This window comes from Lycium barbarum, chromosome 12, assembly GCF_019175385.1.
Source record: "Lycium barbarum isolate Lr01 chromosome 12, ASM1917538v2, whole genome shotgun sequence".
Classification (NCBI taxonomy): Eukaryota; Viridiplantae; Streptophyta; class Magnoliopsida; order Solanales; family Solanaceae; genus Lycium; species Lycium barbarum.
Window position 1 is genome coordinate 57633892 of NC_083348.1, and position 51828 is coordinate 57685719.

A 51828-nucleotide genomic window follows, 5' to 3' on the forward strand; every position below is an offset into this window, starting at 1 on the left:
TGCATGAACCCATTTTTCTAATTTCGAACCCGGTATAAGTTCTGTAGGAATTAAATTATCCGACAAAACTCCGTTTCCACAGAACTTATGTCGGACAAGGAAAAGTTTCTATATGTTATCCTCTTGTTCTTTGTATCCAGAATTGATATTTTTAATACGAGATATTATTCTCATCAACGTGGAATCATAGCCACAACAAACAATGGTACACTTTCTTTTCAACACGTTATTTCACAAAAAAAGCTTAGGAGAAATGGCGTCTACAAATGAAAGTCTTTATGGCTCTTAAGAGGTATGAAATTTTGTAGGCAGAGAATATGCAATATCCAATAATAAGAAAACTTTGCCTCAAAATGAAAAAAAATGGCTTGATAAAGACAAAAAAGAGGGATCAACAAGCTTTCACTTTCATCTGGCAATATTTGGATGACGACGTTTGAGAAGGTGACTCATGCAACCGACTCAAACCGTTCAAAGGAAGTTTGAGAGTTTTAACAGCGTTATTTCCAAGGAGCTTATAAAATAAAGAGGTAAGTCTTCTTCAAACTCCAAGGGCTAATTTAGAAATGTTAAAAATGAAAAAATTCGAAATTCATTTTCGGATTATTATTGGAAAGTAAAGATTATTGTAAATCAATTAAGAAAATATGAGGAGGAATTGACGGTGTATGAGTGGTAGAAATATCCTTTGCTTGATAACACCTAAATTTGATCAACCACTTATACATTAAATTAACCAAATATTTGTAACATTTTATTCATGTATTAATACTCATATTTTTATTCCACACTCTATCTATAATACATAAGTTTCTACCCAACCCATATTTTTTTAATCAGAAATAGTAAATTGAAACAGAAAACAAGATCAAACATGAAATCACAACCAAAACATCATCAGAGAATTCAGGCAAGTAAAGATATATCTTTAGATGGAAAAAAAAGAAAAAAAAAAACTCATAGAGATAGAATGAAAGTCTAGAGAAAGAAAACAAGAACAAAATTTGAGAGTTTTGCTGAGTTTTTTGGTTAAAGGAAGATTCTTTAGTGTTTTTTTTTTAAATTTGTTGAGAGTGGTGAGTTTAAAAAAATAGAGTGTGAACTGGCACAAGAGTTGGTTAAGTTAAGAAAACTGAATCTTCATTAGCTTTACCAAGTCTATCTTCTTAAGTCTTTTTTTAAAAAAAAAAAAATCATCTTTTAGTCCAGTTTCCCTTACTTTTCCTAGTCATTTTCTGTTCTATATTATTTTCTATAAGCAAATAAAATGGAAGTCTCTTAGCTTAAGAAATAGGCACCTTTTTACCTAAAAACACAAAAAGAGCCACGAGGGGTAACAACAACAACAAAAAACTTACTTATATTTATTCTATAAATCAATGATATATTATATATTTTCACAAATTTTATCGCTTAAGTGTAGTCAAGTGATATGGAGTACCTTATAATTAATTTATTAGAAACAAGAAGTGCAAGTAATTTTTCTTGCAGAAAACAGTAAAGGGGTGCCTATGATGAATTTATTAAAGTTTATACAAGTGAAAATTGATTAAGTCAATTAATATGTCATGATTAAATTGTTTAAAATTTATTTGGGTTATATAAGTAATTGGTGAAACAATTGGAGTGTGCATAAATTTGCTCACACACTGTGTTAGAATCAGCCATGGATATTAGGAATTGAGCTTCATTAGAACGAGTGAGTTCATCTCATTCAGATTTGAGAAAATATCCTGTATTGAACTAATTAAATGAATCATTACTGTGTACAAGCTAATAAAGACAACTAACCGACTAACAATTAAATCAGTTACCAACTAACTAGCTTATAACTCTAACCCTCTAACTTTTCATATGTACACATCAGTCCTCTAATTTCCTATATACTTCAATACTCCCCCTCAAGCTGGAGGGTGTAGAATATTCAGCACACCAAGCTTGCCAAGGAGAAACAAATGTTGACCAGAACTTAATCCCTTTGTCAGCAGGTCATCCTGTTGTTCAGTAGTAGAAATATACTTGGTCTCTATCAATCCTTGCATGATCTTCTCACGTAAAAAGTGGCAATCGATTTTGATATGTTTAGTTTGTTTATGAAAAAATGGATTTGCAGCAATATGCATAGTAGACTTGCTATCACAGGACAAAACCACAACTTTATCAATGGCAACGCCTAGATCATCAAACAACCCTGTTAACCAAGTGATCTCTGCAGCAACAGTGACTATGCTCATATATTCTGCTTCTGTACTGCTTCTAGAGACTGTGGCCTGTTTTTTGGACTTAACAAGAAATTAAGGAATATCCATACTTCACAAGGTACCCATTAACTGATCTCCTAGATATTGGGCAGGCAGCCCAATCTGAATCACACAATGCATTTGCACATCCTGCTTCTAAAAGGACTCCTATTCCTGGAGCTGTTTTGATGTATCTTACCACCCTTAGTGCTGCAGTCATGTGAGACTCTTTGGGGACTATATAAACTGATTGAGAGTTTGGACAGCATAACTGATATCTGGCATGGTAATAGTTAAGTAGAGTAGGTTGCCAATCAATTTCTAATAACCAGTAACATCAAGCAGTGGTTCATCACCTGTAATTCCAACTGAGCGATCATATTCAGCTGTAGTAAGCTTCTGATTGATCGCCAAAGGGGTGCCCGCAGGCTTGGCACCACTTAAGCCCATATATGAAATTAAACTCAAGAGAGTATTTTCTCTGATTAAGCAGAATGCGTTCTTTGGATCTTAAGATTTCAATCTCCAAGAAGTATCTTAGCTCACCTAGATCTTTAACTTTAAACTATTTTTGTAGAAGTTCTCTAGCTTCATTAACAGTTTCTCATTACTACCAGTCAAGAGCAAATCATCAACATAAATCAGAACAATGATAATGTCATTTCCAGATTTTCTCGTAAAGAGTGAATAATCATGGACGCTCTGACTGAATCCACCCTAAATTAAAGCCTCAGTAAGTTTGATATACCATTGTCTTGATGCTTGCTTAAGTCCATAAAGTGACTTGAGCAATTTGCATACTTTATTCTTCCCTTGCCTTTGAAAACCCTGTGGAACTTCCATATAAACCTCTTCGTCCAAATTCCCTTGCAAGAAAGCATTGAAGACATCCATTTGCCAAAGATTCTAATTTTTTGAGGCAGCAAGTGCTATCACAAATCTAATAGTCACCATCTTTGTCACTGGGAAAAATGTTTCATGATAGTTTAGGCCCTTCTTTTGACTATATCCCTTAGCCACATGCCTATCCTTGAACCTCTCAACTTCCCCATTTGCTTGATACTTGATCTTAAACACCCACTTGGAACCTATGACAGGTTTTTCCTCAGGTAAGGATACAATGGACCAAGTCCCATTATCCTTTAGAGCTTGTATCTACTTTTACGTGGCCTCTATCCATCTATTATACTTATCAACATCATGATAAGAATTTGGTTCCTTCAAGACTGAAAAAGCTTGCAAATAACTTATGTACTTCTGTGAAACCTTATGGTAAAACAGGAAATTGGCAATAGGATAGAGTGAAGAGGATGGAGGATTGGAATTATGTCCTCCAACATAGTCTTCCATCCAGAGAGGTGGTTTTCTTTCCCTGGTTGAAGCCTGTGTACCAAGTTATTGTTGAGTACTGCTTTCTGATTCATGAGTAGTGCCATTTAAAGATCCTGCTCTAGCAGTGTCACCTGATGTTTCCTTTCTAGCAGCTCCTAATGATGGTTCTTCAGTAAGTGTGGTCTTCATTAGGGTATTTTGACCAACAACTTCCTCCTCTATATGTGGAGGATCACATGGACCAGCATCATGGCAATCTACAACATCAACATCATGGTGTGGAGGATCCAGATCAACATCAACAATTGTAGCTTCATTAACAACGTGATCTTTAGTGATATCAGACCAATATTCAAGAAAAGAGTTGTGTGGTGTTGAGGGGACAGATTTTTCCATAATGTTAAAAGGGAGAACTATTTCTTTGAACATCACATTCCTACTAATAGAAAAGGAGTTAATGGCAGCATAAAAAATCTTATATCCTTTTTGTGTGGTTGAATACCCCATGAGCACACCTTTCCTAGCTCTAGCTGCAAATTTATCATTCTTTACCAAGTTTGTAGCAAATCAGAAGCAACCAAAGACCCTTAAATGTTCAAAAGATGGTTCTAGCCCATATAACACTGCATATGGACTTTTACCTTGTAACACCTTTATAGGGGTCCCGTTAATGATGTACACAGTTGTTTGCACACACTCACCCCAAAACTTTGCAGGAATATTACTCTGGAATTTCAAGGCCCTAGTTGTATTCAAAATGTTCCTATGCTTCCTCTCTACCACTCCATTTTGTTGGGGTGTGTGAGGACTGCTACTTTGATGAATGATTCCCTTAGATAGTAACAAAGCATCCCAGTTTTTGTTGAAGACTTCTATACCATTATCTGTTCTTATTATCTTAACAGTGGTGTTAAACTGATTTTCCACCATAGTTAAGAAATGCTTAAGGAACACAAAAACTTCACTTTTCAATTGCATCAAGAATATCCATGTCGCTCTAGAACAATCATCTACAACAGTAAGGAAATAATTCTTTTCATCATATGCTAGTGTCTTATATAGACCCCAAGCATCCATATGAACAAGCTGAAAAAGCATTCTATTCTTTTGCTCACTTACAGGAAAACATAGCCTAGACTGTTTTGCTATAGGAAAAATAATACATTTATTATGCAAATCAACATCCACTTTAATTTTCAGGAATTGAATATGTCTCATGGCTATTACTGAAGGTTGACCAATCCTTCTATGCCATAGACAACAACTTCCTTCACTATCAGTTTTGACACTCACATGTCCTGTTAGCTTCTTCTCCAATCCTTTTATTAGGTATAATTCATTGTTCTCCTTACCAATTCCAATCACCTTGCCACTGTAAAGGTTTTGAAATATGCAAAATTCAGGGAAGAAGAGAACTGAATAGCACAAATCCCTAGTTAGATTAGATACTGACATCAAATTGAATTTGAACTTAGGAATGTGGTAAACATTAGTCAACTTAGCAACATTTGATATGATTGATTTCCAATGTGAGTAATCTCAGTATTTTGTCCAGTAGATAATTTAACCTTTCCCCTTCTATGTGGTTCAATTCTCCTTACATTATCTAGTAAATGCAAAGAAGAGAAAATATGATGTATAGCTCCAGAGTCTACAATCCATTCATCATTGCATACATTAGAGGAACAAGATAAAATAGTTCCAACTGAGTTCATTTGTGGCTCTTTACTTGCCATATGAACCTGTGCCTCAGAGTTTTCACCTTCCTTTTGAGCAAATCAAGATTTGTTGATATTGTGCAGATGTGAAAAAATGACCCTGACTCTGCTCTTGTAATCCTGCTTGCATTTTCTGTTCAGGTATGTCCCCATTATTAGCCCTAGGCCTCATTCCTCTAGACTGAATCTTTTTTTCCTTTACTTATCTCTCAGATATCCATTCACTTTCCAGCATAGATCAGTAGTGTGCTCTTTCATCTTAGAGTGCTCACAAAATAAGTACTGTTTTCTGTTTTTGTAACCTTGATCCTTCCTTGCTTGCAGTTCTAGTGGATCCATTCTCTCATTGGCAACATTTGTTCCAAACTTTTGTTGACTTCCATCCTCAACAATCATAGGGTAGGCTTGATTTAGTGTTGGTTATGTTGATTTCATTAAGATCTGTTTGCGTGCAATATCAAAGGAATCACTCAATCCACTAAGAAATTGAAGGAGCCTTTGCCTCTGAAAATGCTCCATATAATCCTTCGATCTCTCACAACCACAATTAGGAGAAGGCACCATTGCATCATCATATTCAGACCATAACTGCTTCAATTTTGTGAAATACATTAGTATAGAGTTGTTATCTTATGTAATTATTGCAATTTCTCTATGCAACTGGAAAATATGAACATGATTCACCTTATCAAATCGTTCTCGAAGATCCTTCCAAACCAAACTCGCATTCGTACCATACACTATTCCACTGAGGAGATCTGGTGAGACGACATTCATGATCCACGAGTGAGCAATTGCATTTCAAGTTTCCCAATCCTCGTGTAGGTCCTTGTCAAAGGATTCCTTCTTACATGTGCCGGTCACGAACCTTAATTTTCTCTTTGCTTGAAGTGCAGTTTTCAGCGATCAACGCCATAGCCCAAAATTCTCTGATCCTGTAAGCTTCACAGGAATTAGGGCAGTACCTGGGGTATCCGATGGACGCCCAAAGAGTGGATGAGTATGACTGATTTTGGTCTGAGTTTGATTAGTTTGAGCAATTTGAACCGTAGTTTGAGCTTCAGTCCCATTATCTCAAATATCGGACTAATTTTTCGAAGAAATTTGAGCTAAGAACTTCGAATTTAAGATTTTGAGATGAAAAAATGAAAAAACTTCGAAGAGATTTCAAAGAATATTTGCGGAAACGAACGAATTGAACCACACAATCTATAGATTACTGTAGCTCTGATAGCATGTTAGAATCAGGCATGGATATTATGAATTGAGCTTCATGAGAACGAGAGACTTCATCTCAGTCAGCTTTGGGAAAAATATCTTGTCTTTAACTAACTAGATGAATCATTACTGTGTACAAGCTAATAAAGACAACTAACCGACTAACAAATAAATCAGTTACTAACTAACTAGCTTATAACTCTAACCCTCTAACTTTTCATATGTACACATCAGTCCTCTAATTTCCTATATACTTCAATATATCATTATAAAAAAGAAATTGTTTGGGTTAAGATGAGTAAGGAATGATTAAAATTTTTTTATCAATACACGATTAATTATGCTAGAAATGATAAAACTAGTAATTAAACCAGAAAAGACCAGCATTTATAGGAGAACAAATCTTAATTCCAGTTTTCACACTACATTATCTATTTAGTTTTTCACAGCTAAAATTTGAAATTTTGGCTAGCTGCTTTTAACACTTTGCTTGCCAAGCAATCAATATTAATTTAATTGTCAAAAATACCGATCGAGATAATTTAGTTGGTTTTACCATCCAAAACAAAGTGAATTTGAAATTGGGATGGAAATAATACAATTTTGAGAAAAAATTAAGGGAAAATAAAATAATGAAGGAGGGAATTAGATTTCTTGCCTATTTTGGCTCAACAGTAAGAGAGCCAATATTAAAGTAAACAAATAAATTTCTTCCTCAATACTACCTCAACTTTTTCTTGGTCAACATATGCATAAAAAAGGAAAAAAATCACAACCGATTGGATTGACCCCTAGTGTTTTCCTAACAAAATGTAAGAAAAATATGAGAAACTTATTCGTTTTAGAAAAATATTATCATTATTCGGTTACCTTATATTAAACCCCAAATTTGATCCTAAATTTGGCTACACCGTTTGATCGCTATTTGCCAAAAGCACGATGATTATTGGACTTGTCAGCCATTTTAAATGCCTAAATGCGTCAATTTGATGATTCAGCTTGTACTCATAGCTCAAATGCAGACAACTGAGTTATTGTGACCAACAAGACATTTACCATAAATACTCACTCATATACACTAATAGTTTTATGCTAAAACTTATCCGCATTGATTGTTTACACCAGACCAATGAATGCATCACATGTGTTTGAATATATACAACTATCAATTACCATATTAATTAATGTATATTTTCACTTCGTTAGATCACTTAATCATAATAAATTGCATTGACTTGGTGTAAACACCCCATGCGCGAATAAATGTTTACCATCGTTTTACCGTATATTGGAAAGCAAGGAACGTCATCTACAACACGATTAGTGATGGTGACATTTATCGAAGGGGAGTCAGTTATGCTTTTCCATCAGAAAATTATACTGCGTAGAATAGGTCAAAATATTTCAATTCCTTTGGAGTTTGGTTGTCTTACAACACGGACAAACTTTTTTCTATATAACCACTGTAAACTTATGTACACTTTTCTTATTTTGCTGAAAATCTTAAAGCAAGGTGGTGTCTTTTTTTTTTTTTTTGTAAAATATTTTTATAATAAAATCGTTTTCTGCTACAATCGCTTGTTAGTATCTTCGTGTGTAACCATATACACAAAAAGATTGTTAAGATGAGACATTTAACTCTTCTAACAAAATATTTTTATGTCAAATCAAGCAGTAAGTAAGTTCAACTTCAGTATTTTCCTCATTTCTATCACTCTTGGGCTCTTAATTCCGAATGAAGTTCCTTGCACTTCAAGGATGCGTGAGGGAGAAGCCTGATAATGCTAATTGGACTTATAGGGGCAATTCGCACGAATGCTCCTATCTTGGGGTGGTCTTTAATTTTTGTCGGTTAAATTGCTGGTTTTTTATTTTTGTCGGCACTTTAAACAATAAAAAAATTGTCAAAAATATTCATGAAAAAGAAATCCGGCCTACTCTTATCTATGAAGTTATGCCGGATAACTTAATTCTTAAAGAACTTATGTCGGACTATGAAATTTTGCCTTGTCGGGCAAAGTTACACTTTGACTTGTCCGACATAAGTTCTGTAGGAATTAAGTTATTCGACATAACTTCATTTCTATAGAACTTATACTGGACAAGGCAAAGTTTCTATAAACTTATGCCGAGCGAATTCGTTACTACACAATTCATACCGGATAGCTTCTTTTCTATGGAACTTATGCCGGACAAGGCAAAGTTTATATGGAGCTTTGCCTGACCCTTGCGAAATTTATTTTTTTCAACTCTGCTGGGGATCGAACCTAGAATCTCTGATTTAGTAGACCAGCAAATAAAGGTACTTTGGCCCATAAATTTTCATTAATGAGATGCAGGGGAAATAATTAAAGACCAACAATTTGAGGGACAAAAATTAAAGACCATTCCGAGCCAAAAAAAAAAAAGGGGGACTTATGCCCTTCAAATGGGTAGTTCTTTAATTTTTGTCCTTTAAAATTCAACTTATGTCTAGCGGGATATAAGTTCTTTAAAGATGCGGGGTATAACTCATAGGTTATTATGATGCAAACGAAAAAGTTATTGTTACGAGGGGCAAAGATTCAACACAAGCACAAAATAGGGAAAAAGTGCAATTGAAATTGCACGGTTTTCCGTTCAATTGGGTTGACCTTTAATTTTTGTCCTTCAAATGGTCTGGTCTTTAATTTTCGCCCTTTCAGGAAAAATTTATTTGCATTGAGAGCAAAAATTAAAGACCAGTACAATAGGAACAAACACAAGGATCTTATTAGGCTTCCAGTCGAAGAGGCTAAAGCTAAATATAGCCCACCAATTGAGGAGGAAGTATTCTTATAGTTGCCTACATGAAGTTTGAAAACCTTTCAAATGGCGGTGAGCCTGTAATTTGGTGGCCCACGAATTACAATATTGCTCACACCCTCCCTCCCCTCTCTTGTAATATGATCACATAATCGATTCGCCCTCAAATATCTGAATTCTTCTGAAATTGAATACTGAAATGATAAACATTAATTTAACTCTTCGGAAGAGGTTGCTACAAGGTCTGAGCATTAGCAGATATCCTATTGCTTGCCTTCTGCTCATTTCTCGCTACCCTCCGGAGGTCCCCTGGCAATCTCCATGGACTCTTTGACGACTTCGAGACTCCCTTTCCAAAAGATCTCCATCTTCTCATACGTAATTCGCAAATAATTATTCGCACTTGTTTAATTTAGTACTCCCTCCGTTTCAATTTGTTTGTCTGGTTTTAACTTGCCACCGAGTTTGATAAAGTATGGAAGACTTTTGAATCTTGTGGTCTTAAGCTAGTGATATATACAGTGTATCAAAATATCTTTTAATCTTATGGTCTTAAATATATCGTGTGAAAACTCGAAATTAAATGGTTGCTAAAAAAGAAAAGAGTTGTTTTTTTTTTTTTTTTTAAAACAGACTAAAACAGAAAGTAAGACAGGCAAAATGAAACAGAGGGAGTACGTTGCATTCATTGATTAAGAAACGAAAACCACATCTGGCAGGAAATGGAAGAGTGGAAGTAGTTGGCGAAGTACATGCGGGATATATATACGAATAGCCGCCCGATCGTATTGACTAAGTTTTTGAAGCAGCCTATGAGGAGTTAATGAGTAACGTTCCTGAAGTACGAGAGGCTGCTATCTTTGAGATAGCTAAAATGTATGTTCGTTCCATTGATATCAACCCAATGCCTCTACAATCATCAGTTAGCTCTCTCTTTCGAATAGGTGTTTTTTTATTTTCTCGGTGTAATCAAAGTGTGAATGTGGAGCACTTGTTTAGACTTGGGTCGTTTCTCGTTAGTTGTTTTCATTAATGAATTGAAATTTTTCATATTTTGAGGATGAATTTGTTAATTCTTGTTCATCGATGTTTGTTGCCTTTACGTAAGGACCTATGAGTGTTCTACTTTTCAACTTTCTGAACTGCGATACAAGGAATTAGCTCATTTAAAAGTTGAATTGACGAGAATAGACAATGTACAAGCAACCTTTCACATCATTAAGTGAGATATCAGCTTGTAGGATTTTGAGTGCGAGGGTGATGGCGCTTTTAGGTTGAAAGGCAAGTTTCCAATCTACGTTTTATTAATTATGAAGTGGCCTAATAAGTAGCTATTTATTGAATTCTTACCTAATGTATTTGTTAAATTTAGAACTGCTTTACAAGTTGGACACATCTATTATATGTTCCAAATTTATCACATACATACATCTTTCTTTGTTTTAATTACACATTTTTTTGGTTTAAATTAGATAAACAGATCGTTAAAACATCCCGTACTACCGGCTAAATATGTTAACTAATGTGAACTGTCGGTTGGATAGGTTTATTTATGTGGTTGCTAGTTGGATAGGTTTATGAATTGTTGATGTGTGGGTAATATGAACTGAGGAGCTGGATAATACCTGAAGTGTGGAACAAGTGCGCCCCTAAAGTTGAGATTTTTGGTTGTATCTGCAGACCTACCCAAAATAATTTGGGGATAAGAATTGCACTGGTGCGTTCGGTTTTGATGAGACAAAACTGCTGGTACATAGAAACTGATGCATTAACATCTAGACAATGAGCATGCGACAACTTGGATCACAATGAAGAGAAACTCACTGAGATTTAAAGAAGTGAGGAAACTAAAAAATTAGACAGGAAGAAGGAGAGTATCGAAAACAAAAATAAAACATATCAGCTTCTAACTTGATATCACCGGGAGTGAAATAGAAGTAAGATTGAAAATAACCATAACTGGATAAGAAAAGATTCTGATGTTGATAAAATTTAGAGAAAATAAATGTTGATAAAATTTAGAGAAAATTTTATTTTCTATATTGGGTGGTCCGTGTGAGATTGTAACACTCCGTAAATCCGGATTATGTGTGAATGTGTTAAATAAGTGTTAATGTGACATTTTAGCCATATAAAGTACTATCAGGATGAATTTGGGTGAAAATAGTTGTTTCAAAATCCAGACGAATAGTGAGGTGTATAAGATTCGATAGAATAGACTAAATTTACGATATGTCTGATTTCCAGCCTGTTTACATAAAATTCTGTTGGGAATTTGAGAAAACTTAAAACATGAAAGTACTATATATTTGAAATATCTTTCCAACCATATATGGCGGAGCTCCAACAGAGCTCGATGCTAGGATTTATGCCCATTTTACTGAACGTTGTCGCATGTTGGAACACCCGTGCGTCACATCCACGGGTAGCGCATACGAAACCTGTCTTTGACAATTTTTTGTCCTTGTGAACCATGCACAGGTGCCTCACGTGACCCAATGTGTGATAGGGGTGCGACGCACAAGTGTCGCACGACCACGTTTTTCCAGTTTCAAACCTTATAATAAGTTTAAAACTTTGTTATAACTCTTCCCCACTTCGTGTTGGATGACATTTTGATAGAAAACAACCCTAAGGATTTTACAAAACATCTAAGGTAAGTTCTTGATTAATTTCTATCATTACTACACTAATGTAACATCAAGTTAACACTGGTTCATCCTTCAAAACCATAGATTCTTGAAAGCCGAAGAAAGAGAAACTGAAGGGGACTTTGAGAAATCTCTTGAAGGTATGTTCTTTGATCCTTGCTGAGATTATTTAGAGGATTTAGACTAGTGTAGGGTATTAGAAACAATAAGAATCCATTGGTGATTCATGGGGGATTCAAGAACACATTTTTTAGGTACGAAAAAGCCATAGTTTTTCGATTAGGGCAGGAACTCATAGAATTTGGCTAAAGTTCTGAACTTTATCATTAATAATCATTGTCAAATTATTTTTTGAACTTTTAGGAATACGTTTGAGTGGGAATTGAGGTATGTCTACTTTTGAAAACCTTCTTTTGAAGTATGTCTGCCTTTTCGAAAATATTTTCATATACATCTATACTTTGAAACGTCGTTTGAAACAAATCTACTTTTAAGAATGTTCTGAAAGCATGATTGATTATTGAGAATAGTCTTTTGATTATTGTACACGTTGAAACACTAGTCTGTTGGTTGATCTTTATTGAGCTTATTTTCCGAACTAAAGATGATATTTAAACGAGGTCATACGTGTGTAGGGTCATCTTAGAAGCTCCATAGATAGTGGTCAAATTTTTGGTAGATGTTGAAATTCTATATTTTACGTTTGAGAATTTTATATTAGACTTCCGCAAACTTAATAAGTTCGAGCATTATTATGTTTAGCAATTTATGACTTGTTTTAAATGAATGTTGAAATACAATTGAAAGGGAATAGAAGTTTATTAATCTTATAAGGTGCTTCCGGTGTTGTTCATCGCATCGGATGCTTGTTGCGCCAAGATCGGGCTTGGGGGCGTGACAGAGATAAAAGACTTTGGGTGTCCTTTTAGGATCTTAAAAGATAACATCTTCTAAAAAAAAGGTTAGAGAGAAACTAGAAAGTTCAAGAATATATTTTGACATTAACGCCTCTTATCTGTCGTATTATTGTAGACACAATCGTGGCTCATTTATATAAGTAGTTCTTAATAGTGCTTTTGTAATATAACTAGTGAAGTTTATTATGTAAAAACTATCTATACATTTAGATTTTTTGTTAACTTTAACCGGGGTAGAACCATGAAGTCGCGTTCTCATATATAAAGCTCATGTCTATAATTATCATACTAAAATTACATTAAGCAAGTAGAGCACTACAAGAAAAACTACATGTAACGTCCTGCTTGGTCGTTATGCGTGTGTTGACCATTCTACCCTTTCTAGTACTTTCCCGAGGTTAGGAATGAGCGGACGTAAATAAGTTGGGGCGTGTTTTATGTTGTGTTTTGTGACTTATAAGTGACTATGTGATGTGTTTTAATTTGGTATGTGTTTTGGCTGTGTTAATAAGACCTTAGAATGATTTTTAGAGACTAAGTATAAAAAGTGTTATTTTTCAGAGCTCACTGCCCAAAATTCACCGCTGCAGTGAGGAAGGGTCCTGCTACAGCGAAGGGTCGGTTTTCTAAATGGCCGTTGCAGCAAAGGTGTTGCTCGTTGTTGCTGCAGCAGACCTCAGTAAGTCAGAATCCCGATTTAAATACCTTATTTTGACCCCACTCCTCACATAATCCCAAAAACAGTTCCCAAGAGCATAGAGGCGACTTTCTAAGGCTAGGGCACTATTCTCCATCAAAGGTAACCCTTAATTACTAACTTCTACGCGTAATGTTGTTAGTTAATTCTTGTTTCAACCAAAGGACCTTTAATGGGAATTGAAGGGTAGAACATAAACACTAACGAAAACCCTAGATTATTAATGGGTATTGTTTGTTGTTGGTTAAAGTTGTTTATTCATCTAAGAATAGAATTATTGCTTCATAGCATGAGAACTTATTCTTTAATGATGAAAATTGGTTGTTGAGACCTAGGGTTTCAATAAAAATGGAGACTTTGGCTAAAATTAGATTTTGGGTATTTAATAACTAGATTCTCTTTATCATTTATTTGTGAGTAATGTTTCATAATTGGTTAAGTAATTGGAATTGGCTGGGTAATGGGTTAAGGGATTGGTTCGCCCACTATAGGACTAGTGTGGGTGCCACTCACATCTGTTTGGGAAGTGACAAAGTTGGTATTAGAGCTTTAGGTTCGTTGATCTCATCGTACAAGGACATGTCTAGTAGAGTCCTGTGGATCAGTACGGAGACGTTTGTACTTATCTTCGGGAGGCTATGGATATTAGGAAACTTCAATTTCTTTCTTTCTTTCTTTCTTTCGTGCTACTTGATTCCAATTGGTACCTGGATGATTCAAATTGGTATCTGACTTTTCTTTCTATTCTATCACAGATGGTGAGGACTCGTGCATCAGCTAATGAAGTGCTCGTGTCGGCCACTGGGGCAGCTGCTCGCGGGGGAGGACAGGTCGCTGGGGTCGCAGCTCGTGGAGGAAGAGGCCAGGCTAGGGGCCGTGGTCGTGGTAGAGGCAAGGGAACAGCAGCACCAGCAGGGGCGTGGCTCCTGCGGCTAGTCAGCAACGCGCTGAGTCCTCTGAGCCTCAGGTTGTTCAGGATGAGGTAGCCGAGTTTGCAACAGAAGCAACTCAGCCGAACATTATTGTACTCTAGTGTTGTCAGATGTTATGGTCCGAGTGCTAAACCTACTCAATGGATTAGCAGAGACAAGTGTGCTACCAGCAGCAACAGGTAATCAGGGTGCGAGAGCAGGTGGTTCGGCTCAGGCTCCGGTTCAGGCACCAAGAGTACAGCATGCCGCAGCTATGTCTCCATGTTTAGATGAGGCCCCGGGACTTGATTTATTCCCTAGGCCAGTGGGAGGACCAGTAATGATAGGTGACGAGCACGATCTGTTTTGGAGGTTCTCTAAGATGAAGCCTCTAGAGTTCTTTGGTACTGAGGCAGAGGATGCCTATGAGTTCATTATTAATTACCATGAGAGGATCCACAAGATGGGGGCAGTTGAGAAGTATGGAGCAGAGTTCATGAATTTTCAGCTCATGGGAGCTGCTAAGCTATGGTGGAGGACGTTTGTAGAGTGTAGACCAGCGAATTTGCCTCAATTAATTTGGACTCAGTTCTACTATATTTTTCTTGATAAGTATGTTTCTCGTACTTTGAGGGACAAGTGGCGTGATGATTTCAGTAATATTGAGCAGGAAAATTCTTCTGTGGCTGCTTACGAGTCCCGATTTCACTCCTTGGCACGTTATGCTCTCCAGCTTTTGCCCATTGAGGGGGAGAGGGTTAGACATATTATGAAGGGGTTGAATACTACCCTTCAACTGTTGGCTCTGTAGTTGGTGACCAGGGGTTGTACTTTTCAGGAGGTTGTGGATCATGTAAAGACTGTTGAGGGTGTTCGTCAGGATGGCTACAACAAATATGCAGAGAAGAAGGCCCGAAAGGGTGATAATTTCAGTGGTACGTTTTCTAAGGGACAAGGATCCCAGAGTTATTCGAGTTGTTAGGTTCAGCAGAATATGTCAACTTCGGTTAGAGGAACATCTGTAGTTGTTCAGTACTCTATCAGCAAAGCAGAAGGCTCTCAGTACCGAGTTCCAGATCAGGGAAGTTATTCAGCTTCTTCGATGTCAGTTCAAAACCCACTCTTGATCGCGCTTGCTTTGAGTGTATTGACCAAGGGCACATCTAGAGGTTTTGTCCTAGACTCAGGTAGGGTAACTAGAGTAGTCAGTTTCAGGCACCTAAGCCCTCAGTTGCTCTGGCTAGAGGAGGGAGATCTTTCAGTGGGAATCATGCTCAGACTGGGCGGGGTGGTCACACGACTGGTAGAGGTGGCTCTCAGCCCAACAGAGGCGGTTATCAGGCTGGTAGGGGTGGTGCTCAAATGGTTCAAGAGGACCGTAGAGGTTATCAGACTAGTGGTAGGTGTGCCCATCTTTATGTTATGCCAGGCAGGCTAGAGGCCGAGGGCGCAGACGCAGTTATCACAGGTACTATCTCAGTTTGTCGCCGGTAGGCTTTTGCACTATTTGATCCAAGCTCTACGTTTTTGTATGTGTCTACTTATATTTCTAGGAGTTTTGATACGGCCTGTGAATTGCTTAATACTCCTATTTTTTTGTCTACTCCGGTCGGAGATTCTGTGGTGATAAATAAAGTATTTCGGTCTTGCACTGTTATGATTATGGGTTATGGTACCTGGGTAGACTTAATGATGTTAGACATGGTAGATTTCGATGTTATTCTAGGTATGAGCTGGATATCTCCCTACCATGTGATCCTAGACTGTCACGCTAAAACCATCACCTTAGCCATACCCAAGATACCTAGACTTTAGTGGAAAGGAAACCATAATCCCTCTCCAAATAAAATTATCTCTTATGTTCGTTCTAAGAAACTTATTGAGAGGGGGTGTTTAGCTAATTTGGCGCATATTCGTGATACTGAAGCTGAGATCCCACCACTTGAGTCAGTACTGTAGTTTATGAGTTTGCAGAGGTGTTTCCTGCGGACTTACCCGATATGCCACCAGACCGTGATATTGATTTCTGCATTGACTTAGAGCCGGGGACTTGCCCTATTTCTATCCCTCTATATCATATGCCTCCAGCAGAGTTGAGGGAATTGAAAGAACAACTTCAGGACCTTCTCAGTAAGGGTTTTCTTCGCCCGAGTGTCTCTCCGTGGGGCTCTCCTATGCTTTTTATGAAAAAGAAAGATGGGACAATGCGGATGTGCATTGATTACTGTCAATTAAATAAAATCACCATCCGAAATAAATATCCTATTCCTCGCATTGATGATCTGTTTGACTAGCTTCAGGGAGCATGTGTGTCCTCTAAAATTAATTTGAGGTCGGGCCACCATCAGTTAAAGATATCAGCTAAATATTCGGGTTGAGGATATCTCTAAGGCAGCTTCCCGGACTAGATATGGACATTATGAGTTTCTTGTCATGTCTTTCGAGCTTACTAATGCCCATGCTGCTTTTATGGATTTGATGAACCAAATTTTTAAGCCATTTTTATATTATTTTGTTATTGTATTTATTGATGATATATTGATTTATTCAAAGAGCAAGGAAGATCATGAAAACATCTGAGGGTTGTCCTTGGATTGTTGACGGATAAGGAGTTGTATGCTAAGTTCCCTAAGTGTGAGTTTTGGATAGATTCGGTGTCCTTCTTGAGGCATGTGGTTTCGAAAGACGGGATTATGGATGATCCCTAAAAGATTGAGGTCGTCAGATATTGGGCTAGGCCCACGTCTGTGATAGAAATCTGTAGCTTTGTAGGGTTAGCTAGTTACTATCGCCGGTTTGTGAAAGGGTTTGCTTTCATTGCATCACACTTGACCTGTCAGACTCAGAAAGAGGTACCTTTTCAGTGGTCTGATGAGTGTGAAGAGAGCTTTCAAAAGCTCAAGACTTTGTTGACTACAACACTAATTCTTGCTTTGCCCGTGGAGGATAAGGGTTTTGTGATCTATTGTGATGCTTTCCGTTCAGGTTTGGGTGTTGTGTTAATGTAGGATAAGGGAGTTATTGCCTATGCTTCTGGGCAATTGAAGATTCATGAAAAGAATTATCCTACTCATGACTTAGAACTGGCAGCAGTGGTTTTTGTATTGAAGATTTGGAGGCACTATCTCTATGGTGTCCACTGCGCAATATTCATTGATCATCATTGCCTGCAACACGTGTTTACTCAGCGGGATTTAAATTCTAGGCAGCGGAGATGGATGGAATTGTTGAAGGATTATGATATTACTATTTTAGACCATCCTGGCAAGGCAAACATAGTGGCGGATGCCTTAAGTAGAAAGTCAGCTAGTATGGGTAGCGTGGCTCGTTTGGTCACTTTAGAGCGTTTGTTAGCCATGGAGGTTTAGGCTCTGGCTAATAGTTTGGTGCGACTTGATTTATCCGGTTCTGGCAGAGTGTTGGCTTTTATTGAGGCAAGATCATTTCTTCTAGATCAGATTAAGGCAAAACAATGTGATGATCCTAGTTTATGCAAAATTCGAGACAAGGTAATGAGTGGTAAGGCCAAGGAGGCCGTGATCGATGAAGAGGGAGTGTTGACGATTAAGGAGCGCATGTGTGTTCCTCGAGTGGATAACTTGATTCAGAAGATTTTAGAGGGGGCCCACAATTCTAGATATTCTATTCATCTTGGTGCTACGAAGATACACCGTGATTTGGGGCAAAATTACTGGCGGGCTAGGATGAAGCGTAATATAGCTGAGTATGTTTCCAAATGTTTAAATTGCTAGCAGGTTAAGTACGAGCACTAGAGGCCCAGCGGTACTCTTCAGAGGATGCCCATTCCTGGATGGAAGTGGGAAAGGATCGCCGTGGATTTTATGGGGGTCTTCCAAAGACCTTGGGTTAGTTTGATTCGATCTGGGTCATTGTTGATCGGTTGACTAAATTTGCACATTTTATTCCGTTCCAGCTTACTTATAACACTGAGAAATTAGCCAAGATCTACATTCCTGAGGTTATTAGACTACATGGGGTTCTTGTTTCCATCATATTCTATAGTGGCACAACATTTACATCTTGGTTTTGGAAGCATCCGCACTTAGAATTGGGTACTAGGTTAGACCTTAGCACATCTTTCCACCCAGACAGATGGTCAGTTTGAGCAGAAGATTCTGGTTCTTGAGGACATACTCCGTATGTGTGTGATAGATTTCGGTGGTCATTGGGACCAGTTTTTACCATTGCGGAGTTTTCTTATAATAATAGTTATCATTCGAGCATTGATATGGCTCCGTTCGAGGCACTCTATATGAGGAAGTGTAGGTCACCTATTGGGTGGTTTGATGCGTTTGAAATAAGGCCTTGGGGTACTGATATGTTGAGAGAGTCCTTAGATAAGGTCAAGGTGATTCAATAAAAGCTCTTAGCAGCTCAGAGTAGGCAGAAGGAGTATGCAGATTGAAGGTCCGGAATCTTGAGTTTATGGTAAGGGAACAAGTACTGTTGAAAGTCTCACCCATGAAGGGTGTGATGAGATTTGGGAAGAAAGGTAAGCTTAGTCCTAGATATGTTGGCCCGTTTGAGATTCTCGATCGTATTGGGAGGTATCGTATGAGTTAGCTTTACCCCCAGGTTTATCCGGTTTTCATCTAGTGTTTCATGTCTCTATACTGAAGAGGTATCATGTGATAGGTCCTATATCATTCGTTGGGATTCAGTTCTGTTAGATGAGAACTTGTCCTCACTATGAGGAGGAGCCTGTTGCTATATTAGATAGGGAGGTACGTAAGTTGAGATCGAAAGAAATCCCGATAGTTAAGGCCCAGTGGAAGAATCGTCCTGTTGAGGAAGCTACTTGGGAGATCGAGTCATATATGCGTAATAAGTACCCCCATTTTTTCGCTGAGTCATGTACCTTTTCCCTTGTTTCTTTCCCTCTTATCCGTTCAGGGACGAACGGTTGTTCAATTGGTATTTAATGTAACAACCTTCTTGGTTGTTATGCGTGCATTGACCATTCTACCCTTGCTAGTATTTTCTCGAGGTTAGAAATAACCGGATGTAAATAAGTTGGGGCGTGTTTTATTTGTATTTTGTGACTTATAAGTGACTATGTGATGTGTTTTAACTTGGTCTATATTTTGCCTGTGTTAATAAGGCCTTAGAATGATTTTTAGAGACTACGTATAAAAAGAGGAAATTTTCCGAGCTCACTGCCCAAAATCCACCGCTGCAGCGAAAGGATTTCCGCTGCCACGGTATCGCTGTAGCGAGGGAGGGTCTCGTTGCAGTGAAGGTTGGTTTTCCAAATGGCCGCTGCAGCGAAAGTGTTGCTCGCTGCAACGGAGACCGCTGCAGGGGACCTCAGTAAGTCAGAATCCCGATTTAAATACCTTATTTCGACCCCACTCCTCACATAATCCCAAAAACAGTTCCCAAGAGCATAGATGCGACTTTCTAAGGCTAGGGCACTATTCTCCATCAAAGGTAATCCTTAATCACTAATTTCTACGCGTAATGTTCTTAGTTGATTCTTATTTCAATCAAAGGACCTTTAATGGGAATTGAAGGGTAGAATATAAACACCAAGGAAAACCCTAGAATATTAATGGGTATTGTTTATTGTTGGTTAATGTTGTTTATTTATCTAAGAATAGAGATTATCTCTTCATAGCATGAGAACTTGTTATTCAATGATGGAAATTGGTTGTTGAGACCTAGGGTTCCAATAAAAATGGAGACTTTGGCTAAAATCAGATTTTGGGTATGTAATAGCTAGATTCTCCTTATCATTTATTTGTGAGTAACGTTTTATAATTGGTTAAGTAATTGAAATTGACTTGATAATGGGATAAAGGATTGGTTCGCCCACTATAGGGCTAGTGTGGGTGTCACTCACGTCTGTTTGGGACGTGACACTACAAAATCTATTTTTTAAATTTTTGTATGAGCATATTTAAATTCTTTAGAAACATTAGAATCTTTGATAAATTTTCTATTATTACAGTAGATATTTGGTTATATTTCTCAAAAAGTCTTTCATTTCAGTAATTCTATAAATTTGAGTAAATGATATTTGGTGTGCAATTAGTATCTATTTGTTTTTCTTTTCTTTGTTAGAAGGTCAAATTTTATACATGAATATAAGCTGTGACTTTTGTATTTTATTTCTCTGTTATAGGGTGAGAATTTTATTTTCCATAGTTTTCATATTCCCCCCCCCCCCCACCACCACCACCACCACCACCACCACCACCAGCTTCTTCTTTTCCTTTCCTCGTTTTTTCTAATTCTTTCTTCTTTTTATTTGATGCTCTCTCCATATTTTTTTGATTCCTAATTATTATTTCATTCCAGATAGTTTTACCATCTGGTATCCCTTCTAAAATAATCAAACTTATTTTAAATTTTTTCCGCTAATCTTTTTGTAAAATTAAAAAAAAACGTTTCTATTTTCTAATAGCTTCTCAAATCATCTTCACATTCCTCTTACAAACATATAGCTATTTGGCATTCATTTTTTTTTTCCATGTAAAATTAAATCTATAGGCACAAACTTTTCATTTTGGGCAAAAGAGAGATAACTTGTAAACGCAAGCAAAACTTCATCCAAAAAGTAATGATGTATCAATTACCATTCCTGAAGACTTTAAACCTTTAAATATTCTCCAAATCACAATTGCTTCAAAAAATGCCAATAAAAGGACGACTTAATGATATCCCCAAAAAATAAACTACATCTACACATACCAACCAATCATCAACCTGCAAAAAAAAAAAAAAAAAAAAACACACACACAAATAAAGAAGAGAGAAAAAAATCAGAAACTAACAAAAAAAAAATCAGAAACTAACACACTAAGCATAAGTGATATTCCAATTTTCTACGATTCAAGCAGACTAATAGCCTGTTTGGCCAAGCTTATTTTTCCCCCAAAAGTGCTTATTTTTCCCCCAAAAGTACTTATTTTTTCAATAAGTGTTTATTTTAAAAAAAAGTGAGGTGTTTGACCAAGCTTTTAGGAGAAAATAAGTGCTTTTGGGAAGTAGCAGAAGCAGTTTTTCAGAAGCTAAAAAAAATAGCTTTTGCCCAAAAGCTCTTTTTTGAAAAGTACTTTTGAGAAAAATACAAATAGAAGCACTTTTTAAAAGCTTGGTCAAACACTAATTGCTGCTCAAAAGTACTTTTTAAATTAGTTGGTCAAACACAAACTGCTTTTAGCCAAAAGTACTTTTTTGAAAAGTACTTTTAAAAAAAGTACTTTTGAAAATAAACTGTTTTTAGAAGCTTGGCCAAACAGGCTATAAGGCTTCACACACAATTCAAAAGCACAGTTTATACTCCCAAATAAGATTAAAAAAAAAAGAGAAAAATAAAAATATAGAAATGAGTAATAACAATTGACACAGTTTACAACTTCTAGCGTTTTCAACTAAAAGAATCTCAATTACACATCAAAATTCATATACAACCGAGAAAGTAAGTAAGAAAGAAAACATACCTGAATCACTAGAAAGACACCTGTTAAAAAAATGATACAAAACCTTGAATATTGTTTAATAATAGAACGGAAAAGGCTCATAAATACTCTTCACCTATGGAAAAAGGCTCATAAATACTCTCCTTTCACCTTTGGGTCTAAAAATACCCTTAAGATTTGTTTTTGGCTCAAAAATATCCTTTAAACAAACAGAAAAAAATTGGCTGTTTAAAAAGACACGTGTCATTTTTTAATTGGTGCCATATTTTAACTCAAAAATAATTAAAACCCACCCAAGTTTTTAAACCCAAACCCGTTTTCACCTCAACGTTAAACAATATGTTCTTTTTCTCCATGGTTCTGCCAAAAACAAAATTTTACAATTTCAAAAACCAAATGGATATAGTCAACCTCCATTTTAACATATCACCATTGAAATACTAACTGCGTAACTTCAAATCTGAAATTTTACATAAAAAATGGTGACTTTCAAATCTGAAATTTTACATAAAAAATGGTTACTAATCACCATTACATCACTTAAGCAGCAACAAAAACAATGAAAAGAGACATTTTCGCATAAAAGAAACAAACTTTATGCAAAGATAACAGTAGATTTTGATAAACAAGTTTGGAAGAAAGAAGAGGAAGAAGAAAGAGAAAAAGAAGAACCATGGCAGAACCACGGAGAAAAAGAACATATTGTTTAATGTTGAGGTGAAAACGGATTTGGGTTTAAAATTTTGGGTGGGTTTTAATTATTTTTGAGTTAAAATATGGCACCAATTAAAAAATGACACGTCTCTTTTTAAACAGCCAATTTTTTTCTGTTAGTTTAAAGGATATTTTTGAACCAAAAATAAACCTTAAGGGTATTTTTAGACCCAAAAATGAAAGGAGGATATTTATAAGCCTTTTTCCATAAATGAAGAATATTTATGAGCCTTTTCCGTAAAAACTATAGGGGAAGGACATGTTGAGTAACAATGAAAGGAAAATGATAAAGGAGGAAAATAAGAAAGAGCACACTCCCCTTGATTGAGCACTATGTCTATATGATAAAAAAGAAGCACTATGTCTATATGATCAGAAAGAAGCACTCTTTCAGTAATTATGGTTTTTCTTCTTCACTCTTTTCTCTCAACATAAAATCCCACTTCCGAGACAAATATTGTGTTAAACCAAATGAAAAGGAAGAAGAAAGTAAAAAAAACATTTCTTCACGACTCCCATACTTGATCTCATAGTCTATCAAAATATGAAGTAAAAAATGAATAAAAAGAAACGCATCAAGAAAGTCAATCATTTGTAGCTCATTGTTTTTATAATACGAAAAAACAACAAACTATACATGTAATACAACCCCCAAGTTATAACTCTGAAAATTAAAGTATATCAATACTGTAACAGTTGTTAACAGGCGGGCAAAACGAAGAAACGAAACTTGGTACAGAACTAATTCCGATAAAGGACATAAGAAATTGAAACATATTTAATTGAACAAACCACTGGAGCTTTTCATGTTCTAAATATTTGTTGGTGCAGGGAAATAAAAACATAATGTAGTACAATTTAGAGTTCACAATAATAAAAAAAATCAATAAAAGGACCTTAATAAAACAAATCAAACAAATATTACAAATTAAACAGTAATGTAGTAAAACAGAACAATCTCAACAGGAAAAAAAAAAAGAAAAAGAATATCACTCCCCCAAATAATTGGGAGAACAAAAGAACATAAAATTACTCTATCATTGCAAAAAGTAAATTGGATGAAGAAATTAAAAGTGAAAAGTTGTTGCGATCTTCTTCTCTTCAACTTATATACACAAAAATATATTCTTTTTCTCTATTAATTAAGAAAACGGTTATTTATGCTTTATTAGGTAAAGGAAACGGCTGTTAATGCTTAATTAGTATTAGTACCCGCGCGATGCGCGGTGAATATTAACTACGTATTTTTTTTTACTGAAATTTCTTATGTATATACACTTAACTCTTATTTCTCTATAATTCTAAATTTAAAGTTTTTTGCCCTTTTTCCTTTTTATACCTTGTTTATCGGTATAAGTATTAAATTTTCTTACTTGGTATCATTACATTATGAAGTAATATTTTATTAGCTTGCTATTTGACTTATATTTTCATAGATTACTTGTTTTTTCATAATATATAGAAGATATATTGATATAACTTATATTTTAATAATTGTATTTGATTGCTTGAAATTCTTGTATTGTTCAATATTTTTATTTGTAACTTTATTTGTAATGATTCCAGTTGCGTGATTTTATCCATAATATAACTTTGTTAATAACAATCCAAATGATGTTTTCATCTCATATTCAAATAAATCTTAATCCAAATACATCTACACTATAAACAAAAATTAATTTTAGAAAATTAATCATTTCTATGATTTTGTCCATTTTTATTGCATTATCCATTATTTAATATTTTCAGTGACATGCAACTTTGTATTAAATGGTTGCTTGTCCACTTCCCTCTGTTTTAATATAATGTATATAAACAAAGATTTACTTATTTTGAATTTTTCTATTTATTTCTAATCTTTTATTATATTACTCAAATATTTTATTATTTAAAATTGCATTAATTTTATAATAAAATTGTTTGAATTTATCAATGATACTGTCTAAGTTAATTCAAAGATAATTGAAATATTGATAGGCTCAAAAAGTGAGCCAAGAATGAAAATTGCACTGTAGTTCATGAATTCTGACTTGCTATATGTTTGTGCACAATATTTAGTTTCCGAAAAATATTTATTATTTAAAAGCATTTATTTTTTCCCTAAAATCTTAGCCAAACACCTCAATTTCTAAAATAAACACTTTTTTTTTTCAAAAAAAAAAAAAGAACTTTTGATTTCCCATAAGCTTTGATTAACATGCTAAATTACCAATTTCTCAATCTTCGTTTCTATGGGTAATCCATTCAATATCTCTCTCTCTCAACATTGGATTAATTGATAAATTACCACGGCCATTTAACAACAATAAAAACACATAATATGAACCAAAAGATCAAATAATATGAGCTTGAAATTACGAAAGAACTAAATACGATGGGTATCAAGAAAGTACACGTAACGCAAAACAAATTACATTCATATAATAATTGTGATCATTCCATTCTGATTTAAATATTATAGTACTCAGGTTCCATAGATGGTAGCAAAATTTCAATACGCTTATTATTGTTTTCTTTTATCATAGCTCTCCAATAATTATAAAGAGTATGTGGAATTGAAGAATCAACCGCTTTTTCCAACATCTTTATATGTTTTCTAATAAAAATGAAATATACTGCTTTATCCCAAGAATCATCCGGGCATGTTTATCCCCTTCTTTCTCCAACTCTTTTAAAAACTTTAAACCATTCTCACTTACCACGGGAACCTTATCATAGATCCTCACCAAAGTAAGATGCAACAACATCTTTTCGACAATAATATCTTGCGGATAGCTTTACACCTAATCACCAACAAAAAATATAAAATCTTAGTACATAATATTCAAAAGCCACAAATAAGAAATAAACTGCAGAGTATTTTTATTTAAAAATAAAGATTAGAACAAATTTAATAACTTAACTGCACACATTGCTATAGAAATACAAATTTTTAGTACGCAAATAAATTGTAGAATACTTTTTTTTTTCCAGAAAAACATGAAGATTAGAACATATTTCATACCTTATCTGCACACATTAGTATAAATATTTGTCGGTTAGAAAAATACTTGAGCAATTAAAAAGTGTGAAAAACTTACTGTATAGACAAACCATCTATGGTCAACTCATCAGTATGACTCTTCAAGACTTTATCAATGAGTATTTCAATAATTTTTGGAGGAAGTTTTTGTAGTTCAAAGATCTTCACATCTGTCAAAGCAAAAGTTTTCACTTAAAGGAATTATGAATTACTTTGAATGCAGTTATAACCTTATAAATACGTAGTTGTGTGTGCCTTCGAAGCACTAACTTTATTAATTAAGTGATTCAACATTATATGGACATTCGTTTTCCAAAATTATTTTTTACAGGGACACTTCATATTATTTGGATTCTAAATTGTTATAAGAATCAATTAGATATGTTATGATTGGACTTTTTGTTCCGTCTGCATAATTTTCTTTTATCAAGATATACTAAATATTTATTTTAAATATTGTTCTCTTAATAATCAGCAGTACAAATTAAATGAACAATGAACAAAATCAAAAAATTATCACTACAAAAAAAAGGTAATTTGCGGAGTTAAAAGTTGCAATTCCCCGCTAGTTGCTAAAAGAGGCTATAATCTCAACAAATTGCAACTTTCAACCTTCACAAATTACCCATTTTTTTTGTAGTGTACAAAGAAAAATAATACTTACCTGAGTACAAACCTGAACATCGTAAACAAAGAAAATTTTAGTAAATGAAGTCATAATTTCCTGTAATACAATCATCACCATCAACATATAGAAAGTGAATACATTAAAATTGATGATTTTTTTTTGAAAAATGAAGAATATAAGTAATGCCGTAAATCACCAAAGGAGAGAACAATATTGATGCAAATAGATGTCATGTGAGAATAGAGAAGAGAAAGAGAGCCGGTAAAAAATGAATAAGGAGAGAAAAGAAAATTATTTTTAAATGGGAGGAAGAAAACCTTAAATTTGAGACCCACGTCCCATAATAAAAGGCATGCAAACTCAATGTGGAGACCCACATTCCTAAATTTAAGCTCATTTGAAAAAGTTAATCCCAAAACCAACTTCTCTTTTTCAACCAAACAAAGCCAAAAGTCAGCGGAGAAAAATATTTACATGATGTTTCAAATTTGTTATTAAGATACATATTATATCTTTCCATTTGAATTTTTTTAAGTAATTTAAATATGCATTAACGATAGCATGGTGAAACTGTTTAACTTTTAATTCTCAAAAATCATTCAAAACATCATTTCATATTTTTTCCTCCCACTTTCTTCCATAATTATTATGAGTCATGTACCTTTTTTTTAAATTTAAATTCAAATTCAAGTATTTTATTATACCAGTTTATTTTTTTTTAATTTCCTGAAAACTTAAACTTGGAGTTAATCTATTCCTTGCAGTTTTTTTTACCATTTCAGTTTTAATTTTTTAAAAGGTGTTTTAATTGATTTTAAAGTTTAAATCCTGCATGTGTGTGTTTGAGTTAGTTGCCGGGGAAATGGGAGTATGGTTAGTGGTAAGTTATTTTTTCTTAATTTTTTTTTCTCTTTTTGTCTTTTCTTTTCATCCCTTTTTTGTCTTTTTTATTTTATTTTTAAATAGGAATTATCTGGTGCTGACACTTGTCAGCTTATTATGTTTTTGTCTCTCCTATTATATATAGATAAATATATAGATAGATTAGGGGAAAATGGGCATTTAAAGCTTTATTTATCTAATGAATATATTATGGGATTCTTCTCTACTACTTAAGGAAGGCAAATGGTTATTTATGCTTTATTAGGTTCAGCAAACGATTGTCAATGCTTAATTAGGGGAAATAGACATTTAGTCCGTTAGAATTAAGAGAGCTAGAGGATTAAAGTCTTGCCAGCTATCATTTTAAAAATGTTATCTCATTAATTAAGTAATTATTTTACCATTTTTAAATTTTCCAGAATAAGTTGAACAGAAAAATTAGAAGAAAAAAGCAAAAAACCCACAAAAAAAGATAAATGCCATTCCTGATCAATGAGAGGTGCCATGTCACCGTGTCCATTCCCAGCTTTATTACATATATTGATGATTGATTGATATACAAGAACTTGTCACAATCCAAACTAGAGGGTCATGACTGACACCCAAGACCATACTCGGCTGAGTGTCATACTACCATTCTATTCATAAGTCACAACTTTTTGTGAACCTCTAAATCATGAAATGACGTCTTCGTCAAGTAAAACATGAAAACTTTTTTTAATAGAACTCCTTCATCATGTCAAGGACTTTTCCCTTATCGTTAAGTCAAAGAAAACCTTTAGTCACAGTAAGATCTTTAAATCAATGCATATAAACACATCGACCTACATGGCTGCTTTATACAACTGTCGACATCTCGACACACTATCCACAGGACACTGTCTGCAAAGTCTCTAACATGAACCAAGATACCATAACATAGGTCGGGACAGGGCCCCGATGTACCCGAAATGCATATGACACTTATATATACATATGTACTCCGACTCGACAATACTCCGAATAGAAATGGAGTTTACCAAACCAGCTGATAATCCGGGAATATCCTATAGCGAGTGTCCTCTACTCATTTGTCTGCACCTTGTGGCATGAAACACAGCGTCCCTAGGCAAAGGGACGTCAGTACGAATAATGTACCGAGTATGTAAGGCAGAACTGAAACAATATATCTCGACTCGAATAATAAAAGAGTAACAGACTCAATCTGTACCTGTAACCAACATTGTGAATCATGTACGCGCATATGAACTTTTAATGCATCATGAGTATGTGTTTGTGTTTGTGTGTGTGTGTGTATGTATATGTATATATATATATATATATATCACAGCCCCTTCGGGCATAATAGCATAATTGCCCCTTCGGGCAGCCCCTTCGGCCATCATAATCATCGTATACCAGCTAATTAGGTGGTTTGCGTATATAACGCCTTAGCCCTTTTACCGTTCCCCATGAAATTATGTCGTGCATGTATGTAAGTATGCAAATTCATGATAATCTTTGGAAAACATCAAAAGACTCACTTCAGAGCAACTTTTAGTTCAAAACGGGAACTTCTTCCCCTTTTTCAAAAATGGGAACTTCTTCCCCTTTCATTTGTCTCATTTGAGACTCAAAAATCAAAAGTGAAATTCATAGGAATAAGGAAACCTTATGAATGTCCCCTTCGGGAATTAGACATCGTGTTATGAAATCGTACAACTTATGGATGCCCCTTCGGGCTTAAGAAGTCAAGGAACTCAGGAAGTGGATTCATTATGGATATCATTACGCTTCACACTTGTCATAGATCATGCCAAAATGAAAGAAAATATAGACTTAACATACCTGGATAATCTCCTTCTCAATCCACAATAAAGCTTAACATAATCCTCTTGCGTCTACAACAAGTGAAATAATACCGTCATCGACAAACAGTGTCGCAACTATCATATCTTGCTAATATTATAACCTTCGGAAAATCAGGCAGCACCTCCCCTATTTATACTACATCCCAAAGACCACTAAGGGTCATCAAACAACCCAACAACAATAACAACAATCAAAAATAGCAATAACTACAATATAATCGAATATAACCCTCTTTGATTACTTTAAGAATCGCATCGAGCAGCAAGCTCGTTTAACGAATAACAAACGTCATCTAAATCCAACTCTCCTCTCATAATTCAGTCCGCACCCTGCATAACAATACACATATATTTACCATATCATATTTAGATCAAAATATCCTTAAATGTATTCCAAAACAATCCATACTCCTACGCCTCATCCTTCACTTTCTATCCGTTGATTTCATATATTTTCTTCTCCATTTTTCCAACTAACACATGAATATTCCCAATAATTGTAAGGACAACAAATTCAGGTTATAATCCACAATTTACAACCATTAGAAAACATTCAAATAGTCCCTACAAAACAGTGGCTTAACTTAACTTATTTCGATGTAGTCTTGCGGTGTTTAGCCTCAAAAAACCTTATCAACATCAATTTAAGCTAACACACAATCAAAGGGGTGTTATACATACCTTAAGCAGTGCATACAACCAAAGAATCACAGCTGCATCAGTTCCATTTTACCCTCAATCACTAGACAACACCATAGGTTTGCTACTCTTGTAGTCTCTAACTTTCTTGATTGAAGATTGGGTTGTTTTCACTTGATTTGAGGTGAAAGTTCGTAGATTAAGGTTGGGGAAATATTCTAGAGGGTTGGGGAATGTTTTAGAGGTGTTTGGATGAAAAATAAGGGGTAACACCCTTTTTAAAGAATTCTAGAGTCGGTTACTGTAGCAGCGCGTTTCTGCTCTGTCAGCTTGGCTTGTAACGTCCATAATTCTCTACTCTGATGTCGCATTGATGAACGTCTTGTTGATTTGGAAACTATACTCGACGAAATTCATTTTAGGATTTTGAAACACCTTAAAACTCCTAATATACCCGGAGATATACCCCTCCAAAGTTGACCCAAAATTCTGCCAACTTTTTCCAATTTTTTTGACAAACTTATTTTCTTCGATTTGCTTGGTCCCGGAATCTCCTGAGACTTTCATACATGATATTTATCATTAATTATACTTGATGAGGGTAATTTCCTTTGGTTCCAAGGTTGTCCTTCCCGGTTACGACTTACAAGATCATAATTCATCCTTTACTCATACAATATACTTAATAATGCTTCGTTCCTCATAATCCAAAGTTGTTTTACTTAGCCATAGCTCGACATAGTTCATATTTAATAAGTGCTTCTCTGAAATTACGGAGGGTAACATCCTTCCCCCCTTTAGAAACATTTGTCCTCGAATGTTATAACTTGCGAGCTTATGATGCTATCCTTAATTTTTATTTTTATTTTGAAATGGTTGTCCTCCCTTAGGCCCTGATCTCCATACTCTTATAATATGGGCTTATCAGCCTTCTTTCATATTCCCCTAAATATTTGTCTAACTCATCCATTAGTTTCATATCCTCTTGTCCTTATGTATGTAACTAGTGATCAACTACTATCCAGTTATCGTCCTGTTCCCATTTATCAATTAAGCGGATCTCTTAGGCCCTTAAATTCCCATCTTCCCTATTTATATCCTTGGATCTTTTTCTTGCGATCTTATCACCATATACCCCTCTCTCTTACACTTTCCTTAGCCCATCAAATCCTCTGTTAATTCCACTTTCGATTCCGGCTTATATCTAGTCTAACATTATCAATATACTATCTTATCTACTTCCACGACTCATCTGTTCATTGGCTTAGTTCATCTTGCCTCGTAGCTCTTTATTACTATTTGGTTGCACCATAGTCAAGCGTCGTAATTCTTTCAATATCTAGTCGATCCTTGCGGTAGTTTATCTCCTAACTAAATTAACACCGAAATTCCTCTCACCAATTACCCGTCACTTAATTCCTTTTATCATTTCCCTAGGTATTCTTCTTTTAATTTTGACCTTCGCCTGATTCTTACTTGATAAATCTTTCCCATAGTCTGACATACTGTCTTCCTTTCCTTAAAAGATCATTGAACTTCCTATAAGTATTAACTTTCATCTCTTCTAGTGCTACGATTTCTTTTTAGTAATCCCGATTGTCCTTATACTTATCCCTGCTCAGCTTGCAGGCCCATCTTACTCCTTCGGTTACCTCTTGGAGTACGTTGCTGCATGTTTAGATGTAACCAAAAGCTTCTCCAGTGCAAGAGATTCGAACCATAGCCCAGGAACACAACGTATCACATTGACGAAACTTATTATCTTTGATTTGCTAAACCTTCATCATCTTTCCGTGCTTCCTCTTCCATACTTGTCCCATAATATACTTTCATTACCTCTTACTTACCAATCTATAAATCGTATTACAACATTTGACTTCTTAATGTCAACTTTCCCTATATCTTCAATAAATCCCAATTCTCCAAAATCCCGAATGCAACTCATTCCAGTTTCTTTCCAGGGTTCCTCCCTTAAATTAAATTAAAATCATTCTAAAACTTCTCTTTGAAAGCGTCTCACAATTGGTCATTCAATCATGACTACCAAATGTCTGACTATCACATTTCCCTTTACTCCTTTTTTTATGGCATAGACATTCAAACAATTCATTTTGTAAAAATTTCGGCAAAGTTTCCTCTTTACTTCATACTGCCTCATTCCTACACATAGCCCAGAAAACACATCTAATGCCTCACAGGGCGATCACAAATACCCGTAACATCTAACTCAAGTTCTTATATCAAAGTCTATCGATATCAATAAGGCAGGAAACATACCTTTCGAATATCAACTTCAATTCATATCAATTATTTCATAGCGGCATAATCGACTGCTTATCCATAATAAAAAAAAATTAGGGTTAGAATCATGGACATCACATCCTATAATTTAGCTTTACGGCACGATCTAAGATGAGAAAGAAGGGTCAATGGTTCCTAAATGCCCTGCAGCCTCTTGTTTATAAGTGTGACGCGCTTCACACCTATAAACAAGACTCTACTGGACACGGCTTTGCAGACAACCCCTAGGACGAACTGCTCTGATACCACTTCTGTCACGACCCAAATCGGAGGGCCATGACTGACACCCAAGACCCTACTCGGCTAAGTGCCATACTACCATTCTATTCATAAGTCACAACTTTTTGTGAACCTCTAAATCATGAAATGACGCCTTCGTCAAGTAAAACATGAAAACTATTTTTAATAGAACTCCTTCATCATGTCAGGGACTTCTCCCTTATCGTTAAGTCAAAGAAAACCTTTAGTCACAATAAAATCTTTAAATCAATGCATATGAACACATCGACCTACATGGCCGTTTTACACAATTGTCGACATCTCGACACACTATCCACAGGACATTGTCTGCAAAGTCTTTAACATGAACCAAGATACCATAACATAGGTCGGGACAGGGCCCCGATGTACCCGAAATTCATATGACACTTATATATACATATGTACTTCGACTCGGCAATACTCCGAATAGAAATGGAGTTTACCAAACCAGCTGATAATCCGTGAACATCCTATAGCGAGTGTCCTCTACTCATCTGTCTGCACCTGTGTGGCATGAAACACAGTGTCCCTAGGCAAAGGGACATCAGTACGAATAATGTACCGAGTATGTAAGGCAGAACTGAAACAATATATCTCGACTCGAAAAATAAAAGAGTAACAGACTCAATCTGTACCTGTAACTAACACTGTGAATCATGTACGTGCATATGAACTTTTAATGCATCATGAGTGTGTGTGTATATATATATATAATGCATGCCTTCTCCCTGCTCGCAGCCCCTTCGGATAGCATAATAGCCCCTTCGGATAGCATAATCATCGTATACCACCTGATCAGGTGGTTTGCGTATATAACGCCTTAGCCTTTTTCCCCTTCCCCATGAAATGATGTAGTGCATGTATGTAAGTATGCAAATGCATGATAATATTTGGAAAACATCAAAAGACTCCCTTCGGAGCAACTTTTAGTTCAAAACGGGAACTTCTTCCCCTTTTTCAAAAATGGGAACTTCTTCCCCTTTCATTTGTCTTCTTCGAGACTCAAAAATCAAATGTGAAATGCATAGGAATAAGGAAACCTTATGAATGTCCCCTTCGGGAATTAGAAATCGTACAACTTATGAATGCCCCTTCGAGCTTAAGAAGTCAAGGAACTCAGGATATCCTACATCTAGGAGTGGATTCATTATGGATATCATTACGCTTCGCACTTGTCATAGATCATGCCAAAATGAAAGAAATTGTTACACCCCGTACCTCGGAGAAGCACTGGTTAAATTCGAATGTAAGTATGCCGAGTTACGACTAGGTAAAACAACTTTGGAGTATGAGGAACGATGCATTATTAAGTATATTGTTTAAGTAAAGGATGATTATGATCTCGTAATTCGTAATCAGGAAAGACTATTTTGGAACACAAGAACATGGCCATTATCATGTATAATAAATGATAAATATCATGTATGGAGAGTTTCGGAAGGTTTCGAGGTCAAGCAAATTGAAGAAAATAAGTTTGACGAAAATTTGAGAAATGTTGGGCAGATTTTTAGTCAACTTTGTAGGGGTATATCTCCATGTATATTTGGAGTTTTAAGGCGAAACAAAAGCCTAAACTGAAGTTCGTCGAGTCTAGTATCTAATGCAACAAACTGCTCGTCGATAGGACGTCAGAGTAGAGAGTTATAGACGTTACAAACTGAACTGTCGACGCAGAAACAGCACTGCTACAGTACTGCTACAGTACTGCTACAGTACTGCCGACTTTGCCACCTATGAAAGGGTCAAAATCCCTCTTTTTTGGTCATAAAAAGCTCTGAAAATTTCCAGAAAAATTCAGCAACTTAGGGGAGCAAAAATACAACATAAAAGTGAGAATTTTGAGCAAAATTCAAGCTACGGAATATCAATCGAGGTCCGGGCAACGCGTAGACGCAATTATAAATTCGTTTGGTGTTGGAATGAGCTTGGAAACAAGTGGATATTGAAGATCTTGCCACTTTAGTAAATATAAGGTATGAATTCTTGAATCTTTCTCTTTATCAACCTTGATTAAGGAATATTTGCAAGAAATAAAAGTTGTAGTTGTTGTGTTGTTGTTGTTGGCTTATGGATTGAGGGTTGAAGAGAAATTTGGATGAAAATACATATATTTATCTTGTAGGATGTTGAGGATGTTGTTATTGATGTTGTTGGTATTAATTTCGGCTTCTTTACGGAAATAAAGTTATTAAATAGTCGTATCACAAGTTGGTTAGTAGAGAAATTTAGAAAACATCGTGTGAGATGTTTTAGGAGATATATTGGCATGGATAATGGTATTGATGATGTTGGTATTGTTGTTGTTGATTGGTTGTTGATATTATGATTTCGGGCTAGGCATATAAACAGGGGAGATGTTGCCCGAATTTCGACAGAATCTAAAAAGATTTTAATTAAAGTCTTGAAACAAGTGCCTGATGACAAGCCTAACAATATTATTAATGGTTTTATATGTATATTACGAGGCTACGAATGGTCTTAAGTGAATTGTGAGACAGGAAGTAAGTTGGAAGTCGAGAAATTATCTTCCAGGTATGTTAAGGCTAGTCCCCTTCTTTCTAAAGGCATGATCCTTTCGTTATAAATCTTTGTATCATACTCATAATATCATTGGTTCCGCAAATGCTAGAATTCCACGAATTTCGTGATCCTTATAATCTTATTGAGCTTCTAAAGGCATTATTCCGATACTACGGCTTCATAAAGGTTTCCATATCTTCCTCGTTTTCAAAAGTTAAATGTTTACGACTCCAAGGCATAATTCCTTTCCTAATAATTCATAGTTGTTTTCCCGAAATGTCGTATTTTCCAAATCCGAGATTTATGATTCTGTGAGCTCTTATGATAACAGCGATGAGCATGTTTTTACGATGATAATGATGATGTCAAAGATGAGGATATTTTCTATGATGATTATGATGATGATGATTTTATGGCTAAAAGTCTCAAGTTATGAGATCAATGCTTTTATGAGATGATTTTATTCATAGAGATTTCCATGTACATGAGCTTTACATTATTATGATGACTATGATGAGAACGATTTTATGTTCAAAGGTTCCAAGTTTATGATTTCAATGACGCTATGAGAATATTGAGCTATATTTTGACCATTCTTAATTTTATTCATTGTTGTTGGTCTTACCTTATAATAATTTTTCGTTCAAGGTGAGACAAAGCGACGATGATTATTCCATAATATAAAAAATTAACAAAAACAAACAAAAAAAATTATACATTAAAGCACATAATAATTGTTTTCTTATTTGTATTTTCTTCTGGCTTATCAAAATTTATTGATTTCTTAGTTTTCAAAATTTAACATTTTTTATAACAGTAAATTTAGTTGAAAACTCATATTTTTTAAAATAATAGCAAAAAAAAAAAATCAATAACACTAAACTTAGTTGAATATTAGAATAAATTTTACTGATAATTATAAACTTTATTGATTGAATATTAAAATATATATCGTGCGTTGTTACAGTTCACTTTTACGTGAGACATAAAAGCTATTTCATAGTTGTCAACTCTTTTGGATTTACTTATTTTTAGAGTCGCCGCCTATTTTATTAAGGGAAATTAGGAAAACCGAGTTAAAAGGGTTTAGTCAAGCAAGAGGTAAATCCTTTTTAAACTAAAATTCAAGTAAGGGTTTAAGTGATGCCTCGAGGAAGGTGGCAGGCACCCTGATATCAATAATCCGCAGAATGCAGTTGACCTTCGAGTTTCAAAGTGTGATTTGTGTTTATTTGCTTAAAACGAGTTTAAAACTTGTATATAGAATCATGGCATATCGTAAAGATGGTTTTGAAAAAATCCTTTTTATTTCCTTCAAAATGATTGAGTTTCTTTAAAAAATACGTATAATGTTCAAATACATACCCTTTGCAAAACATGCCATAAGTTTGTATAATGTTTACAGAAATGGCCTTTTCACTTACAAGTCAAAAGATTCATCCCTTTTGCTTCTATTTGAAGGTCAACCACATCCTTGTTTTAACCCTTTCCTACACTTGTATTTAGGCAAATCCTTTGTTTATTGATTTTAAGTGGGCTAGACCAAAGACTTTATCCCTCGAAAATCATTTAATTCATTTAAACCATTTTTTGGAATCCTTTTCATATAAAATCCTCTTTGCAATGAGTGCATTCTTTAAATTCTTTCTTTCAAAATCCCTTAAGTTAACAGAAAAGATTTTCAAAAAAAAAAAAATGGGGGGCGTATTGCAACCGTTTTCTGTTTGTACCACAAGAAAGAAAATGCTTCCTTTTGTCATTTTTTGTAATGAAAAGAGTATTCTTTATCTTTTGTTGGGTCCGAGTTTAAACATATATTCAGGTTCCTATCCATTCTAACGATATCATGCATCGTTTGCCTATTTTCAACTAAGTTCCAACTCAAAGGGGTTTCAATATTTTTACACAAGTATACAACATAATATACACAAGCTCGCACAATAATTTTAAGAAAAAAGAACGGGCGGTGGATTTATTAGGCCCACCAGCTCAATTAAAGAATCATATTTATCCATGGTTGGGCCTTCTAGGCTGGTCCGACTCAATTTAAATGCAGGCTAGGGCCTCAGGCCCAACATAAGCGGTTGTCATGCATCTCTTGGCCCAATTGGGCCCAATTCCCGTGTTACACGTATTTCATGCAAAAGGAAAAATGGGAAAAACGACAATTAATGTTAGAAAGCATCTACACTTAACAAATAATTATCGAAAAAAAATTAAACACAACATCACACGATCAAATATATATATTGGACATGCAGATGTTATTCAGAATATATATGGGTTGGCACAAGACTGTGTTGAGCCCAGTAGTGAAGAACATTCGCCAAAGGCCCATTTTATCAAGGTTTTGCACACGAGAAAAAAATAAAGTGTGAGGGACAAGGCCCAGCCTTACATCAGCCCAGTCAGTCTAATGGTTCACGATATACCTGGGGTATATGATAAGTTGGTATTTTATCAACTTATCTCTTCTTTAATCTTAAATTTTTACTATGTTTGATCGAGAAATAGTGCATTTAATGTCGTTTACTTCCATTTTACAGGTTTTATGTGATTTAGAAGTGATCGGAAAGAAACCAAGTGAAAAACAAGTCAAAAGATGTCAAATTGAAGAAATGGAAAAAGTGGCTAAAAGTGCTAAAAATGGACAGATTTGTAAATCTGAAAATTTGAGGCTTATTTTGTTATTTTTGGACTTGGAAAAATGGGGGGAAAATATAAAAACAAGACTTGGAGAAATTACTATCATCTTTGGCCATATCTCCAAGCCTTGGAAGCTAGGGTTCTTCAACCAACACTTTGAAAGAGAAAATTAGAGCACTTTAATAAGCAAATTCTTAAACATTTCTTCAAATTCCTTATTGTGTATAGCATATATAAGTGTGTTGTATTTTATCCTCTCACTTGAATCTTATTTATGAGAATATTCATTATCTAGTGTTGAATTAAATCTCTTGCTTTGCTCATGTATTGAACATTTTTTATTAATAATGAAGTGGGTCTTTATTTCTTTAATTAATCTTGATCTTTAATGCTTCTTAAAGGATTAGTTAACCTAGGACTCACCCATTTACTTTGATTTGAGCTCGAAGGAGGAAATTGAGGTTGAGAAAGATTAATTAACAAGGATTGGGACTTTAAACCTCATCTAATAACTTCAGCTAGGAATAGGATAGTTAACTTGAGGTTAAGTTGATTGTGTTTAACTACACACTCGAAGGCTTGAAAGAGCTTAGAGTGAAATTCATTGATTTGGTTGAAGACTTTCAATGAGATTTTAGAAATCGTTATCTATTAACATAGACTAGCTCTTAGTTGTAAGATTGTAAAATACATTGGATCTTTACTTGAGAGCAATTTATCTTGTTTTCCTTTGCTTGTGAGGCCATTGATCATTTTACCCACTATTTAGTTAGTTTTATCTTTGTTAGTGTTTTTAAATTTTTTTTAAAAAAAACTACATATTGAAAAAGTGTTTGGCTGAGCTTAGTTGGTGATAATCCTTTACTTTCTTAATCGCCTTTATATTGTTCTCTGTGGATTCGATCCTGACTCATAGTTGGGTAAATTATATTGCGATGACCATGTACACTTTCTCTTTGAGGAGTGGATTTTGACGTTATCAGTATACATGATATACACTTCTTATATGCCAAAAGCGCATATGAGGGCTTGGATATCTTGTATACTTGATGGTGTATCATATCAGATTACTTCATGGAAAAGAAGAAAAAAGAGATATAAGCAATCAGAGGGGCAATATTGAGCATGAGGTCCATTTTTAACGAACAGTCTCGATATACAGTAGGTATACAAGTATACAGACAAACACTCTCAGATTTACTACTGACAATATCAATAGGTACACACTGAGGCAGGCAAATGTAGAAAACTCAATTCTAGCACATTATTTTGTTAAGTAACACATATAACAAGCCAAGGTTCTCAAAATGTCAGGACACAAGTTAATCACAAGTTTACACAAATCCACAGTAGTTTCAAGTTCAATCAGCACACAGTCATATGGAAACTTCACATTTTTAGCATCAAACAAACATCCTTATGTCACTGGTTTATATCATATCCATATATAGAGATCATGTTCAAGTTTCCCATATAGTCTCAAATGGAAACTTCACATTTTTAGCAGGATAGAAGGCAAAACATGTTCAAACATTCAAACTTTGAATTATTTACAAAAGATCAGACAAAAGCAATGGCACATATGGTCATGGTAAGAATTCTAACTCAACAAACTGTCACTAAAAGACACTATAATATATATTCATGAACCTAAACTTGATTGATTTAACCAGAAGGGCATCTAAAGGCGGGTTTGTCCAATTAATCCTTATGATTTCATCATGTAGTACCACTAGATGGTCCCTTACCTTTAGGACAGGACAAAAAGAAATTCCAGCAGCCTAAAGATGTACTAGGATAAGCAGAGTAAGAGTTAGGACATCACTTGATGCCTTTTCCAAAGAAGTGACACCTCTACCGTGGCACACAAACATGAAACAAATCCGTTTTAAACTAAATAACTTAAATTATCATCCTAACACGATCTTGTCTAAACCATTTTAGGGATCAGAACATAATAGGGACTAAAGCAAGCCAAGTTCTTAGATGAAGATTCTCATTATGTTGATTAAACTTCTCAGACTACTTAAGGACATTTATCAAATGTATCAGGCATGGAACAACAAATAAAACATCAGCACCGCAGACAAGTGAAGTGTCATTTGATATCTAATTTCCAAGGGAAAAGCCCTATGGGTCATGTGAAGGCTACTTAACAGGCTAATTCTCAATTCACAATTCGGTTATAGGGATTAAGGATCATACATCACACATATATGAAAGTTCATACATTTCACAGGTATACAGCCTTATTGGGTTGGCAAAACCAACAACTCATTCATGGTATAACTGACTAGAAAATGGGGAAAAGGGGAGTTTGAATCCCTTTTGGTATCATGACATGGGGGTAGATACACACAAGAATCATAATCATGAGATATAATCCTAAACCACACGAAGACTTTTAAAGTTTTGGATGCCAATAAGATCTTAACAAAAGCACAGGCTTGACAACAAATCAATCTCAATAGCAGTACTTGTTGTATTTCTATACAGTTCATACCAAAGCAAACACTAACATATTGGTTAAGCTAGTCTTTGACTTAGCATTCCACCTAGATATTGAACAGGAGACTTCTTCTAATATGGAAACTTAACTATGCACAAACTGGGGTAAGGTAAAAGGATCACGCATTATGATTGCTAGAAACAGAGATTGTCATCTTATGCATAGATCTATGTCAAACATGTTTCACACCTTATGCATAGATCTATATCAAACATATTTCACATGCCATAACAAAGAGAAGACAAGTCACACAAAAGGAAGGAAATCCAAATAACCAAATTCCATTTCCTTCTGATAAGAGAATAAGTAGGCAACACATCTACAACTCAATTTTAAGCAAGCTAGGAACAAAAAAGCATTGGTCTAGAAAAGGATTCAAACAAAAGGAGCAGTGAAATACTTATTTACATATCCAAACCAAACAAGCACAGACTACAGAGGTAAGTCAGAGTCAAAGTAAATAGTTTCCTCTTTTATCTTTTTAGATCATTCAGGCAGACTCAACTTTAACATGCTCTTTCAAGTATCAAATCACCACTTCAAAGACCTCATGGATTGTTTTCGCTAATCAAACTAGAAAGGATTAGTTCATTTTTTATACTTTTACTACCTCGTATTAGCTTAATTTAGCATGAAGAGGCCCACCATACACTACTTAAGTATTCTCAACTAATCAGCTAGGCAAGAAGGTAGCAAACTTTATCATACAGAACCTATACTAACACAAGACAACTAAATAAGACAATTAGTCAAGTATGTAATTGATTTTTATATGTGATTAGTATGTTGACAGTGATTAGCATTGAGCACCTGAACCTATATTGTCATAATTTTACTAATCTAATCAGCATATGCTATAAGTACAAATGAATAATACAAACTCTCCATGTATATCACTGCTTCTCTCTACTATCCGAACTCAACACAATCTTGAATTCTTAGTTTCACGAAGCAGCAAAAATGACATACGAGTACTATAATATTGAAGGTATGTCATTCGCCTTATCTTAAATCTGTTTTATCTTTAATTTTGAGAAATCAAAATCTCAATTTTCCCCCAAATTTGTCGATGGACTCTGGTCAAAGTATCCGAAGTTAGTTGACCATATCCCGAACCAGCACCCGAACCGTGTCGAGATAGGAACGTCACCAAAAATGGTGAGTCTGTGCAACTTAACTCATAGTGGCCTAAATGAGTCTTGAAAGTTGTCTTGGCAATGTCTGTATCATTTATTCTAATATGGTGATAACCTGACCTTAAGTCTAGTTTAGTGTAGATTCTTGAACCACTCAATTCTTCTAAAAGTTCTTTAATGACAGGAATTGGAAATTTGTCTTTGATGGTTAGCTTGTTGAGGGCTCTGTAGTCCACACAGAGCCTCCAAGAAGCATCTTTCTTGTTGAAAGGACCACAGGGCTAGCAGAGGAGCTAGAACTATGCTGCACAATGCCTTGTTCAAGCATCTCCTCAACTAGTTTTCAGTTATGTCCTTTTGAGCAGAAGAGTATCTATAAGACCTGATGTTAACATGATTAGTACAATCATTAGAGGAATTTTATGGTCAAAATAACCCCTAGTTGGTGGTAATCCATTTGGTTCTGAAATAACATCTCATACTCCTCAAGCAACTGTTGGATCCCAGATTCTTTAATGCTGTCTTTCTTATCGTCCATTTCCTCAATAGAAACCACCGTCAGCATGAATAGTTGAGCATCACACTTAGCCATTTTGTTTATAGATTTTGCATCCACTGTCCTAAGTATAGCAGTTTTACCTTGCAACATATGACTAGTCCCACCATAGATGAATTCCATGGTCAAATACCAAAAATTCATAATGATGTCACCAATTGTACCAACCATTTTATGCCCAGAACCACATCACAAGCACATAGAGGTAGAACCCACATATCAAAAGTGAAAGTTGTTCCTCCCATGAGCTATTTGAAACTTTTGACACATATGTTATGTGGCTACTGAAGTCCCATATACAACCTTAACAGATTGAGAATTGGCAATTTTAAGCTGAGAAGCCATATTTCCACAATTTTGATGAAATTGTGGGTGCTGCCTGAGTCAATCAACACACTGATAAACATGTGCCTATCAGGGTCTGAAAGTCAGAAATCCCATTTAGTGCATTACGAGAGATGGTATAATATTGCTTTTTCAGCCTGTACTCCCACCCCTTTTGTCTCTAAATTCTCAATCGCCTATCCAACCTCACCATCATCCCCTTCCACCTCTATCATACACAACTGCTGAGGTTGATTTGGGTTTTCATATTCAACCTCAACTAATTCTCCACCATCCTCCAACTCAATTAAATAAAGTTGTTTGTATGGTTTACACCTATGTCCAGGAAGAAATTTTCATCACAAAAGTAACATAATCCCTTGAGCCTCTCGTCATTGAGCTCAGCAGGTGTGAGTCTTTTTCCTTTATTCCTAACGAACTGGTTAGAATTTCCAGGTAGGGTTTTATAGTTGTTTAGTTTGAAAACAGGTCTCCATTTGAGAAGTTAGTAGCTGGTTTAGAAGAATAATAGTAGTTTGAAGTATGGTTGTAGGCTGGTTTGGATTACTTTTGTTGGACTAGGTAGGCTGGATCATAGAGTCTGGCTAGATGATAAGTATGTGGTAAGAATATGATCTAAGGTCTTTAACCAATATCTCTAATCTCATGTTTGAGACTAGTAATAAAACAGCTTATGGCATTATCAGTGGATAGACAAAGTCTGGCCATGGCTCTATCAAATTGATTTTGGTAGTCTTCAAAGTCACCAGTTTGGTTTAACAGCTTAATCTCAGCTATGAGGTCATCATATTCTGCCCTAAAGTTATCAATGATTGCACATAGATACACCTCCCAACTAGGAGGTGTCATCTGTAACCTACTTTTTATATAAGCTTGATGCCATTCAATGGCAAGACCATCAAAATGAAGTGAAGCTACTTTAACCCTCTGAGAATGATGAATATTATCCATAGAAAAGAACTGTTCTATTTTATACAGCCAAGTTCTTAACGCAGTACCATCAAATTTGGGAAAATCAAGTTTACCTACTTTACGCAACATGCTTTATGTTGTTTGAGCAAGTGTGCTTGACTGAGTGTTATTGTTTGCTTGTGTTTCCAACTGCATTAGGAGGACCAGGAGTATTTCCAGTAGGTGTGCCACTAGTATTGAGTCCAGCATGACCAGAAGTGCCAGGAGTATTCCTCAAAATTCTAAAGGGCCCGGTCGTTGGAGAATAATCTTTCTCTGCTATGTTATTGTCCTTATCATTCCTTTTTTGAGCCATGAAAGATTCCTTAAGCTCTTTCATAGCCTTATCTCTAGCTTCTTCCATTGAATCCTGCTTCATTGTGATGTTCGCTAGGGCCAATGGAATTTTTGCTAGAACATCAGTAATGGTTGCGAAATCAAAAGCCGTATCCACAGTGCAAGGATACACTACTCTGATACCAAATGTTGAGTTTTGAAAAAGAACACTTGAAGAACAAGTAAAACTAACAGATAGAAAACTAACAAATATTTTCGATTGATAATGAAATAAAAGAATTACAGAGGATAAATAGAGCTGGACAGGCTCTGCAAAATTGTACGAAAATCATGGGCAGCTGGCCCTGCCAATAACAACCTGGCAGTGGACTGAATCTGCTCAACTATGTAAATCCCGAGAGTCTAATTGACAATATGAAAACTATAATTTAAAAAGCATAAAGGACTCAATTGACATTATTGATACTACTTATAGAGCCCGTTTGGCTTAGCTTATAAGTTGCTGAAAACAGCTTATAAGTTGTTTTCAATTTTTTTTTGAGTGTTTGGCTGACCAGCTTATAAGTCATTTTGTGCTTAAAATAAGCCTAAAAAATAAGTTGGGGCTTATAAGTTATTTTCAGCTTATAAGCTGCTTGTTTTAAGCTAAGCCAAACGGGTCCATAGTCTCTAACTTAAAACGACTACCTATAAGCACGCAAGCTCAGGGTACCACTCCAATGCATAAGCGACACATTCAACCTCTGTAGATTAAGATTAATTAAACAATTAATTGTCTTGTAGAACTTCGGCTTCACCACTTTGCTCAAAACATATTTGCCTATTTAGGACTGTTTCATTTGACCTTTAATTTCTCTTTGGCTTCCTTCAAATCAGCCTAATTGTAATATTACTAATATTGATGGTCTTTAATAAATAATTCGGTATTCGAGAAATACCGTATTAATGTCTCGTACGAATTCAAACCTAAATATCATAATTTTAAAATTTTACTCAGAAATATGTGTCGAATACCTAATTACCAAAGTTTTTAATTCGATTTAGTAATTTGATTTTCGATAATTTGTGCCCAATCCAAAATATAAGTACTAATATTAAACTGATAAAACATGAATAATGAAGGGAAATTTTGAGATACTAAGTAGGCGTTTGGCCATGAGTTTTGGAACCATGGTTTCAAACCAGCGTTTGAAATCATGATTTCAACTTTTTAAAATATAAAATTTAACCCACAAGTTTATATTTTGTAAAAAAAGACCTATAAGTTGGTAGATGTTTTTAACAATTACCCCCACCAATCATTTACCAATCTCATTAATTTCCACCAAGTTTTATTTATGTCTACCAACCTTTTAATTTTGTAAAAAAAGACCCATAGTTTAATTTTATTTATTGAACTAAATTTTGATCAATTGTTGATGTATTTTAAGAAAGGTCTTCTAGTATTGATTTTGAGCTGATTGTTATGATTCAGCGTATTAATTTTGTTATGAATTATGACATGCTCATTTGGTAAGATTATATAAGAATTGAGAATGTTTTGATAGTTTTCTCAACTTATGAAATTTTTATTTCTATAAGAGTAAAATACTGATTAAAATATCCAAATTACATGTGATTTCAAATGTATGAATTACATGATTAAGAGCCCGTTTGGATGGGCTTATAAGTTGGTCAAACCAACTTATAAGCCCTTTTTAGCTTATTGTAGTGTTTGGCTACCAACTTAAAATGCCAAATTTAAGCCAAAAAGTGCTTAAAGTCACCCAAAAATGAAAAGTTGGGAATCCTAACTTTTTTTTTTGGATGGCTTAAAGCCATTTTCGTTGACCATGAAAATTACTTTTATATCCCTTATATTTTATTTTAATTCCTAAAGTACCCTCTCAGCTAAAGCCTTAGAATTCACATTTGTTCCTCATTTCTTCTACAATGCAGCCTCCACCATCGCTGTTCATATCTTCTACAACAACCAGCCTCTAAAACGGGCTCTTTCTTCACTCCCCCCCCCCCCCCCCACTCACTCTCTTTCTCTCTCTATCATAAATCTACAACATTGTCGCTAAGAAAGCTTCATCTGATTACTCTGCTTGGGCTGCTAAACAGACTTTCAATCTTGGTGACTGTTTGAGTAAATTTTTTGAGCACCCTTTTTGGTCTTTGTTAGTTCTTAATTGATGGGTCTAGCCAAATCTGTATGGAACTTCTATTATTTGATACTCTAATTAACTTTTCCTAATGTTGCTGAGTTTTTGAGCAGTTTTAGGGAGAGAGAGATAGGAGGCTGATTTTTTATTTTTTTTTTTGGATAAAGATTGCTCCTTTTTGGATTATTATGAATGGTGGAGCTGAATCTGCTTCTATTTTTTTATTTTTTTTTTGGTTTTGAAATCAAGATTACTCCCTTTTGGATTATTATAATTGAAGGAGTTGAATCTGCTTGTGCATTTTGGGGAGATAGACTTGTTAATAAAACTTATAATCTTGGCTATTAGTAAAACCTGGAGCTACTAGAAATGATAGTTAGAAAGGTTCTTGATAAGTTTAGTAAAGAGGATGTGAGAAAGATGAGGGAAATTTTGATTGATGTTATGCCTAAGTATTTGTATGCAAGATCTAATCAGGGATTAGGGAGTAGTAATGATGCTTTTGATATTGCTATTGATGAAGTTTTGAAGAGATTCAAGCAGCAAAGGGAACAAAAACAAATCTTGGAGTCAACAAGAAAAGATGAAAATTCTATAGAATAAAGCAAGACGAAAGTACATTACATTACTCAACAGGACCTTTGATCCCTCATTCTTTTTCTTTAAAGCGATTATTTTTGTTTTGTTTATCTATATAAATTCAAAGGGGGATGCATAACTTAGAGAAAAAAAAGATATTAGCTGAATAAGCAATTGCATTTTGTTACATGTAAATTTTCATCATTGATATAAATGTTACATGATACTTTGCTGAATTAATGTCCTTGCAATTTCAGTAGTAGAACTAGAATGTACAAAAAGACTTTTTATTAAAAGCATTATGAAACAGGGGGTTGTGAAATTATTAAAAGAAGATGCAGCTTCATATAATCTTGTGCAGGTTTAATACTCTAACTAGATTGAAGTTTCACTAGTTGGAATTTGGCAAGGCAATGAGTAATATGAAAATTCATAAGAGTTGTTTCTCTGTCATTTTGGTATGGCAGACACACGCCTGAACCCTAGCCTCTTACTAGTAATCGTAAGTGCAGTCGAAGCTCCTTCTATCCTATAATATACTGCTAAGGCTTATAATCCGGTGTATTACTTCCCTATCTTGCTATAGTTCTATGTAAAGGTTAGAAAGGAAATTGAGATTTTGCTTTTCAAACTCTGTACATATTTCAGAATCTTCTTAATACTATTCAGTAATATGTTTTACTTACTTATTGAAAGAAAAATCTGACATATCACTCCACCATCCCACAGATAATCAAGTGATTGAAGTCAGTTGATTACTAACGTTAAGCCATATACTTCCTCTTAACATTATTATTTATTATATATACTTAACATGACTACTTGCAGAGATTATAGAATTCTTGTTTCTGTTTGCTCATAAGATTAGACTTTCACCTAAATTGGAACCTGAGACCAATTCAACAATGCAAATATTCTTCTTCTGTTCATTTAATAACTAGTAGTAATAGATGAAGGGAGTTCCCAAAATGCACTTCCTACCGTTGCTCTCAACTTATATTCCGCGGAAGCAACTGCTGGGAAGGCAACACCAGTTCCATGTGCAGACAATAGCTTCAGGAGATCTTGTTCGAGCGCACTAAGGTCAATTGATCCTGATAGACCAAATAGAACCTGTCACATAAAAAGTTGTTAAGAAACACTGATAACAAATATCTTCCTTCTCCTCCCCTCCTGCTGACCATGCCTCATCCAGTAGAGATTACTTACAATAAGGGGTTGTTTGGTAGGAGGTAATAGAGAAAACAATATTGGTATTAGCTTGGTATTTTTTAATCCCTTGTTTGGTAGTGTTTTCAACCTATGTATAACTAATACATTTATTCAGTACTATTCTACACAGTATCTTGGTTCTAATGAAACTAACAACTAACAAGTGGAGTAGGCACATGACCAAAGAATATAAAATTACAAAAAACAATTAAAAATTTTAATATAATAAAGATGAAAGGCTTAAATCAAGAATGGCCCAAAGTTTGGAGTATGGATATGACTGCTGCGGCTGCGGCTTAGATATACTTATATACGTATACTTAATGTACATTGATAAAAATCATGTTATAAAATTTGTTTAAGATATACACAAACTGATCAATTTTTCTTACGAATCTTTTCTTTCTTTGTATGCTTGCTAGAAAAAAGAAAAAAAAATACAGTTTATACCTGCTGCTGCGGCTGCTGCTTCCACACTCCCTAACTTCAGTCACTTTAGCCACACTTTTGCTTGATCTGTGTACTCAACGTACCCGAGTGTATGAAATCTCTGGCTAGGTGCACAGAGTTGCGGTTTCTTTTGGTATCCATGATTGCTGTTGTTGTGTTGTTGATTGCTCATGGCACTTGTGCAGTGACACCAGTTGGGTGTAAATTATAGTTACTTTTGGGGTGGAGCAGAAGATTGGGAGGGAGCACAATAACTTAGTTTACATGTGCAAATAAACAATCCTAGAAAGTTGTCATAACTCATAAGTTTGTCTTTGTGAACCTTGAGAGCAGGATTTCTGAAGGTGATGTGTGGTCTATAATCAGGCTGTTAAATGTCGCTGTATTAATTGGCAGTGTTTGGCTAGTCTCCGACTTTTTGCTGGTAAAGATAAATCATTTTGAAAGTTCTCCATTTCTGTATGCTCTGGCTTCAATTAAATACCTCTGATGATAAAAGATAACATGTGAAAATTGTTGTTAACATTCAATTAAATAACTCTGATGATAAAAGATAACATGTGTAAATACCTATGTATGCTCTGGCTTCAATTTATTTCTCCTTTCTTCAGATTGTTTACATTCAATCATGCCGGAAACTAGTAAAGCACGAAGTAATGCTAAGTGGGATGATGATGCCAACATTAAATTTATAGATTTGTGTGAAAATGAGATTAGACAAGGACGTAGACCACACACTCATTTAAATAGAGATGGATGGAATAATGTTGTTGAAGAATTCAATAGAGCCACGGGAAGAAACTATGATAAAAAACAAATGAAAAATCATTGGGATAACATGAAAATAGATTGGATTCTTTTTAAGAAGTTGATGAGAGGGGAGACAGGTTTAGGATGGGATGCCACGAAAAATACAATTATGGCAGATGATGATTGGTGGGAGCGAAAAATTAAGGTACATCTCTCACATTTTTCTATATGTCTTTCTTTTTTCTTTCATTGTTAAATTGCTTGGTTAGTTTAAAGTAGTTTTGATTTTTTTGTTACAGGAGGATGATCGATACAATAAGTTCAGGAAAATAAATCTTTCACTTATATGGTATCGCTATGATGCGTTGTTTTCTGATATTGTTGCTACTAGAGAAAGAGCACGTGCAGCGAATCAAGAACAAATGTCTAGCATCGAAGTAGATCTTGATGAAGAAGGAACAAATAATATTGGTGGCTATGACAAAGAACACTTTATCAATCCTAGTGATGAAGGGAATGATGAAAGTGATGATATACAAAATGTGGATTCTATTATGTTTCCTAAGCCGTCACTTAAAAGACGAGGTTCAATTGATGATACTGGCACTAGCAATCAAGTCAAAAAAAATAAGGCAAAATCTGGTGTGGCATCATTGAGAGAGGATATACACTCTTTAGTGGAGTTTATGTCTAGTAAAAGCACTGCTACATCCCCTTCGGTAGATGATCCCGTCATCGATAAGTGTATGAATATGTTGGCAAAATTTTCTGATATTCCTCCTGGGAGTGGAAAGTACAACTATGTTTGCAACATGTTTCTTAAGAAGGATGTACGTCAACTGTTTCTTAAGATGGAAACTGATGAAGCTCGGAAATCTTGGTTGGAGTATAACTATCAGTTACACCTTGAGAAAATGGGCTGATTGCGTTGCTATGGTTAAATGTTTTTATTGTTTAATGTTCGAACATTATGGTTGTGCGTGTAAACTTTACTTATTGCTTGTTGTTTAGACATTGCGGTTGTATCCCTAAATCTTATGGTTGTATATGTAAACTTTATGTATTGTTAATGTTGTGTTGACGTTGTGGTTGTATCCTTAGACCTTATCGTTATTGTTGTTGTGTTGGCTTTAATGAATGTGGGAACTTTATGTATTGCTGTGGTTGTTTTTCTTTGATGGAATAGTAATTTGAGATTTACAATGTGATTTTCCGAAGATAGATATGAGTGCATTGAAACGATGGAGTTTTTAAAAAATCTTGAAATTGGGTTGTTGGAAAAACTTTCATTCTTTACTAATTTGAGTCATTTCCATTTTCAGTTAAATGGAGAGTTGGGATATTTGCAATGTGGTATCTCCTCATTTAAGTGATTTGTTAGATGACGAAGATCAAGAACTAGAAGAGATTCCGAGAGAGCAGAAGGAGTGGATGACTTTATGTCATATAACTAGTAAATACATTTTGATGTATTGTGAAAAATACCTATGCAAAGAACCTTGTCGTACATCAATGCGCTCTGGAAATGAGTTTATCCAAGAGATATTACGCGGAAATGAGACTCGTTGTTATGAAAATTTCCGACTGAAGAAGGCAGTGTTCATTGATCTATCCAATGACCTAACTGATAAATATGGGCTTAAACCCACTCGTGGAATGACTATACATGAAATGTTAGGCATATTCTTGATGACTTGTGCACATGGAGTTGAAAATCGAATGATACAAGATATCTTTCAACATTCTGGAGAGACAATTCATAGACACTTTCATAGTGTTTTAAAGGCCGTTTGCAAGCTTGCAAGAGATATCATTCAACCACATCCAAATTATAATGATGGTTGCGATGCTCACAAGCCATGTAAACAAAGATATCTCCCTTTCTTTAAAGTAAGTAACCCGTTTATGATAATTTGTTATTTTGCATTATATCTTTACTACCCTTATATAACAAAAGCTTTATGATAGTTTCTTGCCCCTTAGAATTCAACGAGAAAAAAATGGATCCCAAGTTTCTTATTTTACATTCACTTCTTGTAGGACTGTATTGGAGCAATTGATGGCACACATGTTAAAGCTAGATTACCGCAAGGTCAAGAGATACCATATATTGGACGTAAAGGTTATCCGACTCAGAATATTCTCGTCGTTGTTGATTTTAATATGTGTTTTACATTTGCATGAGCTGGGTGGGAAGGAGCAGCTTACGATAGTCGTATATTTGCTGAGGCCCTTCATAGAGAAGAGCTCAACTTTCCACATCCACGCGGAAACAAATATTATCTAGTTGATGCAGGATATTCACACATGAAAGGATACATGGCTCCACACAAAGGAAATAATGTAAGATATCACCTAGCTGAATTTCGCCGCAGTGCAACTCGACAATTGCGAGAGCCAAGAGGACGCATTGAGAAATTTAACTATTTACATTCTTCTTGTAGAAATGTAGTAGAGCGCACATTTGGCGTTTGGAAAGCAAGATGGTCTATTTTGAGAGACATGCCATACTATCACATTGACACACAAAGGGACATCGTACTTGCTACTATGGCCATTCACAATTATATTAGAAAGAAATGCAATGTGGATGATGCATTCCAAACAGCCGAAAATGAGAGCTATATTCCATCGGTTGATTCTAATGATATTGGCACAACTTCAAGAGCTAACAATGTAGATGTCGAAGATGTAGGAGAACAAAATGATGTCTATTGGATGGGGTTTCGTGATATGATTGCTAGTGACATTTCTAATGCTTGATGCTTGTATTATATGAATATTTTTCACTTCTTGTATTTATAGTGGAGTGCTTTCGGTTGTATTAGCACTTTTTATTTTGTGTCAAATTCTCCATATTTGACACCCGTGCTTTTTAAAACACTGCTTGAAACAAGGAAAACTAAGGCTCTATTTGTTTTTAAAATTGACTAATATAAAGTGCAAAGTATTAACATTTCGGTGTATTCCATCACTAGAGTAAATTCCATATTCAAGGGACTATTTGAAAAAGAAAACTCAACAATGAATGTGATAAAGAGGTTCAATTGAGTATGAAATAATTAGTTCTACAGAATTGGTAAAAGAGGTTGTGACATGTGACTCAGAAAAAGAGAACACGTAAAATAGGTAAGTTAAAGTGTAAAGTATTTATTGTGTATCTCTCCAAAAAGTCACGTCTATATTTAAAATCTAATAATGATTATTAAGATGTTGTACAATGAAGGTTGGTGATCGATGTATGGTGATTAGTTGTGGATATGATTGGCAGTGGAGGTGAATAAGTGTTGGTAGAGGCCAATTTACGGTGGTGGCAGTGGTGGAAATGCCAAGTCGTGGGGGTAATTGGTAGTTGTGTGGTGATAGCGAATAACATAGTGGTAAAAATTTGCCTTCACAAGAATTTATAAATGAACATTTTTTAAAGACTATACACGAGAAGGACTTTCCAGGAACAATACAGTAGCCAAAAACACGCTTTACAGAGAAGAACTCAACATTTATTATTAGTGCCAAAACG

General features: G+C 35.0%; 1 protein-coding gene across 2 annotated transcripts; it reads left to right on the forward strand.

The window, feature by feature from the left end:
- The first annotated feature begins 45181 nt into the window (after positions 1-45181).
- Positions 45182-51157, forward strand: LOC132622434 (L10-interacting MYB domain-containing protein-like). Of its 2 annotated transcripts, XM_060337037.1 has the most exons (3): positions 45182-45301; positions 48170-48513; positions 48608-49348. In XM_060337037.1, the coding sequence occupies exons 2-3, from the start codon at positions 48187-48189 to the stop codon at positions 49229-49231; spliced, it is 951 nt and encodes a 316-aa protein (XP_060193020.1). In that variant the 5' UTR covers positions 45182-45301; positions 48170-48186; the 3' UTR covers positions 49232-49348. The 2 variants fall into 2 exon arrangements, 1 of the variants encoding a protein (XP_060193020.1); XR_009575898.1 differs by lacking the exons at positions 48170-48513; positions 48608-49348 and adding an exon at positions 50753-51157 and having other exon boundaries at positions 45192-45301.
- The last annotated feature ends 671 nt before the right edge of the window (positions 51158-51828 follow it).

Bases quoted from the DNA above. Each gene is read 5' to 3' on its own strand.
- LOC132622434 (XM_060337037.1), top strand. From the start codon at position 48,187: ATGCCGGAAACTAGTAAAGCACGAAGTAATGCTAAGTGGGATGATGAT. The intron at 48,514-48,607 runs GTACATCTCTCA...TTTTTGTTACAG, and splicing joins GGTGGGAGCGAAAAATTAAG to GAGGATGATCGATACAATAA.